We start from the raw sequence: 71,691 nt of genomic DNA on the forward strand, positions 1-71,691 counted from the left end.
TTCATTCATTCATCTGTTTGCTCACCAGCTATTAAATATTTGTTTAGGATGTGCTGAGTATGCTTCTGAACATTAGGATACAACAGTGAAGACCAGAAACAATTCTTGCCTGCACAGGGCAAGGAAACATGATAAAAGAATAAAATAAATAAACCATATAGTATGCTAGGTCATGACAAGTAGTGTTGATGAAGAAAATTAATCAAGAAAGGTAGGACTAATAGTGACAGGAAGGTGGACAGGAGTTGCAATTATAAATAGCACAGTGAGAGGGACCTCCCTAAGAGGAAACATTTGAGCAGGGTCAAGAAGAGATGAGGGAGCACACCATGCAATTATCTGGGGCAACAAGCTTGCTAGATGCATTCCGGAGAAAGGGAGAGAGAGAGAGAGAGAGAGAGAGAGAGACAAGCGGAGCAGTATGAGGGAGGCTGTGGGAAAGGTACCCATTGTCTCTGACCCATACATGGTGCTTTGGACTTGGAGAGACTGGAGAACAAGGGAGGAACCAGAAAGCTCAGTGCTTGTTCCTGGGGTGACCTGTCCAGGTAAAGCCGTGACCTCCAACCTAAGACTGAAAAGAAAAGGCCGAGCCTTTCTTTTGGGCCCTACTTGGAGCAGGAGAGGAGGTTGGGGGGAGCGGGCTGCATTGGGTGAGATCAGATCACAAGGGAAGGGACACAGAAGGACTCAGCTTTTACTCGTAGCAATGTGGAGGACACGGGGAGCTTTGGGCACGGTAGAGACATTGCCTGACTGAGGTTGCCACAGATCACCCGGCTGCCATGAGGACAACAGTCTGCAGGCAGACAGAAGGACGCTTTTGCAGCCACCCAGGACGGAGGTGATGGGAATTCCTGCAAGGGCGGTAGCAAAAAGGCAGTAAGAGGAGGCAAGGCCACGGCCCAGATACTATTGCAAGGGGGCTGATATGATATGCTCGGCAGGTATGACTCAGATCAAATGCTCTGACTTCACTCCAGTTTCAGATTGGAGATCAAGGCCACTCCTCAACACGTCCCTCCCAGAAACTACCTCTGACCTTGCGGGTATAAGAGGACTCACGCTGCCTCCCGACAACAGGGCATTTCCACCCGCCTCTGCCTGGCTGAAGCTGCTCTCTGGGGGAAACCTCAGAAGAGTGATTAAGGTACCTTTCTATCTCATGAATCACCTCCCAGGGACATCAAACAGTGCCTGGGACCGACAAGGCTTACTGTGCTTCCAAATATAGCTAATACATGAGGAAGAAGAGACTGTCCATCTCACCGAGGCCAGAGATCGTAATTTCTGTGACATCAATAATGAGCCCTCCTTCCCCACCTCTGCCCTCATCAGCTGAACACTGTTTATCAGAGGGAACCGGCCGGCTTTGAAGCATACACTGTCCCCATCTTTCTGCCCTTACCAAAACATTTGGAGTGTAAATTAGGAACAGGGAGAAAATCGTATACAAAAGCATTCCAGGAACAGGGCTGTTGAGTTCTGAGTCAACCAGAACCAGAGCTGGTGTCTGCCAGTAAGCGTGGCTTCATTGCTAAGGTCACTTCTAAGAGCTGTGCTCTCATGCTGACAGACTTTCTTGGAATTATTGGAATTTTTTTCAGGCTCAGTCATGTTGGTGTACCTCATGGAGGAGTCAGATAAAATGTCCGAGCTCTGAGGGCCTCAACTCCAATCACACATTTTGTTCTTTGCCTGGGATCGTTAGTTTTTCCTGAAGTCCACTGGCCTGAGAGCAAAATGATCTACTCTTGAAATCTCACTTCATCACTTGCTGGTTGAATGGTCTTTAACAAAGGCTTAATACTCAACAAATATTTATTGGATACCTATTTCTGCTCCATTTCCTTGTCCTGGCACTTCTCCCTTGAGAAAAAAAAACCCAGTCGGGGGATAGGAGCAGTGGGAGGACTGAGGGAGATGTTTGCTGAACAGTCAGCACATAGCCAGTGGACAGGAAATGACAGCCAGCACAGGAATCTGAAGAAAGCATTTTGATGTTAGAAGGGCACAGGTAAAGATCATTTTCTGTGAACTGACAGGTGAGAAAAGCTAATCCTCTTGGACAAGGTAATCCGCTGTCGGCCTCAGAACACCACGCCCTTTTGGAAATGATCTCACACCAGTCTCTGTATCTGCTTCTGTGTTGGTTCATTTTATGTAATGACATGTCTGGGTCCCAGGGTGCCCCGGTATTTGGTCATAAGAGTATTCTGGATATTTCTATGAGCGAATAGAGTTGATTGCCCTCCCCAGTAGGAATGGACCTCATCCAATCACTCGCAGACCTGAATAGAACAAAATATCGACCCTTCCTCAATTAAGAGAGAACCCTTCTTGCCTGCCTGTATTGAGACTGGGACATCAGACTTTTTCTGCCTCCGGTCTCAAATGGAAACACCAGCTCTCCCTGGTCTCAAGCCTGCTGGCCCTCAGATGTGGACTACACCGTCAGCTCTTCGGGTCCTCAGGCTGCTGAACTCAGACTGGACCTAAAGCACAGGCTGCCCTGGTTCCCCACACTGCTAGTTCACCCCCTGGTCTCAGGACTTGCCCACCTCTGCAACTGCATGAGCCATGTCCACGCAGTCATGTTTCTGTTCCTCAGGAGAACCCTAACGTCCAACCTCAGTTTGATTTTTCCCACTCCTTGCAACCCACTCATTTGCCAGCTGAACTGAACCCATAAGGTTCCTTGGCCTGCTGTGCTCTGGTGTGTCTTTCTGCCTTTGCCCCCAAGGCCCTCGTCCGCGCTAATCTTCAAGGCCAATTCCTGCCCTTCTTCCCCCCAGCCCCCATCAAAACTCAATTTTAGTCTCTTTAAGAATCTTACCCTGAGCTGGGCTTTCTCCCATGTCAGCTAACACTTCCTTCATTCCAGCACTGACAGCCTGTCGGGGATCCCTTTCCCTGGCTCCGGCAATAAAAAGTGTGGTCCTTGGTGGCAAGGTGGTGTCCTGGCACTCACAGTGCTTAGCACAGTGTTAGCTGTATAGCAGGGAGTCAATTAATCTTTATTGCATGGATGAAGGAATAAATTATTGAAATATAATGAAATATATGAGTGAAAGTATCTCTTGCTTCAAATGAGATATAAAATGCAAAAGTTAACAGAGAATTTATTCTAGGATGATTGAACCAAATAAGCAAATTCCTAAGGTCACTGGCCAATGGCTTTAAAACTCTACAGAGGGACTGGTGCTGTGGCATAGTAGGTTAAGCCTCCACCTGTGGAGCCAGCATCACACAAGGGCACCGGTCCTAGTCCTGGCTGCTCCTCTTCCGATCCAGTTCTCTGCTATGGCCTGGGAAAGCAGCAGAAGATGGCCCAAGTCCTTGGGCCCCTGAACCCATGTGGGCGACCCAGAAGAAGCTGCTGATTCCTGACTTCAGATCCGCTCAGCTCTGGCCCTTGCAGCCATTTGGGGAGTGAACCAGTGGATGGAAGACCTTCGGTCTCTCCCTCTGCCTTTAACTCTCTCTCTCAAATAAATAAATAAAGCCTTCAAAAATAAAAAAATAAATAAAACTCTATTGAATGAGAACTTCAGGAAAAGCAATACAAGGTTTATAGTAGAAGTAAAAAAGGGTTTTTGCTTTCAGTAGCCAAGAAAGCAAACTGTCCTATGGTTGTGTTTCCTGAAGGTTGTCTTTGCCTGAAGACATTGCCTCCTCCAGAGAGGCTACCAGGCCAAATCCTGCTAAAGTCTCCAACACCTCTAAACCCAAGGAACAAAATCGTTCAGGCCCTCATGGCTCAACGCTCACAGGCCAATCCCATCTAGAGTGATGGACTAACCCTGCCTGGCAGCTGCGTGGAGGTTTCTTGTTTGCTTTATGGATTTTATTGCCATGTTCTACGCAGGCAACTCTCCAGGACTTTTTGAAAACAAGAATGACCATGGCCAGCTTTTATGAATAAAGGAGGTTTATGACATCCAAAAGAAGACTGCGAAGAAACTTCTCACTGAACATGAGATTTCTTCCAGGTTTGCTGCTCACTACTGAGGCCAGCTTGCCTCTCAAAGCCCTCTTGCAATTCGAGATGAAAATGCCATGCTTTCATAGAGGCTGCTATAGCTATAGAGGGCTGGAGACAAGGCCAGGACAAAGTGACAGTAAGGGTCAGTGTTAAACAAACGTGCCGCAGGCCAGGGCTCTTTGTCATGAAATCCAAAGGGAGACATTGGCAGATCCCAGTTGAGTGTCACCCCGTGAGCTGAAATGAAGCTGTCCATCTCAAGAAGCACCCCAAATGGCCAAATGGCATCGTAGACAAAGAGGCATTTCCACTGGGCCTTGGATGGCTCCAGGGCCATGAGAACCAAGAAGAGAAAACAGAAGATTCAAAGGTGGGAGTCAGGGGCAGGGACTCCCGGGGCGTGGAGGAGCCGAGTCTGGGAAAGCTTAGCAGGTGAGGCGACCTGAGGCAGAGCCTGGGGTAGAGAGAGACGACATCCAGAGTCCTTGCCACTCGCCTCGTGGCTGCTGACTCCGACAGCTTTCCTGGAGACAGCAGGTGAGCAGTGGAAGGAGGTTAGAGTCACAGGCACCTGTGTGAATGGGGAGCTGGAAGGGATGGGAGTCCACACATAGGGTTGTACCTGCTGGACCTAGAGCACCTCCCTCATGCTATTTGAAAAGTCTCATGCCATCAGGATCCAGATTTTAGGCAGAAGTCTCATGAGGTTGCTTCAGAAGCTGTTAAAACAGTGTAATTATGGGGCCTGTGCTGCGGCACCGTGGGTTAATGCCCTGGCCTAAAGCGCTGGCATCCCATTTGGGTGCCGGTTCGAGACCCGGCTGCTCCACTTCCTATCCAGCTCTCTGCTATGGCCTGGGAAAGCAGTAGAAGATGGCCCAAGTCCTTGGGCCCCTGCACCTGCGTGGGAGACCCAAAAGAAGCTCCTGGCTCCTAGCTTTGGATCGGGGCAGCTCCGACTGTTGTGGCCAATTGGGGAGTGAACCATCGGATGGAAGACCTCTCTCTCTCTCTCTCTTCCTCTCCTCTCTCTATGTAACTTTGACTTTCAGATAAATATAAATAAATCTTTAAAAAATAAAATAAAATAAAACAATGTGATTAGAACACTACCATAGCAGTTCATAAGTTGTGTGTAGCATAGAACAGACGGCAGAAACAATAAGAATGCGTGAGCCCAATTGGTTAAATTTTATCTTTAAACTTTCCTCCAATTTACCAGCTTTGAGATAGTCTCAGCTTTCATAAAAAATGTTTTCATCTCTTGCTTTATAGAAATTAGTTGAACATTTCTTACAAGTTGAGATTGAATAAGTGTTTCTACAGCCAGGCATGCGTCAGAGAGAACTGCACTCCCATTGTTTCGGCTTCTTTAAACATACCCGCCTTTAGCAAATGTGTTAGGCATTGCCTCAGTATAATGTTTCAGGATATTCCAGCCATGAATTGCCCAACACTTCATTAGAAAAGTAAATAGCACTGTGATTAAAAAACTCCAAGTAGTTGGGGTAACTAGAGATTTAATCATACTAGAACTGCTTTATTAACCCAGGGTTGTGTATACAACTCCACGCCTGACTTTGGAATGCACACATTGAGTCCAGGCCTTGATTTCTCCCTTTGGAATATGTCTAGTTCCACAGATCTTGTTGTCTGAAAGACATCTAACAGAAACGGAGGCATTATCTTCCCTGGTCCCCACTCCCTGCCATGTCCCTGGTGGCATGCAGGACACAGTCTCTGGGCAAGAGTTTGGTGCAGCACCTACACTGGTTATGACACCCGCATCCGTATCAGAGGGCCCAGGTTCAACTGGCAGCTCTGCTCTCCATTCCAGCTTCCTGCTATTGTGCATCCCGGAGGGCAGGAGATGGTTCACATGTCTGAGTCTCTGTTACCCACATGAGAGACCCAGATTGAGTTCTAGGCTTCTGACTTTGGCCTGACCCAGCCCCGGCTCTTGCAGGCATTTGGAGAGTGAACCAGCAGATGAGATCTCTCTCTCTCTCTATCTGTCCCCCCCCCCCCCCAAAATGAATGAAATACATACATAAATAATTTTAATGCTGGGAAGACGGGAAGGAATCTTCCTTTCTTTCTCTCCTCTCACAACTAAACCCAGGGCCTGCTGGATGTGTTGGAGCTGGTGATGGCCCACACTTGTCCACTGTATACCCTGCAGGGTCCAGGGAAGGGGAGGCAACTCCCCATCTCCTGGAAGTCCTCACCCCACCTCTTCCTCAGCCGCAGGGTCCGTCTATCTTCCCAGCCTGCCACAGGAGGCCCCAGCTTAGCCCGTGCTGGGACAGGAGTGCTTGTTTCCCTGGGTGGGCTTTGGGAAGGCCTGGGTGGCCCCTACCTAAGGGAACAAACAGCACACAGTCACCCTACCGTGACCCCTGCTTGTGGAGGAGGCGCGATCTGAAAAGTCCATGCTGAATCCTCTCTCCTCCGCTTTGGAATGCGTCTTATTCCTTCCAGATGTTCCCCTTGAGAACAGCTGCTGGATCTAATGTAAGAGCGAGTCTGTGTTTCCTGTGCCCCTCCCCCCCATGCACGATGGGGAAATAATCTAGAAGTGAGCAAGGAAGCAGGGGACTCAGGGGTTAAATATATATCTGCCTGAACCGCCCTTGTTGCTAACCCCTCCAGGATGGCATACTGTTTGAAAGAAAGAAAACTAGCCTGATTTTCCAATGACCGAATGACCCATGTGGATTTCCCAAGAAATCTAAAAAAAGGAGAAATAAGCTAACAAACAAAATTCTTAGAACTGAGAGTTTAGTAAGGTGGCAGAATATGAGATCAATGTGTTAAAATTTGTTGTACTTTTTGTGTCCTCGGTGGCTACAGACTACCCTTCACAGTGGGCCTTCCAATATCAACTGTGTATTCTGTTGGGGTAATTCCAACAGAACCTCTACAAGGCAATTGCAAAAGGATGATGAAAATATTAAAGAAGATAAAAATCAATGGGAAAACGTTATGTGTTCACAGACTGGAAGATTTGGCATAGGAAAGATGTCAATTCTCCTGAAACTGATCTATCAACTTAACAATTCCTATCAAGACCCCCACAAGACTTTTTTGTATACTTAGATAAGATCATTATAAAATTTATGTGGGTAGGCAATGGAATTAGAATAGCTGAAACAATTTTAGAAAAGAGGAATAAAGTGAGAAGTACCACTCTACCCAATTAAAATTTACTATGTAGCCACAGTAATCAAGACCATATAGATATTTATGGAGGAATAGATGATAGATAAATCGATTGAACAGAATAGAGAAGCCAGAATAAAATCACACTAGTAGAAGCAGTTAATTTTCTCTTTTTAAGATTCATTTTATTTATTTGAAAGTTAGAGTTATGGGTGGTTGGAGGAGAGAAAGAGAGAGAGAGAAAGGTCTTCCATCTGCTGGTTCACTCCCCAAATGGCCACAACAGCACGGGCTGGGCCAGGCCAAAGCCAGAGCCAGGAGCCAGGAGCTTCATCTGGGTCTTCCACATGGGTGAAGAGGCCCAAGAACTTGGGCCATCCTCTTCTGCTTTCCCAGGTGCATTAACAAGGAACTGGATCAGAAGTGGAGCAGCCAAGAATCAAACTGGCAGCCATTTGGAATGCCGGCGCTGCAGGCAGTGGCTTAACCTGGAAAACCACAGCGCCAGCCCCAGCCAGGTGATTTTTAATGGAGCAAAGGATAGTCAGCGGAAGAATATGCAATGGTGCTAGGACAAGCAAATGTCTACAGGCAAGAATAAAGAAGGAAGGAAAGAAGGAAGGGAAGGAAGGGAGGGAGGGAAGGAGGAAGAAACTCAATCTATACTTCTTACATAAAAGTAACTCAAAATGGATGATAAGTTTAAGTGTAGGCCGGCGCCGTGGCTCAACAGGCTAATCCTCCGCCTTGGTTGGGGCGCCGGATTCTATCCCGGTTGCCCCTCTTCCAGGCCAGCTCTCTGCTATGGCCCGGGAAGGCAGTAGAGGATGGCCCAAGTGCTTGGGCCCTGCACCCGCATGGGAGACCAGGAGAAGTACCTGGCTCCTGGCTTCGGATCAGCGAGATGTGCCGGCCGCAGCGGCCATTGGAGGTTGAACCAACGGCAAAAAGGAAGACCTTTCTCTCTGTCTCTCTCTCTCTCACTATCCACTCTGCCTGTCAAAAACAAAAAACAAAAAAACAAAAACAAAACAAAACAAAAAAAGTTTAAGTGTAAACTGTAAAACTTTTAGAAGAAAACATACGAGAAAATCTTCAGCACCCAGGGCAAAGTGAACAGTTCTCAGACATGACGTTAAAATCATAATCCATAAAAGAAAATAAATCAGTAAAATTAAATTTTTTCTTGCTCTATGAAAGACCCTGTTAAAAGTTGAAAAGGCATGCTATTGAACAGTATAAATATTTACAAACCACATATGCAGCAGACGGCTCATATCTAGAATATTTCAAGAACTCTCAAACTCAGCAGTAACTATAAGGTTACGAATTGAGGGATATCTGTGTGTGGTGACAGAACCATTCTGTGTTTTGACGTGGTGGCTGTCACATGAAATTCCACTTGAGAAAGACTGCATAGACGCAGAGGCAAAACTAGTGAAGTCTGAACAAGGACTGTGCATTGGACTAATGTCAATTTCCTGGCTGTGACGTTATTCTAGAATTATGCAAATGTTAACATCAGAGGAAATAAGATGAAGAATACATAGGTCCTCTCTATTGTTTCACAACTTCCTCTGAGTCTATAGTTATTCCAGAATTAGAAGGTGTTGCCTAGTTGGCCGTTGCTATTGATAACCCAGTTGCAATCAATGACACTCAACTCTCCTTCCACTCCTGATAGTGGATTTTACAGGTGGGCACTGGGGCCTACCCTTAGACTACAGACAAGTACTCAGTGTGTTTCTAAATGACAGCCATTCCTAACTTCCTTGGACTCCTTCCTCTGACTACAATCTTTGTCTACATCTCTTTACCTGACATTCCATCAGCCGGGCCCTGATGAGCCCCACTTGCTCCAGATTCTTCAGATCCTGCCAGCAATAGCTAGCTGGTCCAAATGAATATTCCATCTTGTACCTTCTAAGGGGTCTCCTTCTGTCATAGGCAGCACAGTATCTCCATCCCTCTAGAATGGTGCCTGACACATAGCAGGGATCAGAAAAATAAATTTATGGGCTGACTATCCACAAAAGGAGAGGATAAGAGAGAAGGAAGCAAAAAGAAAAATAATCTTGAATAAAAATTAAGTCACAGGTGCACAGGTCTCTCCCCAGTGAGAGGGAGGAAGAATCCTTACACGTGTATGACCTATAAGAGGCCCATTACAAAGCCTCTGCGGGATGCCCTGTGTGCAGTGATTGATCCTTCCTTAGATTCTTACAAACACATCAAAGATTGGTCCCTGCACAGTGCATATGCCTCGGTTCTTTTCAAAAGCAAGTACTGAGGCACTTTATGCCCTGGGCGCTGTGCCAGCAAGGGAGCTCCAGAGATGAGCAGAGTCTGCTTCCTGCTCCCAGAAGCTCCCAGTACAGCCAGCAGAGACTCACAGGCAGATCAAATCCAGGCCGACAGGAAGTGCGGGGGAGCAGGATCCCAATCTCGCGTGGGGAAAATGGGGCAGGCCCAAGGGTCGTTAGGCAAAGGAGGTGATGGACAGGCTAACAGGCAGATGGTCACCACTGAGCACATGTTGTGTGCAGACTCTATACTAGGCACCATCCACATCGTCCCACTGAGCCTTCTATAACCTTAGAAGGTCAGTTTCATTCTTTCCAACTCACCTGACTCCGAAAGAACAGGTAGGGTTAGGCACGAAGCGCAAAGCCAAAGGTGCTCCCTGGCCAGGAGGACATATCAGCACAGCCTGGACAGGACAGCTGGGCAGTCTGCAGGCTGCAAGCCCAGGTTGTTTGCACGACTGGAGTGAAAACGTGTCAGGGATTAAGGCAGGGAAGGAACCAGAGGGCTTTACGGAGTCAGGCCCCAGCAAGCTTTGTGTGCTGTGCCAACAAAAATGCCAACAGCTTTCAGAATAAGCTCAGTGAAAGCCTGGCATTTGCAGGGCCTGGCCGTGGTTATTGCAAATATTTGGATAAAATTGCATTCAGAATGTTTCCAGAAGAGCGTTTGAGCCGCGGTTGGCGCCTGCTCCCGCTCCCACTCCGTGACATTGCAGGGCATACTCGCTCACGTTAGGCAGCTGGCCCTTGCGTTTCTTTGAGCACTTCCCGTGACCGCTTGAGGCCCCTGGGTCTGGCCACGTGGCTGGTTGTGGGCACCCTACCGCTCTCAAACATTGGACTTGGTTATACACGCCAGCGTCGTTTCCCCACGGGAATTATAACTCTGAGCCACAAGTCCTTTGCTGGCACACAGAGCTCCTCAGTGGGATTAAACTCTGGTTGCCCACAGAGTAACTCACTCGACTGTCTCTTCTCCATTGGCCATCTTCCCACCCCGCTTGGCCCTGTAGGTGTTTTTTGGGACTGCCTTTCACGTCAATTGCTTGCATTTCTTTTTTCTTTTTTCTTTCCTTCTTTCTCTCTTTCTTTCTTTCTTTCTTTCTTTCTTTCTTTCTTTCTTTCTTTCTTTCTTTCTTTCTTTCCTTCCTTCCTTCCTTCCTTCCTTCCTTCCTTCCTTCCTTCCTTCCTTCCTTCCTTCCTTCGTTTCTTTTTTTTTTTTTTTCAGGCAGAGTGGTCAGTGAGAGAGAGAGAGAGAGAGACAGAGAGAAAGGTCTACCTTTGCCGTTGGTTCACCCACCAATGGCCGCCGCGGCTGGTGCGCTACGGCCGGTGCACCACGCTGATCCGAAGGCAGGAGCCAGGTGCTTCTCCTGGTCTCCCATGAGGGTGCAGGGCCCAAGGACCCACCCTCCTCTGCACTCCTGGGCCACAGCAGAGACCTGGCCTGGAAGAGGGGCAACTGGGACAGAATCCGGCGCCCCAACCGGGACTAGAACCCAGTGTGCCGGCGCCGCTAGGCAGAGGATTAGCCTATTGAGCCAAGACGCTGGCCACTGCTTGCATTTCAATCTGTGTGTGTTTCTGACAACTTCCCCCCAACCCCCTCCACCCCACCCCAGCCCCGCCCCACCACAGAGGTGTAACAGATTCCAAGAAATTGTTCATAGTGGTTGCCTCCAGGGAAGGGGCAGGGTGAAGATTTATTTGTCACTAAATATCTCATCTTATCTTTTGGCTTTTGCACCATGTCTGCAGATTTTCTATTTAAAAATAAAATCATTTTTAAACCTACTCAAAATAGGTGCTTTAAATAACTAAAAAGTGAATTGTGATTTTACAACAATACAGTCACATGTGCCTTGATCAAATTTTTAACACATTGGAGACCACCAGTGCATTAATGCATGCTGCCAGGCAGATGCTCTTAGATACAGTTATAACTTACCGTTTCAACTAGTTTGGCTCATAAGTTTGAATAATTAATAAAAGTGTCACTGATTAGAAAGAGTGTAACTTTGTATGGGTGATTCCTTAAAATTCGGGTCCAGGTACACTGTCTCAATCAATTTGTACAAGTACACTACTATGGTCAACTCAGTCAAACTCAACCAAATTGATGCTGGCAAAATCTAAGTGATCCTTTTCCCTCCCACTGCAGAGTGGTCAGCTGTACAATGGGATAATGCTGTGGCACACCTGTCCTAAGTTGGAATTACTTTTGGTAAGGCTTTTGCACATCAGGAATAAAAGTACTTACCTACTGTTAATGATTCCATATTGGAGTCAAAATTTCCAACTCCCCATTCTGTTTAATTCAAAGCATCCTAAATTATCAAAGTAAACTGCTCAAAAATGAAAAAATAAAAAGTAGCTGCTACTGTAAAACTGTTGACATACTGTAAAACTGTTGACTTGTACAAATTTGTGGGGCACAGTGTGATATTTCAATACTTGTCTATAATGTGTAATGATCAGATCAGGGTTATTGGCACATCCATCACCTCAAACATTTATCATGGTTTGTATTGGGAACATGTAAAATCTTGTCCATCAGTTATTTAAAAACATGGAATTAATTGTTGTCAGTCACAGTTACCTTATGGTAATGTAGGACACAACTTGTCTCTCAGAGTCAAACTTTCTCACCGTTGGGCAACAGAACCGAATGTGGGAATAAGCTGAATGCCAAAGCTGATGCTGAACTACAGCTGCATCCATGACCATGAATGTCAGATGTTCTTACTTTGCAAAACAGCCTCATTGTTCAGAATGGTTGGCTTTATCGTGAGCCAGTGTTATCAATGTGTGCTTATACAGTGCATAGCCACCAACTGCCAACACTTCTGTTGGTTTCAGAGGTAATAATTATTTGAAAAATGAGTTGCATTTCCAAATATTTGGGACCTGTGGTGTGGATGACGGTGTCCAGGGCAGGCTCCTCATCTACCATGGTCAGACACATGTGTGGGAGGCTGGCCACTCACTTGCCATGTGGAGAGGGAAGTAGAGAGAGACAGTCTATAGTCAGGACAACCAGATGGGAGGTGGCTGGGACCACACAGAGGTAGACTTGGCATCGCAACTTAATGGGAGGAGCTGATGTCTTGGGTGTAGAGGCCAAAGCCTGGGGAAAAGATACAGAACAAGAAGAGAGGTTGGTCAAGGCTAGAGCTTGAGAAGTACCAGGTGGCGCCACCCTTGGCCACTGTGCCCACGCTCCCCTCCTAAATAGAGCACACTCTGAGGAGTGAGACCTGGAATCTCCCCCAGGCCCACAAGAAAATACAGCATACAGCATACAGCAGCTGCTCTGCCAATGCTTCCGCATTAACTGACTTGTTTATTCCGGACAGCAGGGGATGATGCCACAAGAATCCCATTTAAACAAATATGTCGAAATTCCCATAGTGTAGCCAAGCGCATTTAAATATCGACCTGGGCAGAATCAGCAGCTGTCATCCGTTTCTAGATTCACAATGCTCTTTTTGGAAAAGGTGTACACAGTCTAGATAGCTTTAAGTGGCGTCTTTTATCACAAAGCAAGGAAGAGGTGAGTGGACCCGGCCCTCCTGGGTGGATCTGGTGAACAGCCCTCAGGGCTAGGGGTCCACAAGAAGGAGACTAAGGAACTTCATTTTCAGGGACTCCTGCTTGCAATTCCAGAGCCCTCCGCCTAGTTTCACATTTGTATTATTTTTCTTAAAGAAAGTGTTTCCAAATCCAATAGGCTTCAAAGCCGCCAAACCAAAGCCAGGCCTGGCCACCAGCAGATTCTGAAGCACTTTTGTCCCACTGCCGCCTCCTTAGACCACGCTCCATGCCTGCTGTGGCCTGCCAGTCTCCTGGCTCTGTTTCCCTGACTCACTCGGCTGCAGCCATGGGCCTCCTCGCTCTCTGAACGTGCCCGGCAAGAGGGCCTTCACCTTGGCTGCTCTCTCTGCCAGGTCACCCCCTCCTGGGTGTGCCCCTTCTTCAGCTTATACTGAAGAGGCACCTTCTCAATGCAGCCTGTTCTGACCTCCCTGTTCAAGTGAACCCCACTGCTCCCCCAACCCTGCACCCACTCCTGCCCTCCCTACCCTGCCAAGCATCCTCATCATTCACCATCACTTACACACTGCAGGCCTCGTTACTGGGAGCGGGTGTTGGCACAACGGCTCAGGGGCTTGGGTCCTTGCCACCTGCCTGGAATACCCGGATTGAGTCCCAGCTGCAAGCCTGGCTTCCGCTTGACCCAGTACTGGCAGTCGTGGCATTTGGGGAGTGAACTGTCACATGAAAGATCTCTCTCCATCTTTCAAAATAAAAAATCTCACTATTATTTTCTGTTCCCTCCACCCCAAGGATAAGTTCCATTAAAAAAGAAGAAATTCTAGGGCTGGTGTTGTAGCATAACGAGTAAAGTTGTCATCTGTGATGCTGGCATCCCATATGGGCACCAGTTCGAGTCCCAGCTGCCCCATCTGCAATCCAGCATTCCTGCTAATGGCCTAGGAAAATCAGAAGAAGATGGCCCAAGTCCCTGGTCCCCTGTCACCCATATGGGAGACCCAGATGAAGCTCCTGGCTCCTGGCTTTGGCCCGGCCCAGCCTTGGCTGTTGTGGCCATCTGGGGAGTAAACCAGCAGATGGAATATCTCTTTGTCTCTCCCTCTCTCTGTGATTCTGACTTTCAAATAAATAAATAAATCTTTAAAAAATAAAACTAAAAAAAAGGGAAATTCAGTATGTTTTACTCACCTCCACTAGCACCTAGGACATAGACATTTGGTTGCTATTTGTCTGGTGAAGGCCAGAAACAGCAAGATGTGAGGCCGGGGGCGGTTTCAGGGCAGCTCTGGCCAGTGAGCATCCAAGTGAGGGAAAGTTGCTCAAGGGCAACTCAGCTTTGCAGGCTGGGCCAGGTCTGTGGCCCACACATGAGGCCATGGATGCTGGGCTGTCGTGTCCCTGCCGGTCTGCCTCCGCATGTGTCAACAGGCTGCTAGACAGCGCTGCCACCTAAGAACAGACCAGAGACACAGCAGCTGGCAGAGTAGAGGGGCTGGAGCCTTCCCTGCACTATGCCTGTCTCACTGGCACTGGGGCCCAGGGGACTTTTTTTTTAAAGATTTTATTTATTTATTTGAGAGGTAGAGTTACAGACAGTGAGAGGGAGAGACAGAGAGAAAGGGCTTCCATTCGCTGGTTCACTCTCCAGATGGCTGCAATGGCGGGAGCTGAGCCCATCAGAAGCCAGGAGCCAGGAGCTTCCTCCAGGTTTCCCACGTGGGTGCAGGGACCCAAGCACTTGGACCATCCTCTGCTGCTTTCCCAGGCCATAGCAGAGAGCTGGATCAGAAGTGGAGCAGCCAGGACTTGAACCTATGCCCATATGGGTTGCCAGCACTAAGGCAGAGGCTTAGTTCACTACGCCACAGCATCAGTCCCATGGGCCATGGAACTTTCCATGTGTGCTGAGCAGTCCGGACTAATCACTCAGAGAGCCCAGTGCCGACTTCCCAGGAAACAGAGCAGAGACTGTTGACTCAAAGCTAGTGCTGACTTCCTGCCTCTACAGTGGTGGCTGTTGGGCTGGGAGCACACATCTGGTGGATGCCCGCTGGCCTGACCCGAGGAGGCCACGGTGGGGCTCCAGGGTAGGAACCACTTGTGGCATTGCAACCCCACGGGGACACATCACTGTTAGTGTTTCACCCTGGCGCCAGGAAGAGGGTGTGCCTATGAGGCGCAGGCGTGGGTAACACCATGATGTTGGCAGATCTGGCCATCCCCAGTCGGCTGGCCAGCCAAGACCCACCTTCCTACCCCCCGCAGACAATGCTGATGGCATCATGACAACCCTGGGCTTTATATAGCGCTCCACAGTTGCCAAAGCTCTGTGTCATAGCCTTCTGCATTTTACCGTCATGGGAACCTGTACGAAAGAGCAGGAATGGTCATCCCACTTCCCATAGGAAGAATGTGAGGCTCAAAGTCCAAGTGACACACTAGGGTCACAGAGCTGGGCCATGTCAAAGGCAGGCTGGCTTCTGCACTAATAGCCACACCCTGTCCTCGGCGTTCTGAGCTCAGGGGCATGGGCTCCTGACCCCCCTGGGGTTAACACCTGTGACCTCCACGCTTCCCCAGAAAGCTGAGCAACTCCTGAGCGTGGTGACCTAGTCCTGCCCTATGGGAATGGATTTGAACCTTCCTGCAGGCTGAAGTCAGCTGGGGAGAGCGCCTTGCCGGCCTTCCAGTGCCCTTGGCTTTAAACACTGCCACGGACACCCCGACTCTGCTGCAGTGACTTCCAAACAGAAACAAAATGCACTCGTTTCTTTCCCAGACATGGGCACCAAGTGAGAGTCAGTAAAATTCAGAGGGAAAAGGTGTGTGGATTTCATTCTCGGAGTGTGACTATCAGTGGAACAGGCTTTGCACCTGACCTCCCTTAGGCACTTCCCAGGTGTCGGATACTGTAGAAAGTGCTTATTTCCTTTATGCCTCCCCATCTAAAAGATAGGGAAGGGGCCGGCGCTGTGGCATAGTAGGTAAAGCTGCCGCCTGCAGTGCCAGCATCCCATATGGGCGCCAGTTCGAATCCGGGCTGCTCCACTTCTGATCCAGCTCTCTGCTATGGCCTGGGAAAGCAGTTGAAGATGATGCAAGTGCTTGGGCTCCTGCACCCCATGGGAGACCTGGAAGAAAGTGCTGACTCCTGGCTTCAGATTGGCTCAGCTCCAGCCGTTGCGGCCATTTGGGAAGTGAACCATAGGATGGAAGACCTCTCTTCCACCTCTGCCTCTGCCTCTCTGTAACTCCGCCTTTCAAATAAATAAATAAATCTTTTTTAAAAATGAAAGATAGGAAAGCTGAGGCCTATAGAAATTAATCAGCTAAAGCCTCATAGAGGGTAAGTGATGGAGCTCAGACTCAAATTTGTCTCTGAAACTCTCATTGTACTGAGCCTCCTTGGAAATGGATCAGCAGCCTATGTGAATCCTACAGCATTACTGACCCACAAACCTGCAGATACAGAAAGGCCCCAGAGAGCTTCCTGTCGTCCTCATAATTCATTCTCTGTCTTACTCCTTCCCTCTTCCCATTCGCCCCTCCATTCATCCCCAGTCAGCTCAGAGACCTCCTCGCCTATCTTCCCTTTCTTAGGCTGACCTCCTCTCTAAATCATGCAGAACAAGGCATGCAGGCCCAATTAGGACTGCGCAAAGCAGACATGACCCTTGACCCCCTGCGGAGCTCGTGGCGGGAGGTCACTGGGTGATGGGAGGTGATGCCCTAGGAAGGGATTAGTGCAGATTTCATGGGAGCCATTAGCTCTTATGAGAGTGGCTTGTCATTAACGAGCAAGACTGGGCTCCCCCCTTGTTCTGGCCTCATATTTGCCGTGGGATCTCTCTTGTGGGCACACACTCCTGCCATCACGCCGTCCACTGTGTGATGCAGACAGGCTGCCCGCATCAGAGCTGGCAGAGGTCGGCCCCATGCTCTCGAGCATCCCAGACTGTGAGATAAATCAGCCTCTTTTCCTTGCCCATTATGCAGCCTCGGGTATTCTATTATAGCAACAGAAAATGGAGCAATACACGGGAGAAGGCATGTCAGTTGATGAGAAGGAGATAGGGCAGGAGGAAAAGAAATGGGGTTGGGGCGCTGCTATTTGAGCTGTGGGATGAGGCAGGACTTCCTTGAAGAAGCAGTGTTTGGGCTGAGACCAGAGTTTCATGAAGGTGGAGTTGAGCCACTGTTGGGGAAAGACTATCCCCAGGGAATGAGCTTGGGGTACAGCTGCCGGATTTAGCCACAGGAGGAAGAGGGTGAAGAGGAGAACAAGACAAGAAAACAGGAAAAAGGAAACACCCAGTCAAATATGAATTTAAGGTAGAATAATTTTTAGTGAATATCTCATGCAAATTTTGGAACATGGTTGTCTTTTTTTTAAGATTTATTTTATTTATTTGAAGACAGAGTTACAGAGAGAGTTAGAGATGGAGAGAGAGGTCTTCATCTGCTGGTTCACTCCCTAGATGGCCACAACAGCTGGAGCTGCACTGATCTGAAGCCAGGAGCCAGGAGCTTCTTTCAGGTCTCCCACGCAGATGCAGGGCCCAAGCACTTGGGCCATCTTCTACTGCTTTCCCAGGCCATAGCAGAGAGCTGGATTGGAAGTGGAGCAGCCGGGTCTCGAACTGGCACCCATATGGGATGGTGGTGCTTCAGGCCAGGGCTTCAACCCACTGCGCCACAGCACTGGCCCGAACATGCTTGTCTTAGTCCATTGTACTATTATAACAGAATGCCACAGACTGGGTAATTCATAAACAATGCAAGGGCATTCCTCACCATGTGGGTGGTGGGAAGTTCAAGAGCAAGGTGCCAGCAGCTTTGTCGTCTGAGGACCCCATCCCTGCTTCCAAGATGGTGCCTTGTTGCTCTGGGGAGGACAAAACTGGGTCCTCACTTGGTGGAAAAGTGAAGGGGGGAGGTGAGCCCACTCCCCTTGTGCCCTTTCATAACAGTCTTAACCCCAGGCATGGGGGCTCTGAAAGTCCTCTCCTCTTAATACCACTGCATTGGAGATTGAGTTCCCATGTGAACTTTGGAAGGGACACACATCCGAACCATAACAATCCTTATACAAACATATGTTTGTATAACATCCAAATTTCACTGCAAATCCAGTATTTCCTCTGGCAACCTTAGTTTGTGCATTAAGGAGCAGCAAAGACCCGTGTGGGCAGAGGGGGAGGGAGCAAGGAGATGGTAAGTCAGGATGAGGTTGGGGAAAGCTGGGGAGGGGAGGGTGGTGGCCTCTAAAACCCAGGGAGGCCATCTGGGAGCACTCGTAGCTCCCCCAGAGGAAGTCTCTCTGACTGTCCTAGAAATGCTTGGTACGGGCTGTGAACGAGAAGACAGGGGCTGGTGCTGGGCCCAGCACTTAAGATGCCACTTGGGGGGCCGGCGCTGTGGCATAGTAGACTAAGCCTCCGCCTGTGGCACTGGCATCCCAAATGGGTGTTGGTTTGAGTCCCAGCTGCTCCATTTCCAGTCCAGCTCCCTGCTATGGCCTGGGAAATCAGTGGAAGATGGCCCAAGTGCTTGGGCCCCTGCACCCATATCAGAGGCCCAAAAGAAGCTCCTGGCTCTGAATTGGCCCAGCTCCAGCCATTACAGCCATTTGGGGAGTGAACCAGTGGATGGAAGGCCTCTTTCTTTGCCTCTTCCTCTCTCTGTCTGTAACTCTCCCTCTCAAATAAATAAATAAATCTTTTTTCTAAAATTTATTTATTTGAGAGGCAGAGTTACAGACAGTGAGAGAGAGAGAGAGAGAGAGAGGTCTTCCACCGCTGGTTCACTATCCAAATGGTCACAACAGCCAGAGCTGTGCCAATCTGAAACCAGGAAACAGGAGCCTCTTCCAGGTCTCCCAGGCAGGTGCAGGGGCCCAAGCACTTGGGCCATCTTCTACTGCTTTCCCAGGCCATAGCAGAGAGCTGGATTGGAAGAGGAGCAGCCGGGACTAGAACCAGTGCTCATATGGGATACCGGCACAGCAGGCGGAGGATTAACCAACCTAATGCACCACAGCACCAGCTTCCAATAAATCTTTTATTATTATTATTTTTTTAAAGATGCTGCTTGGGAACACCTCCCCCTATATAGGAGTGCCTGGGTTTCAACCTTAGCTCCACTCCCAATTAGAGCTTCATGCAAATACAGATCCTGGGAGGCTGTCATGATGGCTCAAGTAGTTTGAGTCTCTTCCACCCACTAGGGAGACTGGGATTGAATTTCTGGCCCCTAACTTTAGCCTGACCCAGCCCCAGCTATCACAGGCACTGGGAAGTGAACCAACAGATGGGAGACGTGGCTCTCTCTCTCTCTCTGCTTTTCAAATAGGTTAAAAAAAAAGTTTTTTTTTTCTTCAAAATTAAACAAAAAAGAAAGAGGAGACAGGAGAGGACACCTTACAATGGGAATACTCTGTTCTGGTGACAGAGCTGCGGTGTGTACAGCATGCCTGCTCCAAGTAGGTCAGACGTGTGGGAGCCCCTGCCGTCAACCTGATGGAGGTCCTATCCATAGCACGGCAGCTGCGTGCTGGGCAGTGGATCTGAAGGGGGCGGTGTCGGGGCACGATCCTGGACATCAGAGATTAAACAGCAAGTAGTGCTTGGGGCCTCCCCCAGCCCTGTATCCCCTGAGGATGTGAGGGTGAGGGGAGATGGGAGGTAGAACCAGGATGGGTGAGGCCTTCAGGCTCCAGGGGTCCTGGTAACTGACCGCGTGCAGCCTGGGAGGAGGCAGACCAGTCCAGGATATGGAGCAGGTGCCATTGGCCAGCCCCTTCTGAGCTGGAAGGAAACCTTGGGCATCAATGTAAACAGGTGTGAAGATGAAAATGTAAATAACCCAAGGGACCTCATGCGGGCTGACTTGGGGAAGGGGAGGAGAGATCAACCAAGAGAGACATTTCAGGGGCACCCCACCAACCCCTGCCACCCACAGGGTGTTCAGTCCCTGAAAGTGATGTTTGTAAACCCATCCCTGTGCTTACCTGCAATGTTAAACTGCAAACACCCCTTTGCCATTCTCTGATCCCAAGTCCTGGGACCGGAAGGAACTGTCCCGTACCCCTCCCTTCACTCACTTGGACCCGGGCACCACAAAGGGCCCCCTTGTCTTTCTCGAGCGCAGAGAGCTGGGGACATGGATAAGTGCCTGGCACATACTCAGTAAACGCTGCTAAGAAAATGGCCTCGAAGCCTGAGTTCTCACAGCTCGATCTCTCACTTCCGAGCCAGCAGAGGAGGGCGGCTGGAACAGGGCTGTGGAGAAGCGGGAGCAAGCTGTTCCCCCCCCTTTCCCAGCCGGGGACATTGCTCCACCGCCTCGCGGAAACGCAGGCCGGTGCCAGCACAGCGGCTGCCTTATAAGGGCATTGGCCAGGCTTGCCAGGTGTGTCATCCGCAGCCTCTGAGCCGGGCCCAGGGATGGCTCCAGTGACTCAAGGCCCGGGTGGGAGAAGCAGACAGAGAGCCACGCGGGAGGCAAGTGAGAGTTTTCTCACTTCCCTTCCTCCCTGAGTGTTTCCATATGTTTTTAATTATGACTCCTTTTACCTTTCCAACTGGGAAAACAGAAAAGGATTTTTTAATTAGAAGAAAATGTACTCTAAGTGATTACTTAGGTAGTAAAGGAAAGTCCCTCTTGGGTTGTTTCTTTTAGGGGGAGGTGGGTTGGAGAGGAGGTGCTGGTGAGAGGAAGAAACTAAAAGCCTGTACAGAGAGCCCTTGGGAATTTTCTTTTAAAGATTTATTTTATTTATTGGAAAGACAGAGTTACAGAGAGAGAGAGAGAGAGAGAGAGAGAGAGGTCTTCCATTGGCTGGTTCACTCCCCCAGATGGCCACAACGGCCAGAGCTGCGCCAATCCAAAGCCAGGAGCCAGGAGCTTCCTCCGGGTCTCCCACATGGGTGTAGGGACCCAAGGACTTGGGCCATCTTCTACTGCTATCCCAGGCCATAGCAGAGAGCTGGACTGGAAGAGGAGCAGCCGGGACTAGAACTGGTGCCCATATGAGATGCTGGCAATGTAGGCAGCAGCTTAGCCCACCACTCCACAACGCCAGCCCTCTCCTTGGGAATTAATACCCAGTGGCCTCTTCAACACAAGGCGATGTCCACCAGCAATAGCTGGCCGGCATCAACTCCAGGGCAGCTGCTTGGACAGGCAGTCTCTGGCCGTGGAGAGGACTGCATCGCAAGCCAGACCAGCCAGGGATGAACAGGGAGCTCTGGAGAGGAAAGGATCCCTTTGAAAGGTTTGAAGACAAAGGAAAGGGTGGTGGGCTGGCCAGAGGCCACAGCAGTATGGCTAGGAGACTAAGCTTGGCAATCCTGCAGACCTGGGTCTGAACCCTTGTTCTGACCTTGGGTAAGTTTGTTAAGCTTTGCAAGTCTAATGGCCCTGTGTGAAGTTGTCATTCACTGAACAAAACACCAACAAGACAGCATGCCAATGCTTCACTCGCACTAACTCAGTGAATGTTCATCCCCAACCCATGAAGTGGAGTCTGTTATTGTCCCCACATTGCAGGATACGGTAACTTGCCCAAGGTCACATGGCTGGTAATCGGCAGGGCAGAAGTTTGGCAGAGGCAGCCATTCATGGGTGCCTGTGCTCTTAAGTCTAAAACATGTGGACGACAGGTTCTGGAGGACTGACTGGTCCAGGGCACGCAGAGCCCCTCCGGTGTTGCCTGGCACATGGTCAAAACTCAGTGAGTGTCACCTGTTATTATAGTGGGAATTGGTGGTGGGATGGGGCACATGCCCAAAAGCAGACCCTGAGACCAAGATTCCTGTGCAAGTGACATAGTAGAGATCACCTCCTTGAAGACACAGGCATGGGGCTGGGGAATGAGAAACCAGGCAAGAGCAGCAGCTACAGGCGAAATCTCCCAGGGGAAGGACCTGCGAGTTTGTCCCCTTCAAGGCAAGAGCATGGGGCTCTGTGCTGACACTCTGCCAGCTCCAGGCTCAGGGGTGCTCTGAGGCTGTGCAGATGTCCAGGTTCATATGGGCTCTGCACATGTGGGCCAAACCGGCTAGTAACCAGAGGGCAGTCCTTCCAAGAGTCTCCCTGTGGGGCTGCTAGGGCGACAGCACCGGAAAGCACAGTGAAGTCCACAGAACCAGCAAAAATAGGTCCATGGGCCACTGGTGGAAGCAGGAGGTGTGCCCACTCCAGAGTCACCCTGCTCACCTCTCAAGCCTGCTCACATCTTCCACTGGGTCCAGTTCATCCTATTAGTGCAGCTTCCAGAGGGCAGATGCTACAGTTCCTGGTGTGTGTGTGTGGGGGGGATACTCACAAGAGAAGAGTTAGTGCCATGTGATATGTCTCCCCAAGCTCTACTCTTCAGCTGGTCCCTAGGCTGTCAGTGGAGTTCACCTCCTTCCTCCACCACTCTTTCTAGAAGCCCCTCTCTCTCAGCTGGCACTTCCATCTGTCTAGGCAGCTTCTTGTTGAGGTGGCACAGATTCTTGTCCCACTGGCTGGAGAGCATGCATCTCACCAGAGCTTCCAGAGACTTCGCCAACTTTAGCTTATCAGGGCCAATCAGCATAAAGTCATCAATATAGCAGATAGAAGGGCAAAGCACTTACAGTGTTCTAAGAAGGGAAAAAGGAGAAATTCCATGAGCCATAGTCAAATGTGTACGTCATCAATACCAAGCAAAACTGGAGACTAGTATTCATTAACCTGTGTGATTAGGTACAGAGGAAGCCATGGAACAAAAGCGACCAATGAGAGTTCTGTATAAACAAGCCAGGCCAGAAGCACACTGGGGATGAGCAAATGAGAACCTAGAAGTCAGTTTATTTTGTCCTGACAACAAGTGCAAAGGGATAGTTCAGAGGAACTAGGTGGAAGAGCTAAAATGAATGGACAAAGTGTTATTTGTAGATTTCACTTATCCAGGCAATTCTTATCCACTGGTAGTTGAAAATTCAGTGTTGCTTTTTCTCCTTTGCTGGGGTAGGAACAGGCTGTGAACGTGTTATCTTGCAGTTTCTTGTAAGTTAATGGAAAGCTGGGGTCAAAAATACTGCATGAATTTGGTGAGATATGATGTCCTGGTAGCAGGAGCTAAGCCACAAAGCCAAGGTCCACCCCAAGATGAGACATCATCCCATCTGACAGCATGCTCCCCAAATTCTAGCAGAGCTAGCTCTCATATGCTCTCTAATATGCAATGAGAAAAACATTTTTCAAAAATAGTTTTGCATTTATTATTTTGAATATTATTCAGAATTTACTATTTTTGCTGTTGTCACAAGTATAATAACTCTCATTGTAAAATATTCAAGATATGAAATAGAAAATGGAAGTCATAAACCTTACTTGGCCCAGTGATAACTCCTGTTCATGGTTTGGTGTATATTCTTTTACTCTTTTCTTGTTGAATGAAAGGCACAATGGATGGGTAGACAGATAGATGCTTCACAATCTCTTTTACATTAATATACTGTTAAAAACTGTATTAAAAGGCTGTGCTATGTGCTAACAGAACTATTGGAAATGCTCATGGCTCCTGCTCTCTTTTAATAATTGTATAATATTCCACTATGGCTGCATAGTGATTTATTTAACCAGCTGGCTACAGATGAAAGTGGCTTATTTGCATATTAACTGTTATTAACAATGTCACAATTAATATTCTTTCACATAAACTTGGTACCCTTACCTGATTGTTTCTGTAGGACAAATTTCTTCAAATTCCTGAAATAGTTGGGTGGGAAATTATGCACATTCTAAATTTAGAATCACTGTTGTTCAATTGTCATCAGAAAGATTCCAGAATTTACCCCCCCCACCAGCACATCAGAGTCCCTGTTTCCACACACCCTGAAAAACAGTAGTTTTTATTACTTACGTGGATAATTGAGTATTTGTCTCAGCTTTAGTGGTGTATGCCTTGTTTCTTTTTTTTTTTTTAGAAAACTTTTATTTAATAAATATAAATTTCGAAAGTTGTACTTTTGGATTATAGTGGTCTCCCCCCATAACCACTCTCCCACCCACAAACCATCTCATCTCCTACTCCCTCTCCTATCCCATTGTTCATTAAGATTCATTTTTATTATCTTTATATACAGAAGATCAATTTAGTACATACTAAGTAAAGATTTCAACAGTTTGCACCTACACAGACACACAAAGTATAAAGTACTGTTTGAAGACTATTTTTACCGTTAATTTTCATAGTACAACACATTAAGGACAGAGATCCTACATGGGGAGTAAGTGCACAGTGACTCCTGTTGTTAACAGTTGACACTCTTATTTATGGCGTCAGTAATCACCCTAGGCTCTTGTCATGAGCTGTTAAGGCTATGGAAGCCTCTTGAGTTCATGAACTCCGACCTTATTTAGACAAGACCATAAGCAAAGTGGAAGTCCTCTCCTCCCTTCAGAGAAAGGTATCCCCTTCTTTGATGGCCCCTTCTTTCCACCAAGATCTCACTCACAGAGATCTTTCATTTAGGTCATTTTTTGAGATCTTTCATTTAGGTCGTTTTTTGCCATAATGTCTTGGCTTTCCATGCCTGAGAAGTTGTCTTGTTTCTTTTGGAAATTGTCTATCAACGTTACTTGGTCAAATTTTTTTTTTTTTTTTTTTTTTTTTTTTTTTTTTTAGGAAATTTGCCTTTTTCTTCTTGGTCTGTAAATGTAGGTTACTTTTCAAGAACATTAATCCTTTGTAATACGGGGGAATACTTTTAAAACAAGCCATTTTAGTGAAACACATGCTCCTGGCTAGTAAGGAAAAGGCAGAATGCTGTGATTTTGCAACTTTACATTCACATCCTGAGCACCTCTCCATCCCTGGGCATTGAAGACGTGTGTTGCATAGAAGATACAGGCTGAGGTATCTCCCCTGAAGCTAAGCTACTGATCGTAGAGGGTGAAAAAAATAGAGCAAGTAACTAAGTAACTGTCACAGGGTACGAAATGTCACAGAGTGCCAGGCAAGGCTCAGTGAGGGCGCTCCGGGGGAGTGGTCGGCTCTGGCCGGGCGAGCAGGAGGGAACCTGCTCACCTTCGGGGACTATCTCCCGCAGTCTGTCTTTTTCCCACTAGTTTGGGCACCAGCATTGGACCCAGCAGTGTGGATGCTGCTGGGATGTTCTGAACTCGGAAATCGGGCAGAGCGGGGTGGTGAGAGCGATGGCACTTCTCACCTAACAACTTCCCAAGAGACTTCCCTCGAGCCCAGAGGGGCCTGGCAGTTCTGCAGCCTCTCCCGAGCGTGGAGACACAGCAGTCCCGGCCACTGGACTCTCCCTGCACATGTCACAGATGCTGGCTTGGTGAGCTGCCCTACCCAAAGTGTCTGCAGCCCAACAGGGATGGGGAGGCTCCCGCAGCCTGCACCAGGTAGCCACGGTTACCCCGGCACTGCTTCGGCTTCCCTAGCCCCCATCCTCCTCGGTGCCGCGCCCCTCCGCTTGTCACTTACCCCTACTCTACGCCACACCTCCTCAGGCATGCGCAGTGCTGCAGGCCAGGTTGGGGCGGGGCTAGCAACCGCCTCGTGGCTTTTCTTAGGAGCTCACGTGGCAGCCCCTGGCCGGTCTCTAAAACGGTCAGTTAACTGCCTCGATGAAAGCTAGCGGTTCTCTGGAAACCTGGGAAGGCCATCTTCCCTCCCAGGGCTGCACCCTTCCTGCCGCCATCAATTCTCTCTGTGGCCCCCTGGTGCCCTGCTGGAGCCCCTGGACCCCTGCGGGGGCAGAGCAGCCCACACAGCCTCATGGAGGAACGCTCCTGCGGCTGGGTGGAGGCGGCGAAAGCGTCACGGGAGGAAGGCTCTACCTCGGCGTTGTACATGTAGTAAGGCCACTCAACCCCTGACTGACTGTTGTGTCGCAGCTGCCAGTGTGCTGACCCCCACCCAGGCTGGCTCCAGACTTATCCTAGGACCGACGGCTGCACCATCGTTCGCCCTGGTAACAGGACCAAGAGCGCAACTTGGTGCTTCCCAAGATGGTAGGAAGCAGATCCTCAGAACTCTTAAGGACTTTGGCCATTACCTGCTGCTGCAGCTGGAGCACCGCGGGTTCTGGGCAGGGAAGATGCCAAAGGGCAGGATATCCGTGCAAGCCTCCTCTGGAGCACCTCACTGCGGGATGTGGAAGAAACACATGTGAGTGGTTCCCAAGGTGCGTGTTGGTTGAGCAGTAGGCAGACGTCTGAGCTGTGTGCCATGGAAGTATTGGAAACACAGATGGCTCCTGCTCTCCCACAGCTGAGTGAGCCTGGCTGCTCCTACAGGTGGAAGGCTGCACACAGCTGAAACCAGCCTCGCTCACAGAGACTCTCCCTGCCCTTACAGACACAGCTGGAGAAGACAAGCCCCGGAAAACACGGCCTCGTCTCTGCAGTTCCGCCCGGGGTGAGAGCCCAGCCAGGACGGCCCCGGCCCCTTCTCTTGGTTCCCAGATGACTGCAGATGATGCTTTAAAGTGAAGCTCCGCAGCTGTTTTGGCCATAATGCTTTTGAAGGCCAGGATCCCTCTTGACTCAACGCCCATGCAGAGAACGCCTGGTGCACACCTTCATCTTCCTCTGTGCAGTCTCCCCGGCCCACAGTGATGTGCGCACACACAGTGTGCTTTTTGCATGGCTCGCACCCACCGCCGCCTGCATCCTGTAGCAGGCTAACCTTCTGATCGCCTCACTGTGCTCTGTGGAGCTCAGGATTTTCCTGCCCCGGGCCAAGCACTGGGAGCCTGTCCTGGCCTCCCCACAGCCCTGGTTTGTGTTCCTGCTTCTGCTGCCCACCGGGGGTTTGATAGGGTTCACTCTGTTTTGAGCTGCATGTCAGGTCTTTCTGGTAGGAAGTAAAATTCTCTTATACAGTTGCCAAAACTCTTAGGAGATAGTGGATACTTGCCGGCCCACTCTCTTGCTGCTGGGAGGGGCTGGGCTCATGCTACTGGGCTGGCCCAATGTGGAAAGAAGTCCTGTTGGAGAATAAATACTTCCTGTCTGGGCAATTGGTTCCAGCTGGAGCTCCAACTCTGCTGTTGGTGTTGGGGAGTGGGAGGTGTCAAAGCTATGCTGGAGGCTGTGGTCCTGGTCCCCAGGCCTGGTAGGGGGCTGGCAGGTGTATTGGCTGTGCTGCTAACTTCTGCCCTGAATCCTGATCCTCTTCAGGCCTCCGGCTTTCTCTGCTAGATGACAGGTGAAGGTGGGAAGGGCGGTCTCTGAGTCTCCAGGTAGGCAGAGGTCTGCATTGAACTTCACAGGACATCAAAGGGCTGGCAGCTGTGGGGGGTCTTCTGAAGGCATGGGCCTCACAGGGTAAGACCTTCCATTTGGGGCTTCTTAAAGCTCAGGGTCAGATAGCAGGTGCCAGAGGTTTCGTCGTGTTTTGGACTTACTTATGAGCCTTGGGTCTTTGGGTAACATGAGCTTAGTCTTTTGGGGGAATCCTAGTTCAAGGAGAGATTCAATGTATGAATTTAGTTCCTCTTCCTGGTCCATGTTGAACCATGGGTTCCTCCTGGTACCCTCCAAGACGCCTCTTTCGCTGGGGCTAAGGATCAAGGATTTCTTCCTGGGTGTTCCCATTCTAAGGAGGTGAAACAAATACTGTTGTATATGCTGCTCAGCATCAGCCACCCCAGCGCCCTGAAATCCTCCCCCACAAAGGGCAGGGACCTGGTGACCCTCGTACAGAGGATGATTTCAGGCTGCACCTACCCATCAGGTGTGTAGTGTGGTTCCGGGACAGGGTAAGCCACTGCCACAGAACACATTCAGCCTGTAGCCAACTCTGAAACAGTGGCTGAAGCCAAGGTCAACAGTTTGTACGGAGAGATTGGCATCCAGAAGAAAGTTCTCTGGCTTTAGGTCCCTAAGGACAATACCCTTCTGGGGAGTACCGCCTGGTGGACACTGGTTGATGGAATTGCCGTGGGCCTCTGGTCTTCCCGTGGCTGTGGCCCAGTAGGTAATCGAATACCCCTCTTCCACTCGAGTGCTCCATGACAAGATGGAGTGTTACCTGGGACTCGGTCACATTACAGAGTTTCATGATACTGGGATGACTCAGCATCTTCGTGGTGTACTGCCCCGGGTCATCTCTGAAGGGGGGAGGAGCTCTGTGATTCTTGTTCTGATTGTCACAGCCTTGTGCCCCAGGCCAGCTTCACCTCTGGGAAGCCGCCCTGCCCAGTGGCCTGAAGGAGACTGTAATTGTGACTGAGTCGGCTCACTGTGGGAGACTGCCAGGGTTGCTGTGGGGGGTGACCTGCTGCTCACTGCACTAGCTAACAGTGACAGCAATATCGCCTAACGAGTCTAAGAAATGAGATAAGTGTGAGAAAAGAGACTAAGGGGTGGGGGAGAATCAGAGAAAGAACAAATGGGGAAAAAAGCTAACTGTGGTCAAAGTCTCGCAGGTCATCAAAAACTGGCTTTCTGAGCTGGAAGAACCAAAAACCTAGGCCAGCCAGGGACTTCTACAGGTGCTTGGAATTTCTTGACAATGGTTCCTTATAAGGTTGCAAAAAGAAAAGGATCTATTGTGGCTGAGGGATAATCCACAGTGGATTTCTCATGTGGTTTCAAGAACACATAGTTCTTTGTTTTGGGGGAGTGGGGGAGCTAAAGGGACTTTTAAAAATGTTCATTATAAAAATACTTATCTTATTGAAAATTAAAACCTTTATGATATTCAGTGGCCTTTTCATGTCCATTGTGAAAAATACACTTTTTGGCTTTTTTTAAAAAAAGAGCTTATAGTTTCTAGAATTAAAATAATTCCATCCCTTTTTCTTTAAACTCTAAATGGGCAGACATTTGGCCTAGCATTTAAGATGCTGTTTGAGACACCTGTATCCCAGTTTGGAGCAGCTGGATTCAAGTGTTGCTCTGCTTCCAATTCTAGCTTCCTGCTGACGCATCCCCTAAGAGACAGCGGTGCTGACTCAAGTAGTTGGGCACCTGCTAACCATGTGGGAGACCAGGTAGGTAGAGTTCTTGGCTCCCACTTGATTTAGCACACCCTGGGTTGTTGCGGGCATTTGGGGAGTGAACCAGCACATGAGCGATCTCTCTCTCTCTCTCTCCTCTCTCTCTGCCTTTCAACTAAATAAAAAAATTAGACTCTGGTATCCAGATGATGCCACACTTCTACCGGCTTCACAATACTGTCGACAAAAACTCCCCATGACTAAACTTATGCTCCTACTGGCCCTCCATCCCACAACCTTGGTGTCCCTCTGTATCTGCCCTGCATAGCCTAGTTGTGGAAAGAATCTTGCTAAGTCACTTTAGAAGGAATCTCCCACCCACACTAGCTGATCACCCCGATGTCTCTTCTACTCCTCATCCCCACCCTAGGTACCCAGTTACCTGTCTTCAACAGGAATCCCATTAGGTCTGTTCAACCAGAATCTTCATCCCTGACCCCGCTCCTGCCCCCTGAACTTAAATTCCCACTGCCTCACACTGTATTGAAATGGAGCCCCATTCTGTACTGGGGTCTCTTTTTCCTTATTGTGATGGTTTATCAATAAAACCTTTTTATACTACTTTGCTACTGTCCAGCTCTGGTCTTTAACACTGAAAGAAAATGATTTGTTGCAGAAGACATACTGAGGTATGTTATTAGCATCTGTGACGCTGAGGGGGAAGGAAGCCTGCATGGTTTCCTGTTTACGGGTTTGCCCAGTCTGTAGCGTAGGTTCCTCCCTTTCAGGAGCCATAGGACTCTCCAGACTGGTGTGGTAGCTATAACTGCAGAGGCTGCAGGTGTGAGCTGAGAAAGTGTCCATGATTCTCAGGACCCTGATCCGGAGTTGGGGCGCGGCATCAGTAACTCAAGGGGAGGGAACCAAGGAACCCCTTTCTTCTTCCTCACGCACTCTTCCTTGTGTCGATCTGAATTTCTGATTTGTTATTCTTCTCTCTGAAAAGCTTTTAGCATTTCTCAAAGGTTCTTTAAAAATGTTTGTGAGGGCTGACGCCATGGCACAGTAGGTAATCCTCTGCCTGTGGTGCCAGCATCCCATATGGGCGTCGGTTCTTGTCCTGGTTGCTCCTCTTCCAGTCCAGCTCTCTGCTGTGGCCCGGGAAGGCAGTGGAGGATGGCCCAAGTGCTTGGGCCCCAGCACCCTCATGGGAGACCTGGAGGAAGCTCCTGGCTCCTGGCTTCAGATCGGCGCATCTCTGGCAGCGCTGGCCATTGCGGCCATTTGGGGAGTGAACCAATGGAAGGAAGACCTTTCTCTCTCTCTCTCTCTCTCTCTCTCTCTCTCTCGGTCTATAAGTTTACCTATCAAGTAAATAAATAAAAACCTTTTAAAAATGTTTGTGAAGAAGTGGAGTTGTTTATTTGGTGAGAAACAAATCCAGCTTCACTTCTTGCACCTCCTGACCTTGTCAGCGGCAGCACAACTCTAGAGGGGGAGTCCCATAGAGCTGAACCTGGAGACTACTGGAGACACCAGCAGGGGCCGCCCTGGGAATCAGGAGTTCAGACTAAGTCCCGGAAGCAATGGGCAGCCTATGAGGAGACCAAGTCAGGGAGTTACACCTCCTATTTGTACTGGAAAAGCCCTGTGGCTGCTGAGTTGAAAGTGGGTTCATCCGAAGTGAGCCGGGAAGACGGAGACCCGGATGAGGGCTGCGTGGGAAGGCGATGCTGGGCCTGACCGAGGTATGCACATGAGCTGTGAGACACTGCAGTTGACTGGAGATGAGGGATGGCCGGTGCGAGCAGTGACACCATTCACTGAGTGAGGAGTCAGGGAGGGAAAGCAGGGGTGGGGGAGCTTGGGTGAGAACCAGGGAGCTGTGGGACTACCAGGGAAGATGCCCAAGAGCAGCCACCTATGAGGGCACTTCATAAAGTTCGTGGAAAAAATGGAATTGAAAGTGTGTGAGTTTATTTTGGGGCCAAATTGTTTTAGAATGTGAAAAATGCATATTATAAAAATGAATTTCAAATGTTTGTACATCAAAATAAGCTTGTGCTTTTAATGGCATTTTTTTCATGAACTCTTTGAAGGAGCCCTGTACACGGGTCCTCTAGAGTTGACAGTCCTCAGCCAGTGGCTGAACAATGAGCCCCTGGAAGTGGATGCTACACTCCTGTAACACTCAAATAAGCAACAAGGCTGGGACAGAAACCAAGGGAAAACCAACAGAGGAGGAGATGGTGGGAGCCCAAGAACCTTGGCTCTGACCTGCCGATAGTGTCCGGTGTAGCGGATAGGATGGCAGGACCTCAGTGCCTGCATTGCAGTGCCTGAATTCGATGCCTGACTCTGGCTCCTGGCTCTAACTTCTTGCCAACGCAGACCTTAAAAGGCAGCAGTGATCGCTCAAGTGGTTGAATTCCTGCCACCTACATGGGAGAACTGGATTGAATTCTTGTCTCCCTGCTTTGGCTTCCCAACCATTGCTGGCATTTCAGGGTGGTTCAGCAGATGAGAGCTCTCTCTCTATGTAACCTAAAAAAAATACTCTTTTAAAAACCAAAAACCTAAGATCCACCCTGCAACTCAGTGAACACAAATTCAACACTGCAGGTATGTGTTTGGTAGAGTAGTCAAGACACCCCTTGTGATGCCCACATCCCATATTGGAATACCTGGATTTGAGTCCCAGCTCTGCTTCCAATTCCAGCTCCCTGTTAATGTGCACCCAGGGAGGCAGCAGGTGATGACTCAGTACTTGGGTCCCTGCCACTCGTATGGGAGACCTGGATTGGGTTTTGGGCTCCTGACTTCAGCTTTGCTCAGCCCTGGCTATTATGGGCATTGGTGAGTGAATTATGTATGGGAGATCAGTCTGTGTCTGTCTGTCTCTGTCTCTATATCTCTCTGCATTTCAAATATAAGATAAAATGCTCTGCTTTGCAATGATATCTTCAACTTGCTGAAGTAGGGAAGCCTACAGCTGTGTTCCCTGATGTTGTGGCTGCAAACCCAGTCCAAATGTCTCTGCTCACCTGTCCTTCACGGTGGAAGAAGCCCCATGGCAAGGTATGCGACATCTGCATGTGCCAGTTCACTCTGTGGCTTCTCTACAAGCCCAACCCTGAGCTCCGTTTCTCTGAGCTCTGCCTCCTCGACAGTTTCTTGCCATGCACAACCAAGGGAAGGAAATGTTTCACGCAGGGAAGTATACTGCATGGAGGACAAAACAAACACCCCTAAGGGTTCCTGCTTTCATTGAAATGCAGAGGGGTTGCCAGCCCAGGGCTCCCTGGCCTGCCAGTCAGGGAGGTTGGGCAGCTCGGGCTGCACTGGGCTTCGGATGCTGATGATGTGTCCGCCAGAGAAGCGCTCACGGCCAGGTCAGAAATGTGAGGGAGGATTTACTCTCCCTTTAAGATGATCCATTTCCCACTATGCACGACTCCTTCGCCTGCCTTCCCAGAAGTCTTCTGCTCCATTCTGAATCACATGCAGAGCAATAAATTTTTCACTGATTTGCACCTCCAATCTTGTCTCCAACTACACTATAAACTGCCTATGGGGCCAGAGGCCAGGATACTACTTTTGGGTCCCCCACGTGTGAAGACCTGGGCTATATCCCTGGGAGGCCTCAATGGAAGGGAGTGGATCAGGGCATACAAAGAGCTGTGGCCCACAGGCCATGCCAGTGGAGAGCGAGTACTGAAGCCCACTGAAGCATGAGCAACAGCCCAGCGATCACAGAGCTGGGACTGGTGCACAAGGACTTGAGCAGTAGCACGGGGACTGGCCAAGAGTGTGCTCTTCTCCAGGCCTCCTTCACTTCCAAGCGTCCAGGCCCCAGCTTCCTGTTTTATGAAACAGACATGATGAGTGGGTCTCAGCTCAGGGAGGCATGAAGACAAAATGGGCAGAGCTTGCAAAGTTCACGGCACAATGCCTAGGGTGGAATAAGAGCTCAATGAACATTAGCACAAGGAAAATACACACCTTCAAAGCATGGTTTTTCATTGAACTTTTCATTACCTCTAGGTATTGTGTTTAAACATCTTGACATTCTCAATTTCACTTACCCAGAATGAAGTTGGGGCTTGGAAGCTTTTGTTCCTTAACCACAGTACTGTTCCTTTCCCAACCACAGGCCCGCTTGGCTCTGTAGGCTGTCAAGGCAACACTAAAACAAACCTCACTGGCAGTGCAGTGGCCGGTAGCCAGGCCTGGCTCCAGTAGAGTTACACAACCAGAGCACACAACACAGAAGTGGTCCACACAGACTGCAAAGCAAGCAGAAGGCCAGCGCCGCGGCTCAATAGACTAATCTTCCACCTTGCGGCACTGGCACACCAGGTTCTAGTCCTGGTCGGGGCACCGATCCTGTCCCGGTTGCCCCTCTTCCAGGCCAGCTCTCTGCTGTGGCCAGGGAGTGCAGTGGAGGATGGCTCAAGTGCTTGGGCCCTGCACCCCATGGGAGACCAGGAGAAGCACCTGGCTCCTGCCTTCGGATCAGCGCGGTGCGCCGGCCGCAGCACGCCGGCCGCGGCGGCCACTGGAGGGTGAACCAACGGCAAAGGAAGACCTTTCTCTCTGTCTCTCTGTCTCTCTGTCTCTCTCTCTCTCTCACTGTCTACTCTGCCTGTCAAAGAAAAAAGAAAAAAAGCAAGCAGAGTGAGGTTCATAGGAACAGGGCTTGTCCTTATTCACAAAGTGCCACTTCAAATAAGATGCAAGGTCACATCTGCAGCTGTTTTAGATGTTGATTAACCCTGTGGATGCACACTGTTGGGGCTGTAGCCTGGCTCTCACCTTCCCAAGCCATGTGCTCTTAGGACTTATGTAAATTTTCTGTTTGGCCTCACAGAAAACGTGGATAGTAATAATAACATACGGTTATCCTTACGAATTGTAGGAGTTAAATTTCTGTAAAACATTTGCAACAGGTCCTAGCGTTCTATAAATATAAGCAATTACTCATTGTTTTCTAAACCCTTTGTCCTGTAGGTTGAATGCTGTAGAGTTAAAGACCAAAGCTTGATAGCCTGTTTTCACCTGCTTCGACTTAATCCGAACCCATTTAACAATCAGAAGAGAATTGGATTTAGCATGGAAGGAAATGTGCCTGAGGTTAAATAGTAGATATAATATACTAAGACCATGAATAGATTTTGTGATTCTTTTTCATATTCTGTATTCTCCATTGATCATTCTTTTCTGTAATTTTACTTTTTATTTATTTTTTAACTTTTATTTAGTAAATATAAATTTCCAAAGTACAGCTTATGGATTACAATGGCTTTCCCCCCCTATAACTTCCCTCCCACTCACACCCCTCCCATCTTCCGCTCCCTCTCCCATTCCATTCACATCAAGATTCATTTTCATTTATCTTTATATACAGAAGATCGATTTAGTATATATTAAGTAAAGATTTCATCAGTTTGCACCCACACAGAAACACAAAGTGTAAAATACTGTTTCAGTACTAGTTATAGCATTAATTCACAACACATGAGAAGTAAGTACACAATGACTCCTGTTGTTGACTTAACAATTTGACACTCTTGTTTATGGTGTCAGTAATCTCCCTAGGCTCTTGTCATGAGTTGCCAAGGCTATGGAAGCCTTTTGAGTTCGCTGACTTCGATCTTATTCAGACAGGATCATAGTCAAAGTGGAAGTTCTCTCCTCCCTTTAGAGAAAGGTACCTCCTTCTTTGATGGCCCCTTCTTTCCACTGGGATCTCACTCGCAGAGATCTTTCATTTAGGTTTTCTTCTTCTTTTTTTTTTTCCAGAGTGTCTTGGCTTTCCATGCCTAAAATACTCTCATGGGCTCTTCATTGATCATTTTTATAATCAAAACAAATCATTTCTGACTAGGGGAACCTGGTGAGCCATTCAGGAGTAGATCTGCTGTCTGCTCTCTGCTGTAGGGAGACAAAGGAAGGGTGGGAATGATTGCTCCCGCAGTCAGAAGAGTGGTTACCCTTAGGTGAGCAGACACTGAAATCAGAAAGGGATACAGAGACGACTCTGGGGTCAGGCAGCCATCGTGTCGTGACTCACACAGGAGTCCACCTCATGACTGAGCGGAGCCGCAGGTGCCTCTTACACATTCTATATTACCGACGTGCTGGGGAGCGCGAGTGCTAAGCCATTTGTGACTGTGGTTCATTTCCACTTAGGTGGAAAGTGAGTGGCCACCTTACAGGGTTTGACGTCTCCTGTCCCTGGCTTCATGTTCTGGACGCTGTGGCACCACCAAAGCTTCTGAGGGGAAACAGCTTCTGGGTGCTAAGGCAACAGAACGCCTGAGGATCCTGTGACACTGGGATAACTGCTGGAGTCCAGGGTGGCGTGGCCACTTCATACTTCTTGACACATAGCTGAAGCTACCAGGAAATCTTCCAGAGAAATGCACCAAGAACAACAGGGCCAGGCCCAGCCCAGGGCAGCAAGGTCGGAGCCTTGCCCCACCTGATTGGTGACCTCCCCGTGCCTTGCCTCTCATCTCCACACCATCTGAGTCCCTCTCAGAAGCAGCAGCCCTGGGGCCTCTGCCTCCAGTGGAGCCCTCACTCACTCTTTGCTGGAAGAAGTGTTGTTGTCCACTACAGCCCAGAATGAGGCGTAGCCCTGCGTAAGGGCTTGGCGGTGAGTCAGGCACAGAATCCAGAGGTCAGCCCTGATCCCACGTGAAGCAGGTGGGACCCTGCGGCATTACTGTGCTGTTCTTGCTGTTTCCTGGGAGCACCCTTAGTGTTCCAGGAGCAATGGCTTTGGGGAGGTCTGTGCTCTTCCCCAGGGCTCTGGCACCAGAGGCCTGATCCAGGCACTGCGGATGACCCCAGAATTCCTCTTCCACCTCCTACCAGCCTTGCAAGTCCAACTTGCTTCCTGGCTTCATTCCTGCAAACTCACCATGATTGGCTTAGTCCCTCCCACTCCTTTCCAGCTCACTCTCCAGGGCTGGCGCAGCTACACCTAGGATCCCTTCCCTGGGACAGGCAGCTCCCAGAAGCCCAATCTCCCAACTGCCCTCCTGTTCATTCCTGATAAATGTGAACATTGGCTGTGAGCTTACAGTACCCCAGACACAGTGTCAAGGGCTTGTAAACAAGATCTCACTTAATCCTATGAAGCAGAACTCCTGACATATGGTGGGACTTCCATGATCACTGAATGGACAAATCCTCACAACGATCTTTTGTGGAAGATGCTATTGATGTCTCTATTCCACAGATAAGAACATGAAGGATCGGAGATGTTAACTAAACAGCCCAAGATCACAGAGGCAAAAGTGGCAGAGCCAGGATTCCAAAGTTGGGTCTGCCTGTGGATGCACTACAATTTATTGGCTCATTCAATGAATTTTAATTCACTGTTACTATGAGGCACAAAGGATGCAACCAAGATTAAAATAGACCAAAGCTCTGCCTCACAGAGTTTACAGATGGTCATGAGGAAGACACATAAGGAATGTCGAAGTATGATGCATCCTGGTAAAAGCTAATGAACAAGTGAAAGCAGGAAGGAGAGATGGAGGTGTCATTTTAGATGGGGTGAACATGGAGGCTCCCCAGAGAAGGAGATGGGTGAGAAAGACCTGAAGGAGGTTTGGGAAACAACTCAAAAATCCAAGAGCAGAACCTTTGACATCAAAGAGCATCAGTTACAAAGGCCCTGGGGCCGAAGGGTTCCTGGAGTGTTCTAGGAACAAGAAGGCCAGAATCAGAGCAGTCTCTGAGGGACAGAGTGGTGAGAGCCAGGGAGTAGCAGAGGCCAGGTCCCATAGGGCCCTGGGGCCTTATCCAGAGAGGCAGGAGCTCTGAGCGCCATGGAATCACTGGGAGGCTATGAGGGCAGGCATGGCATAGCTTCATTTGCTGGTTTTCATACGACGATGCTGGCTGCTACCTGGAGACTTGGGGTAGCGAGCAGATGCTTCTGCCAGGAGAGCAGCTGGATGGCTCCAGCAGCAATCTGCATAGGGAGTTAGATGGCCTGGATTAGCATAGTGGCAGTAGAGGGAAAGAAAGTGGCTGATTTGGGACGTGTTTCTCAGATGGAGCTGTAGAATTCCAGACTCCTGTGCCTAGGTGCCCCTTAGACACTGCAAGTTCCCCTGGCACTGCAGCCTCATCACATCTAAAACTGAACTCACTGTTTTTCCCCAAGAAATCTTTCCGCCTTCCTTCTATCTCTGTCAAGACCACACCCAGCTTGAGTTCACCAAGCCACAAATCAGATAATCGATGAGCTAGGTGCTCACCTCCCATCTCCCATCAGCCTCTGCATCCCAGCCATCCCGCTCTGACCTTGCCCACAACTTGCTGTGCTTCCATTCAGCCCCACAGCCCTCTGGCCTGGACTCTGAACAGTTTCCCTCCTCTGGCCTGCTTTCAGCAAACCCACAGGGCACCAGGTTAATCTTTGTGGGGGACAGATCACATCCACGTAAACACATTCTAAGACTCTCTGTTGTCTGTTAAATGAAGTCCAAATTCTCAGGCTCAGAGGTGTTCAGAAAAATTTAACATTGGCCACATATGTAAGTTTACATTTATATGATGAATTCAGGAAATCCTTGAACATATAATCAATATTAAAAAGTATAAATGACATAGTTTTTGTTGTTTTTGTGTGTGCTGTCTTCGACATCTGGTGTCTGTTTTATGTCACAACACATCTCTGGATCAACTACATTTCAAGTGCTCAGTAGCAACATGCAGCTACCAAAGTGGACAGGGCAGCTCTGGCCTCTGAGCCCCACACCCCTACCCAGGTCTCTCTACCTCCTTCCCAGCCTCATCCCTGGCCCCCACCACCTGTTCCTTGCACCCCAGCTGATCTTACCAATTTGTAGTACCCCAAACACACCATGCGAGCTCATGCCTAGTTCACTGAAAGGTGGAGTGCAGACTTGAACTGGCTCTCAAGAAGCCATTGAGCACATTTCTTCCCCATTCCCTGCTCAGCGATGCCATACTGGTAGTTTGCAGTCAGCTGCAGTGGAAGAATTTACACTACCAAAATTACATAAAATCAGCATTTTTGACTTTTTGTGGAAGGGGAGATGAGTAGTTAGACATTAACAGCATTAATGCACTGCACATATTGCAACTCCTCTGTAAAGTTCTTCTCCCACCCCTACTCTCTAGATAGACTCAGCCACCCAGTTACATGTGTACATTTGCCCTGAGAAAGCTGAGTCTATGTTTCTGTACCAAATGCCTGCTGTGTGGTAGAGCTCCTTCTTCCTCCTCTGTTTTTTCTATTTTTCCCCTCAAAATCCCAGTGTTGTTATTGTTGTATATAAAGAATGCACATTTAAAATATAAGCTGAAGCAGGCTTCGGCAGAGCAGTTAAGACAGTGCTTGGGGTGCCCATGTCCCCTATGGAGTGCCTAGCTTTAAGTCCTGGCTCTGCTTTCAATTCCAGCTTTCTGCTAATATTCACCCTGGGAGGTAGAAGCAGATGGATCAAGTATTTGGGCTCAAGCCACCTCCATGGGAGACCCAGATGGAGTTCCAGACTCCTAGCTTCAGCCTAGCCCAGCCCCAGCTGTTACAAGCTTTTGGGGAGTGAACCAGCAGATGGAAGATCTGTTTCACTGTCTCTGTGTCTGTCTGTCTGTCTCTCTCTGCCTTTCAAAGAAATAAAAATTAACACACACATTTCTTCAATATATGTATCTCAAAAATGAAATCTACCTGGATATGAATCTTGCTTCCTCTACTCACTGGCATTGTAGCCTCTGTAAGATACTTAACTGTAATGAAAATTAGTTTAAAAACACATTCACCCAGGACCTGTGCTATGGCGTAGCAGGTAAAGACATGACCTGCAACACAGCATTCCATTTGGGCACTAGTTCAATTCCTGACAGCTCTTCTTCCAATCCAGCTCCTTGCTCAGGAGCCTGGGACAACAGTAGAAGATGGCTTAAGTACCTGAGCCCCTGCACCCACGTGGAAGACCCAGAGGAAGTCCCTAGCTCCTGGCTTTGGACTGGTCTATTTCTAGCTCTTGTGGCCTTTTCAGTAGTGAACCACTGAATGAAAGATCTTGTTTTCTGTTCTCTCCTTTCTCTCTCTCTCTCTCTGCCTTTCAAATAAATATATCTTTAAAAAAAAAAAAGCATTCACCGCAGAAATAGTATGAGGATTAAATCATATAAATTGTTTAGTCCAGAGCCTGTACACACTAGACACTCAAAAATGTTTAGTTGTTATTAAGTGTTTAAGCATTTGTCACTTGTACAAAGTAGTTATCCAAAACCATTTTGTTGAAATGTACATTGAATGAAATTTCAGAAATTCCTTGAGTCCAATTCACAGAGTATATGAGTCAGAATTCCAGCTGGATACAGATGGCACATACACTCAACGGGCTGACTAAGAAGAGCCCATTAAAGACTGCTTACGAAGTCCGGACAGGCGTAGGGAACCCCATAGCTGGAAGCAGTCTGTGAGCACCTCTGAGCCTAAAAGTGCGAGGACAGGGGGCACTTAGCTGAGACCAGGGAGAACTGTAGCCCAGGGAAAGGTCAATCCGTAGGAGCTGCCACCTTCCACACAGGAAACCAGCAGCTGTCAAACTATTAAGGGGGCCCACCTGGTGTTCCATCAGCTCTCTGGAACATCTGCCAAGGTTCCCCCTTGTCCCAACCCAACTGCAAGCCTGAGGACAAGAGGCCCTGGTATGGTCCCTGCACTTGGGTGGTGACCGGGTGGAGACAGTGGCCGTGGTGGCCCAAATTGAGACTCACAAGCACAGAGACTCTTCAGATAGGATTGAACCTGCCTCGGCCTACAGGGTCCAGTCTCGCTTCCGCACCAAGGATTACCACGTGTTTATTCCTGGGCAATGTTTCTCTTGTTTCAGCCTTGAAGAAAACAGTCAAACACTAAGCATTTATAGAGACTGCTTGGTTACCTTATCCACAAGTGCGCTTCCTCAAATACAAGGAAACTGGTTTACCGTTTGGTCTGCTTGGTTGGCATCTAGCCATCCTTAAAGGTAGGCAGCTCTTCCCAATGCACTACAACAGAAATACATTGTGTCTGAAACACAGCTCTGTAAAGAGCTGGAAAAGAACTGAGATAGATTAGATAAATGATAGATAGCTATCCTTAACTATATTTTAGATATATAGATAAGGATATATATATGTGTGTATATAAACACACACACACAGACCCTTATTACATTACTCATACAGCATTTTGCCTTTGCCATTGATCATCATGAGTCTTTTCATTTTTCCCCTGTGGTGCCCTTTTCAACCCACCGCCATTCTGCAAAAATGGCCTGTCAAATACCCTCCTGATGGCCGAAGACTCGTTCAAATGTTGGTTTGATTATCTTTGCTTCTTGTGTAGGCCCAGAGAAAGATTTGTTGTTTTCTTGGAAAGGTGTGGAAGCAGGCTATAATCATTTCATGGTTCTGCTCTGCAGGTTCTCCAGCTTCTCCACAAATCCCTCATGCTGGAGAGGATGGCTATAGCCAGGAGATCAATTTCACTGCCCTCTTTGTCTCCGGTGTGTTGTTCCCAGTCTCCCTCTATCCCCAACTAGCAATTTCTAGAAGCAAGGGCTGAAGCCCATTCCACAGCAAATGGGGGAGGGGGGTTGGCGCAGGCAGGCTACATACAAGGAATCCAGATCCAAGCACATTTTGAGTCTTCGATTACAATGTCAGCCCCAGAAGGCAGGGCCACATCTCTCTCCTCACCCGCTGTCTGAAGTGCAGGTGCTCAGAACTTTGGGAGCATGAACAAATGAATAAAGGCACACAATGCATCAAATACCTGAAGACACTGGAGAGCTTCTTTTTCATAGAAGACAACTGAGAGTACTGTATTATTTCAGATATTCACAGTGGACAAGGTCTGGTACACGCCACTGCTTCCCATCCAACATGATGCCTCCTTCATTAAGCCATTTCGCTTTACCTTTGCCATGCCCTTGCCCAAGACTGGACCCACACGGGCTGCCATGATCAAGAGCCCCTCTCCCCACCATTGATGAACTCACCTGTATTCCTGTGTCTCTAACATTGATCTTGGCCCAGAAAATTTCCCCTTCTGATCCTAAGGTCTGCAGCCACTTGGAGGATTGAGCGTGCTTCTGAAGCTTCTCTTTGAGTAACTATGGTTGGGATCTAAGAAACCATGTTAGAGCCACCACCTGTCAGTATTGGTCTCCATGGCCTAGGGGATTGCACCCATGGTCTGGGTGGATGCCTGTCCAGTCTGAAGCTGCCCCTGAACATCAAAGCCTAGCTGTAAAGTGGTTCTCAGCTGAGTTTCCCTTTCCTCCCATGAGCTCCAGACACTCACAGTGTGAGAGCTCCTGGAAACCCTGGCATGAGAGCCCCAGAGGAGGGTGAGGCAGCCCTACCCCTGTCATCCAGTTCCTCACTGTCCAGGCTCTTCTGGCCTGCACTCAGAGCTGACAAGGTCTGGGCCCTCTGCTGCCCCTGCTTGCCCCAGCTCCTCTCTCTAGCAGAGAAAGCTATGGAGTAAGCAAAGCCCTGCATGCAAACTGTGTTGCCTTGTTGCAAGCTCTCAACTCACTCATTTTTAGGGGTTAACTCTCACCAATCCTGGACTCCTATGTGTTGGCTTTGGGATGATGTCACATTCAAGAACCCCAAGACAGTATCCAAAATGTAATCTAAAAGGAATTCCATTCTGTAGTCAGGGCTCAGGCAAGTCATTATGGAGAATAAACATCGGTAGGAACTCCTAAACATTGACTAAATACTAAATCCTTGTTCCTTCCCTGACTCCTGTGCTCCCTTGGCACCGGTGTGGCTGCCTCACATTCATGAAGAAGAACCTCTATTCCTCGCCTTGGGAGCTTCCTTGGTCCTCCAAGCCCATTCTCCTCCTCCCTCGGGAATTTGCTATGTAGCTTGCCCCAGCTTCGCAGCAAGAAGAAAGCTTTCTTCTTTGTAAGAGGAGAGAAGACAGGGGCTCCTCAATTCAAGATTTCTCTTTAGGGACCTGGGAGAGAGGGAGAAGTGAATATCCCACCAAACAGTAACAACCCACCACCAGTTAGATATTCTCCAGAACAGGTCTGGCCTCTTTATTTGATTAGTCACTAGCTACATTTTCAACTGATGGTTGTGATGTTTAAAGTACCACATCAACACTCTCCACCCCAGCCCAGCCTGGTACCCGATCCTGCTAGCTGGTGCTCCTGCTAGCTGGGCAGGTGGCTGCTCACCAACAAGGCTGTGGTGAGGCCGAGTGGGTGGACTTTGTGTGAAAGAAGCAGGAATGGCTGCAATGACTTCATGGCTCTGGCTTCCTTGCAAGGGCCCGTTCATCCAACCATTCATTCATTCAACCAATCAACCAAGATCTCCTGTGCATGCTTAGTCCAGCTCTCCGCTGAGAGGAATAAGCCTCTGTCCTCATCTGCAAGGTGCTCACCTGCAGTAGGGCAGATAATCATGTGACACTTTGGACATTATACAATTTGGTAACATTACAACACAGTAGCAAGAGACATGGGGCCACTGGGACAATACAACTAACCTTGATATGGAATAGAGATGTGTCAACCTGAGGCGGCTTCCCAGAGGAGGTGATATTTGATCTGTATCAAAAAAGAAAAATGGGGGCAGGCATTTGAAGCATCCAATTCCAAGTGTCTGAGTTTCAATTCCAGCTTCCTGATAACAAGCGCCCTGGGATGCACTGGTGATGGCTCAAGTAGTTGGACTCCTATGACCTGTACTGAGTTCCTGGCTCCTGGCTTTAGTTTGGCCCATCCCTGACTGCTGTAGGCATTAGGGGAAATAAACCCATGGGTGGAAGATCTCTCTCTCTCTTCCTCTCTCCTTCTCTCCCTTCCCTCTGCTGTCTTTCCTATAAATAAAATTTCACATAAAGATAGAAGTCTTTCAGATAAAGAGTGGAGAATAGGTATTTCAGGAAGGAGTCACAGAACGGGCAGCAGCGTCACAGCTAATGTAAAGAAGGCGCTACCTGGGGGTCACGGTGAAAATTCGGAAGAAGCTGGAGGTATGTGACCCAGATGCAAAAATGTGAAGGACCTTCGGAAACCTTCGAAGTGGAGAAAAAATTAAAAATTCAATCATCTACAATCACCTACATTTATTAAATATTACCTAAAGTAAGACATGGTGGAAATCCCCCTCTGCCTCCCAAAGCCACACCCCATCAAGGGAAGCCCGGCTAACAGTGTGGTGAGTGCCTTTTCCTAAAGGTATGCAGGCATTTAAATGTGTGCATATGTAAATCACATTTTAAAAAGAAAAACCCAAGGCTCCTATGTCTATTGATCGCAACTTTAGTTTTTTCAGTTCATAACAAGTTTTTTCAAGTCCATTTGTACAGCACTCTTGTAATTTTTAACCAGCCAGGAGGAACCAGTAAAGGACTTCAAGCTTGGGAATGAGTAGATCAGGTGGTTTGCGTAGAGGCTGGGGGCGGGGCAGAAGAGGCCCTGGGCGGAGTCCACTCAGGGAGGAGAGGACGAGAACGCTGTGGAAGAGGACACAGGGTGAGGCTTGAAAATGGTTTCCCAGGCGGAGTCGGCAGCACTGTGACAGGTGACGGCGAGGTCGTGACAGTGGTGGGTCAAAGTTCATTTCGCTCTGGGCGACAGAAGCTGCTCAAAGCGGCTCCAGAAGAAATGTTTCAAGGGAGGATTCAGGAACCAAGTACAGCCAGAATGGCCTGGCGCCCAGGACCAGAAAGCTCTGTAGTGGAGACGGCTGGCCCTCGCCTCGCCTCCCCTCTGCAGGTCTGCTTCTCCCTACAATGGGCGGCTCCACGCCGCAAGCTCTGCCTTAGATCAGGCCAACCTGGCGTCCCTGCAGTCAAGTTCTGGGGACCCTGGCCACCGCGTGTGCTCCGAATTCCCCGGTCATACAACACTGGAGGAAAACCTCTAGTCTGGGTCCCTGAGGCGCCATTTCCAGTCCCGGGAGAGAGGATGTGATTGGCCCAGCCGGGTCTGGCGATCACTCTGGTCCAGTCAGCAGTGACCATGGTGGCAGAGCCCAGACACACAAACAGGGCGAGGGCCCAGCCTCCTGGGTCAAGGAAGTGGAGGGGGAGGAGGGAGAGGGAGCAGGTGATTTTGTGGTACCGCACGGCACAGGCAAATCAGGTCTCCTGTTTCTCTCTTGCCCCCTGGCTTCCAGTGCCACTGGTGCGGGTCCCATCACTCCCATCCCCGCGTGAAAGGGCCAAGGCAGTGAGTGACTTCGTCCCTCACCCGTGTCACTGGCGCGTGGCCTGCCTCCTCCGCAGGACCCTTTGCCGCCTGCCCGTGCCCACGGCTCAGAGCCATTTAAGCAAATCCAGATGACAAGACGTGGGTCTCCCGGGAAATGGAAACCAACAGCTGCGAAATATTGCAGCGGAACCGACTCCTGGTTTGTCATCGGAATGAGTAAGTGCCAGTGCGTTGTGGCTTCATCCTCGTATTTCCCTCCCGATTTTGGGGAGGAAGGGGCTGGGAAAGCGCTGACGGCAGGAATTTGGATCCGAGGGAAGCGGGCCATTTGTTGTGTCTTCCCCCATATTTAGCTACCCGTCGTTAGGCAGTTCCGCCCACCCATCAAAAACTCCCGCAGTGGAGTGCTCCTCACCCCACGCAGTACGCAGTACGGCCCAGAAGGGGAACCTTGGCTACATTCAGAGCGACTTGAGGCCAATCACGTGCGAGTTCTGTTTCTCACTTCTCGGACTCAAAGTCAGATTCCTCCGCGGGCGTGGGGCTCCCTGGAACCCTCAAACCTCAAGATCAGCCCAGGAGTGGGTGTGAAAGCAGAGACGGCGTGGTCTGTCCTACCAAGTCCTGGCTCCTCTGTTACTATCCTGGTTCTCCACCACAGTCCCAGCAATGTTTGTACACTCTGCCCGCTTGTAATAATAATTTATGGCTGTGTTTTCGAGAGAATGTTTTCCGTTTTGTTTTTACTTCCCTAGACAAGCTAAGGAGGTAGGCCAGGACGCAGACTTGGTTGAGACTGGGAAGACTTTATATCAGGCCCTAGATGTGTGGAGGACTAGTGTTGTAACCTTCAATAAGTGACTTCGCTTCCTTCCCCCGGCTCCTGTGGCTGGAGTTAGATTTCTATTACAGTATCCATCACATGCCCGCTGCCACCAGAAAGCTTCTGAACTTCAGATTAGGCTTTTGCCTGACTGGTAACAAGTGCTCTGCCTAAGACAAATAGCAAATGTCCCAACATATGAGAATTTAACATCTCAGTCTATGGGACAATTATATCAAACTGTAAATCTTAAACAGACAATTCATGTTATTTGTAAACAACAAAGGATGATAAAGCAGATCTTTTAGGTGATAACTTTTCAAAAAATATGTGATTCCAGGAGCTGGTGATGTGGCATAGCAGCTAAAGCGGCCGCCTGCTGTGCCAGCATCCTGTTGACACAGGTTTGAGTCCCGGCTGCTCCACTTCCAGTCCAGCTCTCTGCTATGGCCTGGGAAAGCAGTGAAAGATGCCCCAAGTCCTTGGGCCTCTGGACCTGTGTGGGAGACCTGGAGGAGGCTCCTGGCTCCTGGCTTCAGATCAGCTTAGCCAGTTGCAGCCATGTGGGGAGTGAACCAGTGGATGGAAGACCTCTCTCTCTGCCTCTGCCTCTTTGTAGCTCTGCCTTTCAAATAAACAAATAAATCTTTAAAAAAAAATATGTGATTCTATTAATTTATTTTTACTTCATATTTGAAAAGTTTAAGGTAGGGGTCTTGAGGGAAAAGAAGATTTCTCACTCGCAAGATTTATTGCTCACACACTCACTGTTTCTACCATAAGCCTCTGTTCGCACCTGCGGTATTCTCATCCAGATGGCTATATTGTTTAATGATTGATGTATTTGCTGGAAAGGATGATATTTTAAAATCAGGTTTTCTCGGCCTCTGCACTACAGGCATCTGAAGTCAGATAATTTTTGTTCAGGAGTTGGGGAGGTTTCCTGTATATGTAGGATTTTAAAAGCACCTCCTGCCCTCTACCCACTAGAGACCAGTAGCAGCCTCCCCTTGTAGCAACAGCCAAAGATGTCTCCAGACGTATCCAAGTGTCTCTCCCTTCCCTGTTGAAATTTTGACTTACACTTTTTTCCTTGCATTTCTGTTATGAATTTCCTCAATAGTTTTAAAAAAAAATTTTTTTTTGACAGGCAGAGTGGACAGTGAGAGAGAGAGACAGAGAGAAAGGTCTTCCTTTGCCGTTGGTTCACCCTCCAATGGCCGCCGCGGTAGCGCGCTGCGGCCGGCGCACCGCGCTGTTCTGATGGCAGGAGCCAGGTGCTTCTCCTGGTCTCCCATGGGGTGCAGAGCCCAAACACTTGGGCCATCCTCCACTGCACTCCCTGGCCACAGCAGAGAGCTGGCCTGGAAGAGGGGCAACCGGGACAGGATCGGTGCCCCGACCGGGACTAGAACCCGGTGTGCCGGCGCCGCAAGGTGGAGGATTAGCCTGTTGAGCCACAGCGCCGGCTTTTTTAAAAAATTTTTTTGACAGGCAGAGTGGATAGTGAGAGAGAGAGACAGAGAGAAAGCTCTTCCTTTTTGCCGTTGGTTCACCCTCCAATGGCCGCTGCGGCCGGTGCATCTCGCTGATCCGAAGCCAGGAGCCAGGCGCTTCTCCTGGTCTCCCATGTGGGTGCAGGGCCCAAGCACTTGGGCCATCCTCCACTGCCTTCCCAGGCCATAGCAGAGAGCTGGCCTGGAAGAGGGGCAACCGGGATAGAATCCGGTGCCCCAACCGGGACTAGAACCTGGTGTGCCGGCGCCGCAAGGCGGAGGATTAGCCTGTTAAGCCACGGCGCCGGCCGAATTACCTCAATATTTTAAATGTATGAGCTTGGGTTGTTTTTTTAAAAGATTTATTTTATTTATTTGGAAAGCAGAGTGACAGAGGAAGAAGGAGAGAAAGGGAGAGAAGAGATCTTCCATCTGCTGGTTCACTTCCCCAATACCTATAATTACTGGGGCTTGACCAGGCTGAAGCCAGGAGCCAGGAGCCAGGAACTCCATGTGGGTCTCCTACGTGAGTGGCAAGGACCCAAGCACTTGAGCCATCATCTGTTGCTTTCCTAAGTGCATTAACTGGAAGTTGGAGAGGAAGTGGACGAAGTGGGATTCAAACCAGCACTCTGCTATAAGATGCTGGTGTCATAGGTCATAGGCAGCAGCTTAACCTGCTAAGCCACAACAGTAGCTCCGCGTGTGGAATTCTGACGTGAAACAAGACAGCTCTGAGTTCTGCTGAAGGCACCCATCACTGACTTGGGTATGAAGATGTCTGTCCTTCAATCTCCCAGCTTGCCAAGGAAATTTCCCCCAGCCCATTCTTCCCCTCTGCTCAGAGTCAGTGCAGCCGTAATTTCTGTTTTTTAAGCCAAGAATTTGAAGATCAATCTTAGAATTCTGTTCACTGTTTCTTCCAAGAAGCGAGTAAGTGTGTTTCCCTGGGCTGGGGTGGCCTCCTTCGCAGAGTTCCTGGGGTGATCACATAATCCAGGCTGCACTTTGAGCCTCACTGCTCTGGGGGGAACCTAGGTTTATAGCGTGTGTACAGCTGGGTTTAGTCACTTAGAATTTCCACCAAGCGCAAGTCTCTTCAGATGAACTCTACCTGCCTCCCTGATTACAGATGTACCTTTGCTCCTCACCACCCTGCCTCTTTCTGCATGGAGTGTCTTCATAGACTTACCCCAAGGCACAGGGAATGATATAAGCTTTCTGTCCCCATGATGGGTGAAGCCAGTGTGACAGTCTTCTTGCTACTGTCAAGATGTCTTCTCTCTTTCTAGTCTCTTGTTTGCCCTGCTTTAAACAACACTGAAGCCTGTGGTTTTGCCTGGCATGTTCTCCAAGGTGCAACAGCTGTTAATAGCCTCTACTTGTTTGCCGATGAATGTAGTTAAAGCTAAAATGACTGCACACACATGCTGCTCAGTCTTCTGGATACCTGTGATACTGGCACTCACTTAATAAATGCCTCTCTACCTGCTAGAAAGGATGCTGTGTCATCAAGTCAAAAGGACCCTAGGTACCATGCACACAGCTCCTATTTCTGCTTAAGAAACCACAGTTTAGAGACAGCAAAGCATGGGACTCTGTGTCATCTATTGCAATGCACACATTGAATGCCCAGTATCTGGCACATAACACTTCTGCAGTTGCTTTTGGCAAGTAAGTCTGATGGTCCAGGACTTGCTGTCTTTACAAAACAGTTAATATTCTAAAAATGAATTGACAGCTAAGAAGACGGGGAGTAGATCATGGGATCCCATCTGAGGAGGAAATTTGAATGGATTTAAAGTATCCTACACATTTCAAAACAATTTCTCTTCTCATTGACAACCACCACCACCACGTTAAGCACCTACTTAGTGCTTTATATATTTTATCATATTGGAACTTCACGACAATTCCAGTGAGGTTTTATTGGGAGAAAAACTCTTACTATCTATTTTGTAGATGAAGAAGCTGAAATCCAGAGATGTTATGTAAACCTGATCATGGACACACAGTTGTTTTGTAACAAACTTAGGAATCTGTCCAAAGTCCAAGAATGTGAGATAGTGGATGTCAGCATCCAGATCATGGGTTTCTGTGAAACACTGAAGCAGAGTGAAGTGCTCTGGTCTAATTCCCACAACTATCGCACTAAGAAGTCCTAAAAACATCTACTGAAGCGGTATGAAAAATACAAGATAAAAAATCGTTAAGATCTGGATCTTAATCTCTACCTCACAACATTCTGGTTGAATGAACAGGGACAACTGATTTCTCATACTGAGCATAGGTTCCCTCACCTAAAATGGCATTATGGGGCTATTGTAATTATGTATTGACTATTACGCTCTACAAAAATGTAGTTTGGCCATAAGTATTTCCCAAGAGTTTCTTCACCAAATCATGGGAAGAACCTGGCTCTTCCCTGCTCAAGTAAAGTTGAGGCTGTCCAAAAGCTATGTTCTGTTTCCCACCTTATCAGCAATGACACATGGAGAATGAGTGATCAGGCCATGGGCTCTAATAGGCTGACCACACTTAGAACATAGTAACCATAAGGAGAGTACAAACAGAATCAGGGGCTTGTCTCCAAGTGGCTGGCCAGCACCCAGGAGCTTGGGAATACTGGGTTAGCCTCAGACTGTGGCTGGAAGGAAAAGTCCCAGCTCCAAAGTTAGTTGCTTCCACAAAAGTAAACCAAAATGAGTCATGTGAGGATGGAGAAACCACCAGAGACAGCTTTCCATGTAAGAACCAAGATAAGGAATAAAAGCTGGAGAGAGAACTCTTAAGAACCTGGGTGGCTGATGTTTTCATCTGAGTGAGTCAATGCGCAAGATGTGTGGCAGAACATGTGATGTGAGTATGTGTGTTCGTGCTCATTTGCAATGGAGGAAAACCTTGAGTATTCTTCTGCTTCCTCTTTGATTGGTTTGCCCACTGTTCCTTCACGTAGTCTTACTAGACTGGAAATTTATACAATATTATTCTTCAAGAGTGAGCCTGTATTAATTATATTAGTTAATATTACAAAATTGCTCTTTAAAAAGTTTAGACCATTTCAATGTTTATTCTTGCAAACAGGGTATAAGAGGTTCTGTTTTATTCACTAATGCCAATGTTTGGCAATATTATTATTTCTATTTTAATGTTAAAAGTAATACCTACATGTGAAGAAATTAGAATAATAAAGTACAGATAGTACTATAGTACCATTTAAATAGTATAGTACAGAACACTATGAGGCTGGCGCCGCGGCTCACTAGGCTAATCCTCCGCCTGTGGCACCGGCACACTGGGTTCTAGTCCTGGTCGGGGCGCCGGATTCTATCCCGGTTGCCCCTCTTCCAGGCCAGCTCTCTGATGTGGCCCGGGAGTGCAGTGGAGGATGGCCCAGGTCCTTGGGCCCTGCACCCACATGGGAGACCAGGAGAAGCACCTGGCTCCTGCCTTCGGATCAGTGAGATGTGCCGTCCGCAGCGGCCATTGGAGGGTGAACCAACGGCAAAAAGGAGACCTTTCTCTCTGTCTCTCTCTCTCACTGTCCACTCTGCCTGTCAAAAAAAAAAAAAAAAAAGAAAGAAAGAAAGAAAGAAAAAAGAAAAAAAAAAGAACACTATGAGAAGTCTCCTTCTCTCTCTCTTCAATCTACCCCACTCCCTATTGTAGCCAACTTTAACCAATTCTGGTTTCACTTTTTTTGGTAGTTAGCACAGAACATTAGGTGATATGTTTATACCACTGTTTTTATTTGTCAACTGTTGGTAGTATCTATTGACTCCTGACATGTGAGAGTGTGTGCTATCTTAGCCTCTCTGAGTATAACCAGTGCATGGCCAACTGCTGTGTGCCCACAGTAGGTAAATGTTGGGAGTGAAGGTGGAGGGTGCTTCAAGCAGGCATCCTGATAGCTGACCCACTCTCCATTCTTACTTTCCTTTTCCCTCAACCTCGAGCTTAGCACCTGTGTTAGTCAAGGTCCTCCATAGACACAGAACCAATAGGTATATTGGAAAATAAGTAGTATAAGGAATTCTCTTATGATACCAAAGCTGAGAAGGTCCATGATCTTCCATCTGCAAGCTGGAGACCAGCAAAGCTGGTGGTGTCTCCGGGCCCCTGAGAACCAGGGGATCCAGTGCTAGAAATCCCAGTCCAACTCAAGAGACAGGCAGGAAGCCAAAGGGCAAGCTCTCCTTTCTGCACATGTTGTCCTACTCAGGTCCTCAATAGACTGGATCCCACTCACCCACATTCAGGAAAGCAATCCACTTTCCTGAATCCATTGCTTCAATTCTAATTTCATGTAGAAACCCCTCACAGACACAACCAGAGATCGTGTTTGAACCAGGTGCCTCTTCTAGTGGTCTGGTTGATTTACATTAGCCATCACAGTGCCTCTCCAATGCCCTGGGGGAGCTAGCTCCCCTTCCCAGGAAGGTGGCTCTCTTCCCATTCAACACTCTCCCCTCACTCAGACCCTACTTATCCCTATGTGGTTTATTTGGCAACACAAAACTATTTGTTTTTTATCTTCCAAACCCCACCTGCTGCACTCTGTTCCACTCTGATTTTGTACATCTTACTACCATTTCAGTGGGTCTCTTAGTGGGAGAGAACGAAATATGTGGACCCACTTCATTCTCTGGATTAGAATTCCCAAATGGTACTGTTAAACAATTTAAACTTCGGGAGCAAAAACATCATGTCTCGTTTTTACCCTGTCTTTCTGTAATTATTAGTGAGGCTGAGTTTGTCATATTTGGTCAGCCATCCAAATTTCTCCTTCTGTGGACAGCCTGCTTGTAGAATGAATGGTTCTAGATGCCAGGCAAGTCAAAAAGGGATTTGACTGCAGCTCGTGGCACAGACATCTTAGGTTGCAGAGGTACCTGTGAACTTTTAATCTCTGCGAGCAGTGACTGTTAATTCTTCCATGAGTTATTAACCTGCAAAGTAAAAAAATTTAAAAAAAAAAGAACTGTTGAGAAAGTAAGGGCAGAGAGGAGAACATGCTCCCCACTCTGATAGTCTCTCCTTAAGTCACGTTTCCATCCTGCCACCCACCTGAGTTCTGACCCCCACACATTTCTCTGCCTTTAGAGTTGTCCAGTGTGGAACTTGTGATGGGAGCCACCCTTGCTTGCCCATAGAAATCCTTCAGGGTGTGCCAGGCCAGTACCCCTTCCTAAGGCATGTGATTTGACACAAAAGGCCCAGAGTTGTACCAAGTCCCAAAGCTGGTGCTCACAGGGACAGGCAACCGAAACCCACTTTGCTACTAACCTAGCGTAAGGAGTTAAATGGGCTAACAGGCAGTTAGGTCAGGTCCCTGTTGGAATGAGAAAAGGGGAAGTCAAGTGCTGTCCTTCCCAGCAACTGCCTTTACGAAGACGACAGGGCTGATCCCACTCCTCTGAGAGTCCAGTTTTAGCACGAGAATAGAAAGGCAAGTCACCTGTGCTGTCCTCCAGAAGGCATCTTGGGCTTTATCTGGAGCAGGCTAGACAGGGTTGCAATTCAGGCCTTCTGCTCGGTTTTGTCCCCGCCCTCTGGTTGATTGCTGCCCTTATTCTGCTCACCCGAATGGTGCTTAAAATACTCCACTTTGACAAGTTTCTTGGGTTTTCCTCTCTTGGAGCCCACGCCTGATGCTGTGGCAGGAGGTTTCTGACTTAAATAAGCCTTGCTATGCTGTCTGCGTGGAACTTCTTCTAGGTGAGACATGAACCGAGGTCACCTTCGTCACTGTGTCCCCACAACACTAGGACCCCCTTGGCAGCTCAGAGTCATGTTCATGCTGGCTTATGTCGGCAGCTTGAGTACACCTTGGACAAATCTCTCTTGCCAACCATTGCTGAAAAGTAGCCCTTGGGGAAATGAAAGCCACGATCCTGGAAAACTTCAAGTCATACGTGTGCCTCTTGGAGGCTTATTTTAAGGAAGACAAGGAAATGTAATGCACTCTTGCAATGAACTAGGCAGAGCTGGGGATTCGGGAGCCACATCCTCCCTCTCAGCCCGGCCAGGTCACCAGGGACGTGACTCTGCGGCAGAAAGCTTGTGCAGCCAGGGCTTGGGAGGGCCTCTTCCTGCACTTGCCTAAGGCACGCACAGTCTTGTGGAGTCTAGGAGGAAGGAGGAGGAGGAAGGGGAATGGCGGTGGTCTTTAATGAAGAAGGAGAGGTGCTTGGGAAGCCACAAATTTGATCTTCAACCAGCTTGTCACAGGAAGAAATGCTACCTATGGAGACTCAGAATGCAACCCAAACAGGAAAAGCCCAGTAAAGATCACAGATCCTTGGAAGCTGGTGTGGGGGTCAGGGGGAGGGCTCTTTTGCTACCCTCAAGGCCAAGGCCCACAGTAGGTATCTGTATTAGTTTGCTAGGGGCTGCCCCAGACTGGGTGGCACAAACAATAGACATTTTTTTTCTCAGTTTCTGGAGTTCCAATTTCAAGGTGCTGCCCGGGTTGGGTTCTGGTGGGGACTTCCTGGCTCGCAGGGGCCATCTTTTCCGTGTGTCCTCACATGACCTCTCCTCTGTGCGCAGAGACAGCTCTGCTGCCCCTTCCTCTACTTGCAAGGATACCAGGCCTTCCAGAGGAGGGCCCCGCCCTATGACCTCATGAAATTTAATTATCTCCTTGAAACTCCCGTTTCCAAATATGGTCACCTCGGGGATTAGAGCGGCAACATGTGGATTTGGGGATGACGTAATGCAGTCCATATTGGTATTGAATAAGTCCCTGTGGTCAATTAACTAGTTATTACCCTGACTGCTTTCTAGGATATATAGGAGCGCTAATTTTTAAGTCACAGTGTGGAGGAGTGTGGCTTAAGACTCTTTCTTGTCCTTCTTACTCCTTCCTCAGCGTGGATGTCATTGCTAATATGATTGCACTAACAGAGTCACAAAGGGTGCCAGGGACTCACTTCCCATTACTCAACCAATATCCACATGTCCGTGACCAGCCACCACCCCATCCTCACCCCGTTGTGGGTTAGGCTGGGCCTAAAATAATATTCTGGGTTCTGGTCTTTTACTTAGAGAGTAATTCTGAGTACAGGCACGAACAGCATGCAGCCTGATAAGGCTTATTTACAAAGCGAGGATACACGGGCACATGGGGGCTTCATTTAGGGACAGTGGACCAGGAAAGGTAAGAGGGGACTTTTACACCCTGCTCACAGACCATTGAGGGAATTGGCAATGCACAGGCCATCCTCACTCAGTAAGACATGAGGGCACTACAGACGTTTGCGGGAGATGGAATTAAAGGATATGTGAAAAAGTTCATGGAAAATGCATATTATGAAGAAACTGCACATGGATTTCAAACATGTTTTGCACCAAAATAAACATATTTTGTAGTTCCAGTTTCCATGAACTTGTTGAAGTCCACTCATAGGCGCCGTGATAGGAGAGGCCTACCAGGTAAGAGAGCACCGAAGCAGCTTCTTCCATCTCTGAGGGAATGGGAAGGCTTCCCCAGGAAGAAGAAGGTTCTTAGTCCTGATGCGGGAGTCAGACGCCGGGAGGAAGAGGGGGGCGAGAGGCATGCCACACCAGGCAGCAGGACTTTCTAACACCAAAAGAACAGAACAAGGGTGGCCCCTTTGCAGCCCTATGTGTGGTTGGGTGTGCTTTGAGGTAGAGTACCAAAGTGGGGGGGTGGGAGAAGGGCAGAGGGTGAGGGGCTGGCATTTTGGCATACTGAGTAAAACCACTGCCTCCAGTACTAGCATCCCATATAGGTGTCAGTTCAAGTCCCAGCTGCTCCTCTTCCAATCCAGCTCCCTGCTAATGTGCTTGGGAAAGCAGAGGAGGATGGCCCAAGTCCCTGGGCCTCAGTACCTATGTGGGAGACTCAGATGTAGCTCCTGACTCCTGGTTTCAGCCTGATCTAGACCTGGCCATTGCTACCATTTGGGGAGTGAACCAGCGGATATGAAAGATCTCTCTCTCTCCCTCCCTCTCTCTCTGTAACTTTGTCTTTCAAATAAATAAAATAAATATTTTTTTAAAAAGTGGAGGATGAGTCTGGACAGCAACCTGGAGGCCAGATCCCAGGGGAGCATCTTTTAGGACTGTTAGGGAGTCTGCATTTTTACACTAAGGGAAACAAACAGGTGGTCACTAAGGGTTGTAGGTGAGGGAGGCCCAGGGACTCACCGTCTAGATGAGTAAGAAAGCACTGGGGGTCTGGGCTGAGGGGCTGGGACAGGAAGATACTGACATGATCCAAGAGACCAGACTTCAACTGGGAGCACGGGCAATGGGGTTGGGGCAGGGCATAAGAGCAAGAACTATTGAAGAGGACTGGGTGGGGCTTGTGGTTGAGTGGGTACTGCAGGTATAGGCCGGAGCTTGGGCCCAGAGGTGAGGACAGCACCATTCACCTGGGTGGGCCTGGATGGGAAGAAGGGTGGACACACTATTGGGGTGTGCTTAATCTAGGGGCCTATGAATCTCCAACAGAGAAGTTTGGGTCCCAGGGTCAGGGACTCAGGGGAGAGGTCTGGCTTGGTGATACGGTTTGGAAGACCCTGGCATAAAGGGGTGGTATTTGATAGCATGGAAGCATGTAGGGTCACCCGTGGGAGGAGGCAGAAGTCTGATGTCATTTGACAGTTGAGGAAACTGAGGCTGGCCCAAGCTCTCACCGTTGGTGCACAGCAGAGCTGGCTGGGGCTAGGCCTTCTGACTCCATGCCCTGCACCCTCCCTCCATTTCCAAAGCTGGAAATGAGCCTGGGCTGCACCTGGGAGCCAGCAGGTTTTAGCTCTGTAGTTCCTTTGCTTTACCTGAAGGAAACAACAGCCCTAGGTAGGTAAAAGTCTGGGCAGGTTACTCTTAGGAGGCTGGGGTCCAAACACCCATCTGGAAGATACACTGGCATGGGGTAGGCAGAAAATGCGCACGTTTGCTGGCATACTCACCCTCTCTTCTGATCCTTGCAGCTGCCCTGCAGGGCGTCCCACACTGCCCTGCCTCCTTCCCCAGACTCTGCCTGCGTCAGGCCCTTTGCATACCTCCCCTCTTTGTGAAATATGTCTCAGGCCCATTCTGTCTCCATTCTAGAATCTTAGTTCTCTCGTTGACCACGTGACAAAGCAACTCCTGCAAATCGGGGACTAATTGGTCAGCGAGAATTCCATCCCATGGTGCCCTCTGCTTCTAACCAGAATTCCTGGAGACGTGTAAGTAGCATTGCTGAAGGCACAAACATCGAGCAGTTTTGCTGCTCATTGAGGGAAAGCATAGGCGGATAAGCAGGAGAGGAAGCAAAGGAGAAAGCTGGGGGCCGGATCGCATGGGGATGTTTCGCATCGCGTTAAGCTGTTTGGATTTGAGTTTGCTCAACATGGTGAGGCTGGGGCTGCTGGCCCACACACCCCTGCTTGTTCTGACGACTGACGAGAACCTGGAAGAAGCACCGGTATGCCCTTGGCTGCCGGGCCAGGACGGAAACCCATTCTGAAAGCATGTTTACCAAGGCGCAAGTTGCAAACTCCTTTGGGTGAGGGAGGGGTTCTCTCCCTTGGCAAAATGTAATTTGCTATTTCCAAGTTAATAAAGAGAAGGGGAAAAAAGCTGACAAACAACAAGTAAAAAGTCCTGTAAAGGAAGCACAAACTTGGACAGAGTGAGGAACATTTGCAAGAGCCTGTCCTGCTGTCTGGTTCCAGCCTGGCCAGAGTGAAGCCACAGTGACCCCAGGGTCATGGCAAGAGGAGGCTGCTGGGGTTTGGGTTTGGAGGAGGCGTGGGGCAGCAGTTTCTCTCAAGGGCTGAAGCATGCTGCCCGCCCCTCTCCTGGAACCCTGGGGACACTGCTGGACCGCAGACGGTGGTGCAATACCAGCCCCGCTCCTGCGTACAGATGGCAAATGCCAGCGCCCTGGGGTTGAGGGAAATGGAGTTCGTGTACTCACAAGCTCTGCTTCAGGAGTGGAATCCTCAAGGCGTCCAGCTTCACTCCCACCAGTCGGTGCCTGAATTCCCTCAACAAACATTCTCGCCAAGCGGGCATGAAGCCAGGGCTTGAGTAACCCCTGTGACAAAGGGGAGCCTTTTTTGTACTTGGACAGCTCTGCCTGGAAGGGAGCTCTTACCGAGCTCAAATGCCCTTGTTACTGCAACCGCTCCATGGGAGGTGATCCTTTGCCCATAGAATATATCTCTGCAAAATCCAGGTGTACAGACCTCAGCTCTGCTACAGTGTGGATCGGCCACCCTGGAACTCCAAGCACAAGCGGCTGGAGCATACTTTTTTTTTTTTTTAATTTAATAAGTTTTTAAAAAATATGAGACATAGAGACAGGCAGTTCTCCCATCTGCTGGTTTACTGCCCAAACACCCACAATGACTAGGGCTGGACCAAAGCTAAAGCTGGGGGTCCAGGGAAGAGGTCTTTGTTCACCCTGAATCCTCAGCATCTTGCCAACAACCGACCCTGCAGATAGTCAATAAATATTTCTGAAGAAATGAACAAATAAAAAGAGAGTATAAGAGTGTGGCACTTAGCTCATCAGGAAACATAAATGGCATCAATGCAGTGACACCTATTAGATTTATAAAAATCTAAAAGTCATTTTACTTTTAGAAGACATTCAAGGGGCATTTGGCCCAGCAGTCAGGAGACTGCTTGGGATGCCAGCATCCCATGTCAGAGTGCCTGGGTTCAAGTCCCGGCTCTGCTTCCAATTCCAGCTCCCTTCTAACGTGTACCCTGGGAGGTAGCAGGTGATGGCACAAGCACTTGGGTCCTACTCACTCACATGGGAGACCCAGACTGAATTCCTGGGTTCAGTCTGACCCAACCCCAACTGTTGCAGGCATTTGGGGAACGAACCATTGGTGGAAGATCTATGTCTGTTTCTGTCTCTGTCTCTGTCTCTGTCTTGGTCTGTCTCTGTGTCTCTTTACCTTTCAAATAAATGTAAAAAAAAATACATAAATAAGTAATTATAGGTCATTCTAAGTGCAGCCTTAGCCCAGTGTGTTCAGCCCAGGCTAGGTACCTGTGCTTTTCAATAGCTCTCTACTCAGAGAGGTTTTTTATCTCCTTTATCATACTGCAGATTCCCCAGGAACTCCCTCAGCAAGTTGTTTGGTTTATTGTATCACTATCAAAGTGCCAGGACAGTGCTAGGGAGACAATGAGTACTAAACTGCTCCATATCTGGTCAATATCAAGCACCCACATGTATTTGTTGGATGAATGGAGGAGATATGCAGAGGCCTTGTTTATTCATTTTTTATCTATTTTAAGCTGCACAAACTGTTGTGTTGTAGTAGTACAGAGGCCAGAATACCCAAATTTTACTTCTCACCAACATGAACACGCATAGGCACACATACATATTTCTTTTCCTCTCTTTAAATAATCGGTGAAATGTTTTGATCATTTTTTGAAAGGTTTGCTTGTTTATTTGAAAGGCAGAGTTACAGAGAGAGAGAGAGAGAGAGAGAGAGAGACCCTCCATAAGCTGCTTCACTCCCTAAATGGCCACAATGGCCAGAGCTGGGCCGATTTGAAGCCAGGAGTAATGAGCTTCTTCCAGGTCTCTCACATGGGTGCAGGGTCCTAAGTACTTGCGCCATCTTCTGCTGCTTTCCCAGGTGCATTAACATGGAGTTAGATCAGAAGTAGAACAGCTGGGACTTGAACTGGTGTGCATATGTAATGCCAGCATCACAGGAGGTGGCTGAACCCACTGCTCCACAACATTAGCCCTGAAGTGTTTTGATCTTACTCAAACCTATTCAAAATTAAACATTTCTACTATTTCACTCAAAATTAACCTACGACATTTTTATCCCTTATCACTGACTTAGGGCCAATGATATTTTATCTGTAGATAAAATAGTAGGGAAAATTAAAAATCTGTATAGTATAAGTTTTAAAACCAGCACTAAAATAGCACAAAAGAGATTTATATGTAACTAGCCAGATAAGAGAGGAGATAAAAAAGAATAATGCTTTAAGATATGGAATTAATGCGACATAAGGGAGAAAAAGACAAAAATTAGAATAAAGAACATATGGGTCAGGAAAAAACAAAAAGCAAGATGGTAGATGTTAAACTCAGTCACGTCAGTAGCCACATCAAATGCAAGTACTTTAAACATCCCAATTAAAAGGCAGAGATTGTCAGATTGGATTAAATTTTCTGAAAAAGCAAAATACAACTAAATAGTGCCTATAAGAACCCAACATATGTAAAAGACGCAAGTAAGTGAAAAGGTAAAGGATATAGAGAGTAATCAGAAGATGGCTAGAGTGGCTATATCAACATCAGAAAAAGCAGATGCGATTGCATAGAATATAACCAGAGATGAAGAGAATATTTGATTTGATTATAAAGGTGTTGAATTATCGGAAGGATACAGGAATCATAACTGTCAATTTCCCTAACTGACCCTCAAAGTAAATGAAACAACTGTGGATAAAATTACAAGAAGAAATTGAAAAATCCACAATTATAATCAGACATGTCAACACCTCCCTCTTCGTAGGTGATAGAAGTAGAAGCAAATATGGGGGCCAGCCCTGTGGTATAGCGGGTAAAGCTGCTGCCTGCAGTGCCGGCCTCCCATACGGGTGCCAGTTCAACTCCCGGATGTTCCACTTTCGATCCAGCTCTCTGCTATGGCCTGGGAAAACAGTAGAAGATGGCCCAAGTCCTTGGGCCCCTGCACCCGTGTGGGAGACCTGGAGGAGGCTCCTGGCTCCTGGTCTTTGGATTGATGCAGCTGTGGCCACTGCGGTCAATTGGGGAATGAACCAGCAGATGGAAGACCTCTCTCTTTCTCTTTCTCTCTCTCTCTCTCTCTCTCTCTCTCTCTCTCTGCCTCTTCTCCCCTCTCTGTGTAACTCTGCCTTTCAAATAAATAAATCTTTAAAAAAAGAAGAAAGCAAATAAGTAGAAATACTGACAACTTGAATGACACTGTTAACCAATTTGATCCAGTTGACATTCAGAGAACATTCCACCAGAACAGCAACAACAGTGGGCCCTGCACCCCATGGGAGACCAGGAGAAGCACCTGGCTCCTGTCTTCGGATCAGCGCAATGCGCTGGCCGCAGCGCGCCGGCTGCGGCGGCCATTGGAGGGTGAACCAACAGCAAAGGAAGACCTTTCTCTCTGTCTCTCTCTCTCTCACTGTCCACTCTGCCTGTCAAAAAAAAAAAAAAAAAAAGGGAGAGAGAGAGAGAGAGAGAAAATTCAGAGCAATGTAAGATGAAGAAATAAACTTCCAGAAAATTGAGGAGGAAAAAAATCTTCCCAACTCAAACCTATGAATCCAGTGCTATTCTGATACAAAAATTAAGTAAACATTCCAAGAAAATTAAAGACCAATAATCCTCATGAATATGTAAGCAAAATGGTTAACAGAATTTTAGCAAGTCCAAACCAATGATATATAAAAATGACAAACCCACTATGGACAAATGGAGTTTCCACTAAGAACTGAAGAATGGTTTAACACTTGACCATTAATCAATGTAATTCTCCACATCAACAGACTCCAAAAGAAAAATTGTAGGATTAGCTCTTTTGACACACAAGACAATAAAAGGCATTTACAAAATGCAGCATTCATTTCTGGAAAAAAAAAACTCATCCAACTAGGAACAGAAAGAAACCTCCTCAAATTGATAGAAGGAATCTGTGAAAAACCAACAAGTAATATCACACTCAACAGTGAAAAACTGAAAGCTTTCTCTCCAAGCTGGGACAGCAAGGACATCTAGTCTCACCACTCTCGTGAACAGGACTGAAAATAGACCACATGTCCAACAAAGGACGGGGCAGCATCTAGAATACATAAATAACTCTTAAAACTCAACTGTGAAAAAGGACACAACACAAAACAAAATCCAACTGGAAAAGGTACAGTAGCTAAGGACCAGCATTTACTGAAGAGAATATACTGATGGAAAATAAGCACACGTGAAAGGTATTCAGTTAACCATCGGGGAAGTGCACATTAAAATAGCAATTACCAGATAGCTATCTGAACAGTACTGACAACATCAAAGGAGCAAGGCTATGTGGAACTAGATCATACATTGCTGATGGAAATGTAAAATGTATGACCACCCCAGAAAATAGTTTGAAAGTTTCCTATTCGATTACACATGCAACCATCATGTGACCCAGCAGTTGCACTCTTGGACATATAGCCCAGAGATATAAAAACTTAGGTTCAAGGCCGGCACCGCGGCTCACTAGGCTAATCCTCCGCCTTGTGGCACCAGCACACCAGGTTCTAGTCCCGGTCGGGGCGCCGGATTCTGTCCCAGTTGTCCCTCTTCCAGGCCAGCTCTCTGCTGTGGCCAGGGAGTGCAGTGGAGGATGGCCCAAGTGCTTGGGCCCTGCACCCACATGGGAGACCAGGAAAAGCACCTGGCTCCTGCCATCGGATCAGTGCGGTGTGCCGGCCGCAGCGTGCCAGCCGCGGCGGCCATTGGAGGGTGAACCAACGGCAAAAGGAAGACCTTTCTCTCTGTCTCTCTCTCTCTCACTGTCCACTCTGCCTGTCAAAAAAAAAAAAAAAAAAAACAAAAAAACAAAAAAACACTTAGGTTCACACATATCCTGTGCACAACTGGTCATAGCAGCTTCATCTGCAATACCAAATGTTGAAAGCAACCCAGATATCCTTCAAAGATTGGATGGCTCACAGCATGGAATATTACTTGGCAATAAAAAGGTGAACTATTAATATACCCAACTTGCATGAATCTCCAGGGAATTATTGAGAAAAAGCCAATATCAAATGACTGTATAATGATCTCATCTATATGACATTTAATTTTTTTTTATTTGAAAGTCAGAATTACAGAGAGAGAAAGAGATAGAGATCTTCCATTCACTGGTTCACTCCCCAAATGGCTGAAGCCAGGAGCCAGAGCTTCATTTGGGTCTCCCACATGAGTACAGGGGCCCAAGCACTTGGGCCATATTGCACTGCTTTCCCAGGCACATTAGCAGGGAGCTAGATGGAAGTGGAGCAGCCAGGACTCAAACCACAGCCCATATGGATGCCAGTGCTGCAGGCAGCAGCTTAACTTGCTAAGCGACAGCGCTGCCTATATGACATTTTTGAAATGACAAAATTATAGAAACAGAACAGAATAATTGCTACTATGGGTCAAGGAAACATTGTGAGGAGTGTGGCTGTAAAAGGCAACTGGAGGGGTCTTTGCAGAATGGAGCAATTCTATATCCTTGGCAATATCTTGGATTTGATACTGTATTGTAGTTTTGCAACATGTCACTGACCATTGGGGAAAACTAGATCTGTCTATTACTTCTTTCAACTGCATTTGAATCAACTTTCTTAAAAGAAAATCTATTGTATTTAGCACAGTAAGAAACTTGACACTTTTTTTTTTAAATCATTGCAATAACATAAAAAAGTGAACACTTTCAGATGTATCTGACAAAAGCTGGGCGAGGCTTGTACACTGAATACTACACAACATACTGTTTAGAAAAATTAAAGAAGACCTAAATTTTAAAAAAGGAATAAACCATGTTCATAGATTGAAAGATTCAATGGTGTTAAGATGTCAGTATTTCCCAAATTGACCTTTAGAGTCAATGCAATTCCAATTTCAATCCAGATCCCAGTAGATACTTTTTAAAAGTTGAAATACTAATTGTAACATCGGTATAGAGATGTGGAGGTAACTTAGTTAAACAATATTGAAAAAGAAAACAAAACTGGAGAACTTACACTACTTCACTCCGAGTTACTACATAGTTGCAATAAACAAGACAGTGTGGTGTTGGTGTAACTGCAACATAACAGGAAGTCCAGAAATAGACTGGTGTACATATGATCAAATGATTTTCAACAAAAGTGTTGGCTACTGTGTGGAAGAGTTGGAATTCTCATGTAGTGCTGATGGGGCTATAAACTGGTTTAACCACTTGGGAAATAGTTTGGAAGTTTCTTATAATGTTAAATACACCCCTGTCATATTCTCTAGCTAGTTCCTTCCTAGGCACTCACCAATGATAAGTGAAAGCATAAGTCCATGAAAGACTTGTATGCATGTATATAACTGCTTTATTTGTAATAATTAAAACCTAGAAATAATGTAATTGTCCATCAGCTGGTGAATGGATAAACATATTGTGATATTTTCAAACAATGAAATAGTACGCAACAATAGAAAGGAATGAACTATTCACAAAAGCAGCAACATAAATTTAAAAAATCATGCTGAGTGAACATAGCTTGACCAAAAAAAAAATCTAGAATTCATACACGGTTCTTGAGAAAGTAACTAACCTACAGTAACTAAAAGTAAATCGGTGTCCAGCTCTCTGCTGGGCCTGGGAGAACAGTAGAAGATGGCCCAAGTGCTTGGGCCCCTGCACCCATGTGGGAGACCCTGAAGAAGCTCCTGGCTCCTGGCTTTAGCCTGGCACAGCTCTGGCCATTGCAGCCAACTAGGGAGTGAGCCAGCGGATAGAAGACCTCTCTCTCTCTCTCTCTCTCTCTCTCTCTCTCTCTCCCTCTCACTGCAGCTCTGCCTTTCAAATAAATAAATAAATCTTAAAAAAAAAAAAAGTAGATCAGTGGTTGCCTAAGGATAGAGGGGAGGGAAAAAAAGGGCAAGAAGGAGGGATTACAAAGCAGCAAGAAGAAAATTTGAAGGGGCATGGACACTGAGGTGCAGTGGGGTAGCTCACTCCTTGTGACGCCAGCATCCCACGTCGGAGTGCAGGTTCAGTCCTGGCTACTCTGCTTGCCATCCAGCTTCCTTCTGATGCATCCTGAGAAGCGGCACGTGATGGCTCAGGTGCTTGGAACTCTACAATCCAATGGAGTTCCAGGCTCCTGGATTTGGCCTGGCCCTGACCATTGTGGCCACTTGAGCACTTGAGTAGTGCACTATGAATGGAAGACCTGTTTCTTTCTCTCTCTCTCTCTCTCTCTCTCTCTCACTGTGCCTTTCAAATAAATGAAAATAAATAAACATTAAAAAATAAAGCTTGAAAGGGTGTTGGATATGTCTCTTTTTACCGTTTTATAGGCATAAACACATGTTAAAACACTTGCACACTTTAAAGGTGCATTATTTATTGTTCATCACTCATACTTCAATAAAGCTTTTTTAAAAAGCATACTCGCTCCCAAGATCCAGAATCAAAACAGTCAAGGGTGAGACACAGGGATCTGACACACAAGCTGGACTTGAAACCAACAATATTGGCTACCACAGGAGATAAGCAGAAGGAGGGGAAGGACAAGGTGAAGTCCAGCGAGATGTGAGGGCCAAAACTCGTTCTTACTGCGGAGTTTCGTGATTTGCAATACAAACACAAATGCTTTCCAAGAAGGGAAGCATCAATCAAAACCCAGCTGCCATGACTAAATGCTCCAGGGAGCTTCCGAAACTGGGTCCCGGTGTGAGCACAGCACGGTGAGGACCGGCTGGCTCTTCCCACACTCCAGGACTGCCCAGGACCGGGCGATGTTTCCTCTGCTGGCCACCTCCATAGATTATCTCACTACATCATCTGGTTCTATAGTTCTGGAGGCTGACCTCTCCAAGTGAGCGCCACTGGAAGTTCTTCATGTTTATTAACACATCCCTGCTCAAGATATTTCCAATACTGGCCCCATCATCAAAAAAGCTTAGAGAGTTTAGCCTGTTGGGATGGGGAAGGGGTGACCACCCAGGTCCTGACACCCTGCTGGGAGAAGTGCCCCACCCAGAGCAGTGTGCACCCCCAGCACCCCTGCTTGAGCTGTATGATCTTATTTGCTGAGCCGGATCAGAATCTCTTCCCTAGGAATTAGAAGACAGACAGGATCCGGCTGCCCTTGACCGGTGCACAGGCTTTGAAGGGTAGCTGGGCAGGTGAAAAGGTGACGGCCAGCCTGCCGAGAGAGAAGGCAGCAGGTTATGGAGAAGCAGAGGCAGGAAACGGGGCACTCAGGACTCCTGGTCTCAGTCGCTCTCTGCTTTGGGTGACCCCAAAGGCTCCTATCAGCTCTCCAAAGCACTTTTCCCTCCCCACCAAAGCTGCTTTGATGTGGCGTTCTACTACGAGCCACCTCGAGAGATTTGATTTTGATAATGACACAACCACAAAACCACTTATCATTTTCAATGTGCTTATTCTAAATTCGCAAAGGACTTTAGTGCAACCTTTGCAGATGGTGAATTCACAGCGGTCGCTTTTGCTTTTGCTTTTGCTTAGAGTCCCCGTGACGCCGCCTTTTCTGGTCAAGGAGGAAACCACTGACCGAGGACAGGCAAAGCTGGATTCCAGTACGGGGGAGGGAAGGAGGCATCTTCCCATCTCAAGGCAGCGATGCAAAGATTTTAAGCTGGAGAAAAAACATATCCTGAAGGCAAAATTTCTCCCAAATTTCCTCATTTGGAAAATTGCTGTCATATCTCACCTAAAGTCTTCAGATCTTACCTCACGCCTTTTTCTTAGATCAGAAAACAGTTGCTGTTATCAGCAAAGCGTTGTTCAAGCTTCCCTTTTTTTTCCCCTAGGCTAAGTAACCCCATTTCCGCTGTCATCACCATGAATCATCTTTGGGGCTCTACCCAGATTGCAACCCACTTTGTTCTTCCATGCCCTGCTGCCCGCCACTCAGCTCATCTCCCACGTTGAAGTGGGATGCGGATAAGTCTTCTCTTTCCACCTCCCCAATGTGTCGTTGGCCTCTCCTCTTCCCTCCCTTCCAGTCTCTGCCACTTCCCACGTTCAATCCATCACCAGCTCTTACTCGTGTTTCATAACTAACGCCTCCTCTCTCCTAGCTTCCTGCATCCTACCCATAACTGCTAAGACTTCCAGCCTCACCAATTCACTTTTCTAAGGCTGAGAAGCCATCACCCTGTAACTTCTTTGCTCAGAAGTTTCCCTCTTGCATATAAAATAAAGTCTCAGCTCCAGAGTATTGCATACATTCCGCAGTCCCTTAACTGGCCCAGCTGATCTGCCCTAAGCCGTGTCTGGGCTTCCTGTTGTCCAATCAGGCATGCTGACTGCCAGCCATGGCATCAGGAACCTGCACACTTTTCCTGCCTCCCTGTGCCCTCTGCCCAAACTTTCCTTCCCCTTTTCAGCTCGTAGACCCTATGTATTCTGCTTCTCTTCTACCTTGGTAGACCTTCCTCTGTTTGACTACTCTGAGCTCCTTGGTGACATTTTGTATATTTCCTTTCACTGTTTATAGGACTTTTAAGGTATTGGGTGTAGGTCTTGGATGTGAGCCTACCTATTCACTAAAAAGCAAGTCCTTCATAGATAAAGCCCGGCCCTAACTTCACAGTAAGTTCCGGGTTCCTAACTCAACGCCACGTGTGATCTGTGAGTATTGGCTGAATTGGACTTGGAAAAAATACACAGCCACAGGCAAGCTGTGGGCCCACAGCAGGTCCCTCTGTCATGTGACTACTTTTCAGAAGATCCATGCGGTCAAATGACTCAGCAAAACCTTGCAGGCCAAATGACAGGAAATAAGAGCTTCAAAAGCGGACTCTGTTAACACTGATCCTGGAACCCTGGCATGGGAGCTGGGGAGGTTCTCTACCACACACACCAAGGGTCCGCAGCCAGGTCTCCGAGAGGGGACTGATGAACCCCAGCCACTGTCATGTGGTGCCCAGCATGGGTGTGTGAAAGACCTGCAGAGCCTTGCTCGTGCATACACAGTTGTGTCTCTCTTAGCCAAAATTTCCATTTGCCTGGATTTTCCAGATAATCAGCTTATCCCTAAAGGCACTCAAAGGTAAAACCTTTTTTGATAGAGCAATCCCACAATTCTCCACTTTCTTAAGTTGTCAAGAACTTTATTTGATCTCCTCTTGATAGATCTGGACCAACAGTTAACCACTCAAAATGGTGAGCCTACTTCCTGGGGAATTCTAAAAAAACTCAGCTGGAGGAGTGGTCACACAAAGTAATTTAATAGCAGCAAATGAAGAAATCACAGGAAATTAATTTTGTAACTCCACCAGCAGGGGAAATGAGTATTTATTTTAGGGGGAAATGCATATGCAACAAGGGAAGTTATTGTCTTTGCATGTAGGGATGGGTACAAGTCCACCACAGCTGTGGTTCAGAAACACGTGTCAGCACAGGTAATGGAAATAAGAGTTAATCTCCTCCTGGGACAGAGAACTCAGCATTACTTCATTCATTCATTCATTCATTTGTTAACAGAATTTTATTTATTTCTTTTTTTTTTCTTTTTTCTTTTTTATACTTTTTTTTTTTTTTTTGACAGGCAGAGTGGATAGTGAGAGAGACAGAAAGAAAGAATTTTATTTATTTAAAAGGCAGGTTTACAGAAAGAGATGGAGAGAGAGAGAGAGAGAGAGAGAGAGAGAGAATCTTCCATCCATTGGTTTACTCCCTAAATGGCCAGAGACAGGCCAAATCAAGACCAGATACCCAGAACTCTATTCAAGTCTTCCACATGGGTGGCATGGGAGCAAGCACTGAGGCCATCTTCCACTGTTTTCCCAGATGCATTGGCAGGGAGCTTGATTGGAAGTGGAGCAGCCTGGACTCGAACCAGTGCTCATATGGGATGTCAGCATCTCAGGTGGCAGTTTAACCTACTATGCCACAGTGCTGGCCATGTGATCTTAGTATTAAAATAAAACAAAGAGTGACCTCTGGAAATTTTTTTGGCATCTGCACAGGTATTGTCCTTGCAGTAGGGTCTGGGTGAGCCCAGGGTAGCTGGTGATTGCATCTCCCTGAATGTGACCCAGAACCTGAAAGACAACTTTGGAAAACAACAGGTGCTTTTAAGGGCTTGAAATAGCAGTGAGTCACAATGACAACTTTTGAGCTACTTGGGGCAACAGCAAGTGACATCAGCTATATTAATTGCTGTTTTTCCTATAGCATTACCTACCCCACTGCTGGAGAGAAAAGAAGTCATTATATCTTCCAATAGTAGTAATTAGAGCAACAATGATAGCTAATACTGAGAGAACTCAGAGAGGCACTCCAGGTACATTATTTCATTTTTGTTTCATGGTGTGCCCAAGAAATAGGTGTTAATTTTCCAGGTTTCCAGATGAGGAAACAAAGGAACAGGGATGATAACTAACTTGCCCAAGGTCTCACGACAGCTTAACTTGTAGAGAGAGCAGTTGGGTTCCACAGCCCACATAGGTAAGCCCTGTACGCTGCTGCTGTCCTAGGTACCAGTTAGCTCGGGATACAGGACCAGCTTCTCTGGGACTGCCCTGGGTGCTGTGAAACCCTCAGTCCAGGAAAAATCAGGACATTTGGTCACCCTAGCTTAAGGACTAGAAAACATTCCACCAAAACTCTTGTCTTTGCTTTTTTTTAAAAAAAAAGATTTATTTATTTATTTGAAAGGCAGAGCTAAAGGGGGGCAGAGGTAGAGGCAGAGAGAGAGAGAGAGAGATCTGAGAGAGGATCTTCCATCCACTTGTTCACTCCCCAAATGGCCACAACAGCTGGAGCTGGAGCCAGGAACTAAGAGCTTCTTCTGGGTCTCCCATGTGGGTACAGGGGCCCAAGGACCTGGCCCATCTTCCACGGCTTTCCCAGGCCATAGCAGAGAGCTGGATCAGATGCAGAACATCTAGGACTTGAACCGTTGCCCATATGGGATGCCGGCACTGCAGGCAGTGGCTTTATCTGCTACTTCACAGTGCCGGCCCCCAAAACTCTTGGTTTTCAGAGGCTCCCAATGGTCCATCCTTAGCTGATGGTGGGTGGGAAGGGATCCATTAGCCAAGCAAGTTAAACTGCTAAGCCTAGGCCTCCCTGTGTGGGGCCAGCAGGGGACACTGGGCTCCCTATGATAGCTAATAGTGTAGTTCCACTTTAAGGATAGTTGTTCCATAACAGTGGGGCAGGGAAACTTCTACAGACAAAAGTCATGTTCCTTCTTTGTATTCCAAACAAGAGAATGGCTCTAGATACTTATTGTGGACAGCTTTCTAAGCAGGACTGTTTCATGAGGCATATTAAAGACTGCATCATTCATTTAACCTTGGTCTAACTTCCTCAGCTGTAAAACAAAGGTAAGACTTCAGGAGCATGTAATGGTGGTGAATGAGTTCATAATAGTAAAAGGTATGTATAGGCTACACATTAAATAAAAAAAAAAACTTCCACTTGAAGACAGAATGCTGATCACTAGAGGCTGTCAGAGTTGGGAGGGATAAAGGGAGCTTGGATTCTGATTGTAGTACAACCTTACAACTTCCATTTCGTGAATTTGAAAATAATAATAAAAAAATAAAGAATTCATCATTCCAACAGAAAAGACACAGCAAAGCCTGCCTCCCAGGGAACAGCGTGGGGCCGCGCCCGCTTCAGCTCCACCTGTCAGCTGACTGCAAGGTGACTGCAGTCCCCGGGCCGCTCCGGGCACCGAGGTGCCACGGGAAGGACTGTCTCCCTGGGAAGACCGCCGCTGGTGTTTTCCCTGAGGCGCTGGTTCCTTCCGCAGGAACAGCTGTAAGCAGAGGCAGTTCTTGTTTATTCCAGTGGCGTGTTCATGCCGTGCCCCTAGGGGATTCCCTCTTTTATTTGCCTGGTCTTCCGGGCCTGAGAGAAGTGGGTGGATTTTGGGGCCAGCGCTGTCCTCGGTGACCTTTCCTGAAGTCCCGCCTGGCTGGCGAGGCGGAGGTCAATGGCAGTCTGGCCCCCAGAAAGGTGGGGCAGCTGTATTTGGAGGGTGTTGCTTTCACATGACATCAAGAGCTCATTTCAGAGTTCAAGGTTAACTTCCCGGAAAAACCGACTGAGTGGCTTTCAGCCTTGCTTCTTGCATCTGCACAAGCTGGGACAAGGTCTTGGCAGCTTAGAAGAGCGAAGGAAAGCAGATCTGACTAACAGCAAGATGGGCGCTGCTCTATGACGGCCACCACAAAACACACCAAATGCTGGAGTTAAAGGAAAAGGAGAAGTTTATTGTCGGGGTGTGGGGGGACTGACAGGCTAGAGGGAGACAGCAAAAAGGGAGCCTGTGCAGGAAAGCTGATCTTGCTATAGCCTTGCAGGGAAAAGGAAGTGAGAGCAACGAATCCCGTTAGGGTGGGCGGTAGAGTTTACACTTGTGGCTGTGTTTCTGGTCACCTGACTTCTAGTAAGCCAGGCTGGACTCTGGACCAAAGCTCATTGTACAAGATGGCGACTGGCCAGAGCCTAAAATGGCGCCCGAGGTTTAAGATGGCGCCTCAGATAAGATGGAGCGGTTTTTACTAACACTGTCTCCCCCAGAGCCCTGGTTATCCTGGACTTTATTGCACAGAAGCCTCCAGCAGGGGCCCAAGGCAGAGTCCTTCCCCAGGGGAGTCCTTGAGCCGGCAAATCTCGTCAGCCTTGCCCGGGGGGATTCCCCAGTTCCAAGGAAGGGAAGAGCTCTGCCGGACAGCCAGATTACTCTTCAAGGAGCAAATTAACTCCTTTAGGAACTACAGACCAAACAGTTGGAGGCTGCCAGAAAAGATGACTAACTTGCTTTTCCTTAACTAAGGAAAAAAAAATTCCATGGGAAATTATAAAGGCTGTTTTAAAGAACATTGAGGTTCATGTCTTTGTTCATTTTAATATTGACTATTTAGGAACTTGCTTATTAAAACCCAAATGGCAAGATACAAGGGATCACCAGAATGTTCATAGAAAATATGCAATATGAAAAATCTATACATTGATTTTTCTGGCACCAAAATAAACTTCTCTTCCAATTCCATTTTTTCAGACTTTTTGGTGTACCCTTCTATTTTCCTTCCTAGTCTGTTTTCTCTCACAGGAACATCACAGTATTCAGCTTGCCTGGTATCTCAGGCTACTGTGGCTCCATCTCCATATATCAAGCATTATTGTCCACTGCAGGCTTTTCCCGACTTTTATCTACCTGGCCCATTCAGGGGCTTTTGAATCTCCCAGAAAACTTTTGCAAATTGCTGTTGATGCAGTATTGAAAGGCTGTCCATCGAGGTGGGGAAGGGAGGTGTATGTATTTTTATTCTAGGTTCTTGCCTTGCACAAAGACAGGAATTCTTACTGCTGGCATGTATAGGTGAATTTTATTCAAAAAGTAAGAAAACAAATACACTATGTGCGTGAGTATGAATGGGCAGTGGGCCAGAGGAGAAATGGGTAGGAGAAGGGAGATAGAGAGAGTGCCCCAGCACGGCCTCCAGTCATGGTCTCTAGCAGAGGAGAGAGCATCCCCCCACTTGCCCACCCCTTTTATGAGGTTGGAGTGGTGTGCCTCTACAAGTAAAAAGCCACTTGGGAGGTTACGATACCTCCATACATCCCATGTGGAGCTTAATAGACATATTTTCATGGCATCTTCCTTCCAAGTCCCGGATGAAACAGATGCATCCCAGGAAAGGGAGTATTTTGATTGACAAGTAGAATAGAATTACACATGGGGTGGGGGGCTCATGGCTTACAAGTACCTCCAGCTCTGCTGTCGTAAACTAGCTGCCTGAATAGCCAATATCACTACCAACGGCTATTATAGTTTGGTGGGACTCTAAATGCTTTTGGCTATGGCCCAGCCCAGCACAAAGTCTGTCACCCCAGGAATTTGATACAATGTGCCAGCTCTATCTTCTCAAGAGCATTGAATGGACATTCTAATTTCTGCCCATCGACCTCAGTGCCCAAATAGAAAAACTTGCTAGAATATCTGATTTATGAAAATATAGGAAAAGATGCAGACCAAGAAGGACAGACTCAGATGCTAAGCCCATTTTTTAATGTAATAACATCTCACTTTAAATTCATGATGTGACCATAATGATTGCATCTTGTTTTTCCCTTTCACATGCTGATGAACAAAAGCTAACTGCTGAACTTGTGACTAGAGTTGCTTTTCAGTGCAACACCTAAATAATGCTTGCTTGAGAATTACAGAAACTGGCCTTGAGAAAGTTGGGTAAAGCTGCAAAGTAATCTGGCCCAGCCAGTACACATGACTGGAGGACTGGATTTACAACTGCAAGATGAAAGCAACCACAGTGTCTCTAACCAGCCCCATCTCGCCTGGTTGGAAGCCAACGTGTGGATGGCTCTATCCTTTGCTGCCCTTGTTCCTGCCTCTCCCCCTTGCCTTCCCTTTCTCCACTTCAAAGTTCTTCTGCTAACTTACAAGGTAAGAAGAACATATTTGGGATT

At 47.9% G+C, this 71,691-nt stretch overlaps 2 long non-coding RNA genes across 2 annotated transcripts; one reads left to right on the forward strand and one right to left on the reverse strand.

Moving 5' to 3' along the window:
• Positions 1–42,062: 42,062 nt before the first annotated feature.
• Positions 42,063–56,491, reverse strand: LOC133760855 (uncharacterized). The gene is made up of 3 exons (XR_009866013.1): positions 56,442–56,491; positions 42,514–42,574; positions 42,063–42,408 (listed from the first exon to the last, which is right to left on the reverse strand). It is a non-coding gene; the product is annotated as an uncharacterized LOC133760855 (long non-coding RNA).
• LOC133760854 (uncharacterized) lies at positions 43,473–45,621 on the forward strand. The gene is made up of 3 exons (XR_009866012.1): positions 43,473–43,576; positions 44,260–44,401; positions 45,349–45,621. It is a non-coding gene; the product is annotated as an uncharacterized LOC133760854 (long non-coding RNA).
• Positions 56,492–71,691: the final 15,200 nt, after the last annotated feature.

This window comes from Lepus europaeus, chromosome 5 (assembly GCF_033115175.1).
Source record: "Lepus europaeus isolate LE1 chromosome 5, mLepTim1.pri, whole genome shotgun sequence".
In the NCBI taxonomy this organism is placed as follows: Eukaryota; Metazoa; Chordata; class Mammalia; order Lagomorpha; family Leporidae; genus Lepus; species Lepus europaeus.